Genomic DNA, 72,089 nt, shown 5'->3' with positions numbered 1-72,089 from the left:
CTTTTTGACCATTTACGTGGTGCCAAGGTCTTCTCCAAATTGGACTTACGTGGAGCGTATAACCAGCTTGGTATCCGCAAGGGAAATGAATGGAAAATGGCCTTCAATACTCCTGATGGACATTTTGAGTATCTCGTAATGCCATTTGGTCTCTGCAATGCTCCAGACTAGAGATGAGCGAATTTACAGTAAATTCGATTCGTCACGAACTTCTCGGCTCGGCAGTTGATGACTTATCCTGCATAAATTAGTTCAGCTTTCAGGTGCTCCGGTGGGCTGGAAAAGGTGGATACAGTCCTAGAAAAGAGTCTCCTAGGACTGTATCCACCTTTTCCAGCCCACCGGAGCACCTGAAAGCTGAACTAATTTACGCAGGAAAAGCCATCAACTGCCGAGCCGAGAAGTTCGTGACGAATCGAATTTACTGTAAGTTCGCTCATCTCTACTCCAGACGTTTTTCAAGAGTTTGTAAATGATATCTTCCGTTATCTTCTCTACACCTGAATTGTCGTATACCTAGATGACATCCTGATCTTCTCTTCCAACTTAGAAGAGCATCGTACTCATGTTCGTCTGGTTCTTCAGCGATTACGGAAAAATCATCTCTACGGCAAACTGGAGAAATGCCTGTTTGAGAAATCTAGTCTTCCATTTCTTGGCTACATTGTCTCTCACCAGGGCCTGCAGATGGATCCAGATAATTTGTCTGCAGTATTGGATTGGCCTCGTCCCTTGGGCCTACGTGCTATTCAACGCTTTCTGGGATTCGCAAACTATTATCTTCAATTTATCCCACATTTTTTATCCTTGGTTGCTCCAATTGTGGCTCTCACTAAGAAGGCATCTGTCACGATGCCGGCTGGCAGGAGGTGGATCCTCTGTGCCAGAGAGGGATAGCGAGGACCGTGCTAGTGGACCGGTTCTAAGACACTACTGGTTTTCACCAGAGCCCGCCGCAAAGCGGGATGGTCTTGCTGCGGCGGTAGTGACCAGGTCGTATCCACTAGCAACGGCTCACCTCTCTGGCTGCTGAAGATAGGCGCGGTACAAGGGAGTAGGCAGAAGCAAAGTCGGACGTAGCAGAAGGTCGGGGGCAGGCGGCAAGGTTCGTAGTCAGGGGAGATAGCAGGAGTACTGGTACACAGGCTTTAAACACACAAAACGCTTTCACTAGGCACGATGGCAACAAGATCCGGCAAGGAAGTGCATGGGAGGAGGTTAGATATAGTCAGGGACCAGGTGGAAGCCAATTAAGCTAATTGGGCCAGGCACCAATCATTGGTGCACTGGCCCTTTAAGTCTCAGGGAGCTGGCGCGCGCGCGCCCTAGAGAGCGGAGCCGCGCGCGCCAGCACATGACAGCAGGGGACGGGAACGGGTAAGTGACCTGGGATGCGATTCGCGAGCGGGCGCGTCCCGCTGTGCGAATCGCATCCCCAACGGCCATGACAGAGCAGCGCTCCCGGTCAGCGGGACCGACCGGGGAGCTGCAGGGAGAAAGACGCCGTGAGCGCTCCGGGGAGGAGCGGGGGCCCGGAGCGCTAGGCGTAACAGCATCTAATTCTAAGTCTTGGCCTCAAAAGGTTGAAGAGGCCTTCTCCCGTTTAAAGTCTGCATTTGCCTCTGCTCCTGTGCTTACAAGACCTGATCCAGAGAGGTCCTTTGCTTTGGAGGTTGATGCCACATCTATTGGAGCGGGTGCCGTTCTTACTCAGAAAAACGCCAAGGGCAAGAGTGTAACTTGTGTGTTCTTCTCCAAGATATTATCTCCTGCTGAGAGGAATTACTCCATTGGAGATTGTGAACTCCTCGCTTTCAAGCTAGCTTTGGAGGAATGGCGACATTTATTGGAAGGTTCTTATCATCCGATCAGCATCTACTCCGACCATAAGAATCTTCTATACCTTCAGTCTGCTCAGCGTTTGAACCGCCGCCAGGCAAGGTGGTCACTGTTCTTTTCCAGGTTCAACTTCTTCATTCACTTCCGTCCAGCAGACAAGAACATCAGGACTGATGCTCTCTCCAGGTCCTCTGACGTCATTGATTTGGACTCCACACCTAGGCATATAATTCCTCCTGACCATTTGATTCCTGCAGCTCCTGCCGAGATTCAGCAAGTTCCTACAGGAAAATCCTTTGTGCCCGCCAGATTGAGACGCAAGGTCCTGAAATGGGGTCATTCATCCTTTACAGCAGGACATCCTCTACTGGTGGCCCCATCTTGAATATGGTGTTTGTGATTTTTTTCGTTCCTGTGAAACTTGTGCCCGTGACAAAACTCCTCGACAGAGACCTGCAGGACTCTTATAGCCTTTACCCATTCCAGAGACTCCCTGGTCCCATATCGCCATGGATTTCATCACCGATTTGCCACCATCTCATAATAACACTGTCATCTGGGTCGTTGTAGATCGGTTTTCCAAGATGGCTCATTTCATTCCTCTACCAGCTCTTCCTTCTGCCCTGAAGCTGGCAAAGTACTTCTTGTTGCATGCCTTTCATTTACATGGCCTTCCTCAGCATATCGTTTTGGATCGAGGTGTGCAGTTTGACTCTAAGTTCTGGTGAGCCATTTGTAACCGTCTGGACATCAATCTGGACTTTTCCTCGGCCTACCATCCTCAGTCCAATGGTCAGATGAAGAGGGTTGATCAAATCCTAGAGACTTATCTTCGGCATTTTGTTTCAGTTCGCCAAGATGATTGGGTCGACCTTCTTCCCTGGGCTGAATTCTCACATAATCATAAGGATTCCAAGTCCACAAGATCGTCTCCCTTTTTTGTTTTCCAGGTACTCCATCTCCATCCTGCTCTTCCTCTCCTAGTCTCCTCCGGTGTGCCTGCTGATGAGCTGGTCCGTGACTTCTCTACCATCTGGCAACAGACCCGACAGTCGTTATCCCTGGCTTCTTCACCCATGAAGGCGCAAGCGGATAAAAGTAGAAGACCTCCTCCATCCTTCTCTCCTGGTGACATGGTGTGGCTTTCATCCAAGTACATCTGCTTCAAGATCCCCTGTTAAAAGCTCGGTCCTCACTACCTTGATCCCTTCCAGATTCTACAAAAAAATCAACCCTGTCTCTTACAAACTCCATCCACCAGCTACGTTACGTATTCCCAATCCCTTCCACGTCTCTCTCCTCAAGCATCTTGTCATAAACCGATTTTCTCAGAAGAATCTTATCCCCACACCTGTCTCCAGCTTTTCTGACATCTTCAAGATTAAAGAGATTCTTGCTACAAAAGCTGTGAGAGGTAAACAATTTTTTTTGGTTGACTGGGAGGTTTATGGTCCTGAGGAGAGATCTTGGGAGCCTGAGGAGAATATCCTGGACCATGGCCTTCTCAGGAGTTTTCTGACTCGTAAAATGATGGGGAGGTTACGTAATGCGCTCCCGCCACACACGATGGCCGTGAGCACATGGTCCCGCTACCTGCTGCTGTGGGTGGGGCTGGGACTTGCATTGTAGGACGCGCCCGCATTCGAGCCCCAGGCCGTCATTCACTTGGTGCTTCTCCTGCCCCAGACTCTGCCTCTCTGCTCTGACGCGCGTGTCCCCATCCCCTAGGGTGCGTGCGCGCCGGAGCTTTAAGATTTAAAGGGCCAGTGCGCTCATTAGTGTAATTCACCTGTGGCTCATTGATAAATTCCTCCACCCTCCTCACTTCCCTGCCAGATCTTTGTTGCCTTGTGCTTGAGAGAAAGCATTCCTGAGAGTTGCCTTACCGTGTATCTGATCCTTTGCTCTATGATTTGACCTTGCTCCTCTGCCGCCTGCTTACTGACCTCCTGCTATGCCCTGACTATGCTACTTTGCCACCTGCCTTGACCTTCTGCTATCTTGACTATGAGCTGCCTTATCCCTGCATCTCCTCGCATCTCCTCAGCCATCTGTGTGGTCGAGCCGTGCCAGGGGTAGCGACCTGGGTGCCGCCTGCCGCAGCAAGTCCGTCCCGCTTTGCAGCGGGCTCTGGTGAAAACCAGCAGCACCTTAGACTCCACTCCCTGGTACGGTCCGAGTCATCTGCCACACAGGTCCAGCGGATCCACATCCACCCGAGTTCCTGTCTTCTGAAATGTGAGTGTTACAACCCCATTGTGGTGCTATTTCTTTAAGGACATCAGGAAGTACTAAAATCTAGTTTACTAAACAGTTACATGTTCATTTAGCTTGGCCCGCATATGAGAACTTTCCAGGTTGCTTTGGCTCCAATGTAAGTAAAACACAAGGATCACAAGTCTTTTGGAGTCAGACTAAAAACAGCTGCTGTGTCATAGGTTGCTATGGATTAGAATACAACACTGAAATTACTGGATAGAAATATTGGAGTTTTGGTGCATCTCAGCACTGCCTATGTGACATTTAAGCTTGGAAGGAAAACAAGATTTCATAATTTTGCACACAGCCATGAGCTAAAAATGAGTTATGTTTTGTTTTATCTCAGCCGTGTTTTCTGTGTGCATCCATGTCTGCAGCTCTAAGCTTGATATTGAGCTGACAGAGTACCTTTAAACAGGACCTATGTAGCAGTGTCAGCAGTTTGGTTGGTTTCTGCCGATTCATATTAAATACTGCATGCTCCATACTGTCTATTTTATTGGGTTAATGACTAGCCAAGTGCATCAAAAACGCCATTCAAAGGAATATAAATTAGAAAAGCAATTATGGCAGCTCTGACTCACAGCTGAAAACTTTAGGAATATAATCCATCTTTCATCTTTTATCCTTGTTGGCATTTGTATCTTCCTGAAGCTTCAGTGATTTCTTTGATCAAATAAATTAAGCCATTAAATAGTTTCAACTAATACATATCCAGTAATCATTCATGGATTGACCGTGTTTAATGATCTACTAGTCAGAACTGTAGCAGCTACATGCACAAAACAACAAAATAGGCCTCATTTACTAAGAGTGTCAGGTTTTTACTAGTGGGAAATGTTGTTTCAGACTTGCAGGATTCCTCTCTATTTACTATTGGGAAAAGTCGGGAACATTTTCTGACCAGTTTTTTCTAGGTGGAAATTTCCAGCCATTTACCCACAGGATTTTCTGTGAATTCAATAGTAAATCGGTCGGGTTGTGAAACCATGCACCTTTTTGGGCCGACTACGCCCCCTTTCCGACAGACCATGCCCCTTTTTCGGCTTTTCACACTGCAATGTCGGGTTTGTCGGATTTTCCAGGCGCACACTGGCGCAGACTGGCACAGACATGTCGCAGACACTCTGCTCCAAAATTTCCAGACAAAAACTGGTTGGTTTCAGCTTAGTAAATGAGGCCCAATGTCTTTTTATTTCCAACAGTAATATGCATAATGTAGTAAATGGTGTATTATTTTCATTTCTGGTGTTTATTTGTTAAAACATGTAGGCAAAATGGGTCTGCACATGCTGAAGGTAAAATGAAATTGTGAATACTCTGATCATTGTGTATTCATATGTAAATTATGTGGATTTATATGTGTATGTTAAATTTAGAACATATATTGCAATGGAAGTGAGAGGAGGGCACCTGGGCAGAAATGTGTATGTGTGATATGTCATACAAAAAGTAGAAGTGTCCTTTGTCTTCCTTTAGGTTTGCAGAAAAATATAACTAAGACCTGGCTATTGCTATGGGGAAGAGAGCGTTCCAGCCTAGCATTAAGGGGGTATTCCAGCTTTATACATCTTATCCCGCTGCAGGGGACCCCCACGATCTGGGTGCAGCCCCCGGCATTCTGTGCCTAGTGCTGCCTCCGAGACGGGGATGTCACATCAGGGCCATGCCCCCTCCATTCGTGTCTATGGGAGGGGGCGTGATGGCCATTCTATGCGGGGCTGCGTCTCCGGGTTTCCAGGACTGGGGACGTGACATCACGCCACGCCCCCTCATTCATGTCTATGGGAGGGGGCTGCCCGAGATCCCAGGGGTCCCCAGTGGCGAGACTCCTGCGATCATACAATCCCCTATCCTTTGGATAGGGGATAAGATGTATAAAGCCGGAATACCCCTTTAAGAACAGTACAGGGTTTGGACTTTTTAACTCCTCCAAGACTGGGACTACAGTATCTTAGCCATATAGACTGCAAAAACATCTTTATTTTAAATTTTTCCATTCCAAACTGCATAATTTTTTCCTTGTATTCCACAGGATCAGTTGTAATTTTTTGTGGAAATGTTTTGTGTTGCATATAAATTATGAATTAACTGTTTTCTAATCCTTTCCAGGCAAGGGGAAGAAAAATAAATAAAAAGTCCACAAGAGTTTTATTAGTATTTTTAACTTTTTGCTGATAAATGTCCCACATATATGTGAGCATACAGTTGTATAGCTTTTTGTTTTACAATCTTAATAAAAAATGATACATTTAAAAAATTATGGTACAATATTCTAAGAGCCATAATGTTTGTATTTCTATGTCAACAACATAGCTGAACATGGAATTGTGTTTTGCAGTCATATTTTCTAACAAAAATTTGGTCTGGTATATATGGTAGGACTGGATCCTAATGCATTCTGCGACCTTGGCCATTGATGGGTGAGAAAAGACTCAGATGTCACAGTTGCAACTGACAACAGCATCTAAGGCGTTAAATAGCCAGGACTGGCTTTATCTCCCATTCTGACCATTACAGTTGACGCATGGTTGTATATTAAAGCTGGATTCTGCTGCAGATGGTACAACACATCAACTTTGTCCTTAATACCCACTAGATGCAAAAATTGGCATACTCTACATCCAACATTCAGTCTTATAAGATGCCTCCAGCACAACTATAGAGAATAAACAGATATTTTGCTTTATTCAGAAATAAACATTACAATTGGTGTCCCACACGTCTGCTGTCTCTTGATAACCTTTATTATGCTCTGTCTTTCAATCTGCCAATCTAGACCCTTACCCACCTTCTGTCGCTGCCTCCACCTCCCAAAAAAATTCTAATCTGCTCTTTTTCTTAACTTTGACTCAGTATAACATGGCCTTAAAGGGGTATTCTGGGTAAAAACATCTTATGCCCTATCCAAAGGATGCCAGCTGCTGGGACCCTCGCGATCTCCCTGCATTCTATGCGGGGCTGCGTTTCCAGTTTCGGCCATCATGCCCCCTCCCAAAGACATGAATGGAGGGGGCGTGGCGTGACGTCACATCCCCAGTCCCGGAAACCCAGAGGTTACCGAAACTGGAGACGCAGCCCCGCATAGAATGTGAGTGCTGCAGGGAGATCGCGGGGGGTCCCCCCCCGGGATCAGACATCTTATCCCCTATCCTTTGGATAGGGGATAGGAAGTTTTTGCCCGGAATACCCCTTTAACATCTCCCATATGGATTATTGACACAAACTTCTCTTTGTTTTCCATAAAACACCCTTGATCACCTTTAATCCATCCTTAACTCTGTTGCCTGACTAATCCACCTCTCATCTCACTTCCTCTCCCTTCTGTCAATCCCTTCACTGGCTCCCCTTTGCCCATCAAATTCAGTTTAAACATTTAACAATGACATATCAGGCTGTCCACAACCTGTCCCTTTCATACATCTCTTACCTGATCTTCCCATACCACCCTTCACCCAGTCTTCGATCGTCATAAGAGCCAGGGCTCTCATCTTGTCCACTTCTTACACAACCATCTCCAAGATTTCTCCTGAGCTTTCCCAATACTCTAAAACTCGGATTAATCCATCTTTCATCCACCATCATAACTTTTAAAAGTAATTTAAGAATCCATCTTTTTGGAATAGGCCACAACTTACAAGAAGCCTGCTGGCACTGTACTGCGCCACCCGTTTACTTTAATTTGTTTATGTCTATTGTACTTGATTTTATATTGGTCCAAAGGGGTAAGGTTTGTTCTTGAGGAGAGCATCATAAAGATGTGTGGCATCATAAAGATGTCTTCATTGCATGTTACCTGGATTACTGACCATAATCTGAGGTGTAATAGATCCGGATTGTGAAGAACTCTAGAGATATAACTAGTACGCACTAATACCACTTCTCTTGTCATAAAATCCTTGCTTCTTTATTTATCAGATAACAGCTTTCATTCATGCTTAATGTCCTTGATATGGGGCCTTCCCCGGATACTCACGGAGCCAACCTGGAAAAAATCTGGACTTTCCAACATCTTGACAGCCGGATCTATGCAGATTACCATATTGTTAGCTGGTCTTGTTAATATGTAAGGACCTTTGTTTATTATTCTATGTACTTATATTTTTCTTTACTATTGAAAATCTGTTTTAAAGAAAAATTCTTTCATAAACAAATAGTTGGGGAAAAAAATAAAGATGTGTGGAGACATATAGGTCACTAATGATTCACTGGGAATTCTGGGAAGAAAGGATGTGCAAAGTAGCTCTCTCATGCCACCTATTCCCACATAGCTTTCCCATAAAGACAGTGTTTCACTCCAAGCAGGAAACGGAAATGGGTATACTAAGCCAGAAATGTCTCCTGAAGAGAGAACACCCATTTTCAGACAGCTGTTTCTGGCTTTTGCCCATGGTCAGTATAGAGCAGGGTGTGCTGGCTTGGCTGTAGCGAGACCTAGAGACGTGGGTTTAAAGGTATTTTATCACCTCATCACTTGTGCAGAATTCTGAAATCAAGGGCGCTCTAAAAATAAATAATAGTAATAATAATAATAATTACATTGGCCTTTCCAGAATCATATAGGGTCATTTGTTCTGTAAAGGCAGTGGTGGAAAGTAGGCCACAGTGAGTGACCCTATAATGCCCTTATGTGAAGCTTCTCTGTACAGTAATCCAATTCTTGTACTTTTTAGCTACAACATGATCACTAATTTACTTTAGTAACAGTAAAGTATTTCAGAAGCACAAAACATGCAAAAAGACCTCTAGTAGCTCAAGCCTAATACTATACACTGGCAGATATAAAAGGGGTACTCCGCCCCTAGACATCTTATCCCCTATCCAAAGGATAGGGGATAAGATGTCAGATCGCCGCCCGGCCCCGTCAATACAAGTCTATGGGAGGGGATGTGGGAGTTGTCACGCCCCCTGCCACAGACTTGCATTAAGGGGACGGGCCGTGATGTCATGAGGGGCAGAGCCATGATGTCACGCTGCTCCGGCCCCTGTATCGCCCGTCATTACGCACAGAGCGAACTCGCTCTGTGCAGTAATGATGGCGGGGTGCTGCAGCGGCGATCCCCGGTGTCCCCAGCAGCGGGACCGCGGCAGTCTAACATCTTATCCCCTATCCTTTGGACAGGGGATAAGATGCCAGGGGCGGAGTACCCCTTTAACATTCTGTCCTTGCAGAAGACCTGCATTCTTTCTGTTTTCAGTAGTAGAGCCCTGAAGTGATTATTTTATCCTCTGTAGGTGATAATGTCACGGTAAAAACAACTTTTATGTAGGGAATTATAGTGAGGACTCATAAACTAACTAGAGCCTTTTTGGTGGTGTTCCAACAAGACAGATACAAAAAGTGAGTTAGCTGTTTAATACAAAGAAAGGGCAGCATATTTGTCTTTTATCTTTATGGATATTAACAGAAAAAGTGTCAAAGTATGCATGGTGTATATTTATACTTTCACTTAAATCATAAAATGGAAAATGCCTGAGCCGACAACACATGTAACAGGGAACAGGCCTTCCATGTAATGTAAATGTCCAATGCTATAAAGTATGATCAATTGCAAAAAAAGATAACACCTCCTTTTAGGTGTTAGTGTAGAAGTTAGCAGAAAATGGAGTGTAGACAGGGCCAGATTCCCTCACTTAATGTTCATCACGTAGGTCTCAAAACAACAGACCTCAAACTCCCAACAAAGAACACCAAGTGGTAATGTTACCTGGAACATTTATAGAGTATTCCCCCTAAGAAAAAAAAGTGCAGTGAGATGTGGGATTTTAAAGAAAACTGTTGCAAAAACCACACACTTCCCTAGAGATGTTTCAGAATGGGTTGGCTGTCACACTTCCTCTTACCTGGTAACTTATGGAAGATTGGTCACCCAGCTCTTGCCCCAATTTTATAGCAAATTTCTATAATAGTTCTGCTTTCGGGCATGAAGGGTAGTTGTGCATGTACCATATTTTTCACCCTATAGGACGCACCGGCATATAAGACGCACCCAATTTTAAAGGTGCAAAATCTAGAAAAAAAAAGATTCTGCACCCAACAGTGATCTTCAACCTGCGGACCTCCAGATGTTACAAAACTACAACTCTCAGCATGCCCGGACAGCCGTTGGCTGTCCGGGCATGCTGGGAGTTGTAGTTTTGCAACATCTGGAGGTCCACAGGTTGAAGACCCCTGGATAGGAGGTAGTACTCACGTGTCCCCGCCGCTCCGGACCCGTCACCGCTGCCCTGGATGTCGCTCCATCGCTGTCGCCGCATCCCCGGGGTGTCCCCGACGCTCCGGAAGTCTTCTTCCCCGTGATCCACGCTCTCCGTCGCCGTCATCACTTTGCTACGCACGCCACTCCTATTGGATGACGGGACGGCATGCGCGACGACGTGATGACGTCGAAGGAGAGCGCCGGCATGCAGGGGATCCCGGCATGGAGCAGACACCGAGGAGGCAGGTAAGGTCCCTCCCGGTGTCCTGTAAGCTGTTCGGGACGCCGCGATTTCACCGCGGCGGTCCCGAACAGCCCGACTTTCGTTTCAGACGCGTCGGTCAGCTTTGATCGCCGCGTCTGAAGGGTTAATACAGCGCATCACCGCGATCGGTGATATCCTGTATTAGCCGCGGGTCCCGGCCGTTGATGGCCACAGGGACCGACCCGATAGGTGTGTGTATTCGCCGTATAAGACGCACCAACTTTACCCCATTCGTCTTATACGGCGAAAAATACGGTATGTAGGCAAGCTGCTCCATGAACTCACCACTAAGTACTGACTGGGCTCTTTTATAACACACCAAAGGATTGTACAGCCTCAACCAGAATAAAACACTAAATACAGTGCTTTACCAATGCTAAAAACACTAAATACACTACTGTGACTATTGTGATATGTGTCAGATGTAATTTGATACATATATACCTTTATCTATTGTTGTAAAAAATAAATCACAAGAGCAATATAATAAACAGAAGTTTAAGAAAGAATAAGAATAGAGAAGATTATGGGAATGGAGGAAAAATAGGAGAGGGTGTGTAGCAAGGAAAAAAGTCCAATAAACATGTAATGTTTTCCCTTGCTCAGTGCATTCATTTGATGCAGGAAAAGGGGTAGCCAGAAACTTACAGGTGGTTATCCAGAGAAAAAAACATATCCCCCATTTACAGGATAGGTGATAAGTACCTCATGCACGTGCCCGGCTCTCGACACTCAACTCTCCAGTCCCCTGAGTACTCCGGCCCCCACCTTTAGAGACACATAGGAGTGGTGGTCCACAAAAAGTTTATTTTTTCCCTCCAGAATACTCCTTTAAGTGTCTGGTTACCCCTTTTCCTTCCTCAGGGGATGGACAAACCAACGGAAAATATTACATGTAACTGCATGGATACTAAGTACCATCTTTTAAAGATTGCAAAGAGGTAGTATTAACCAATTGCGGTATTTAGATAGTGTAGCCCTATTTTAGCCCACTTTAAAGGATCCCTGATTACAACGTACATTTGTGTTAAGTGCAATGTTGGGACTTGTTCAAAGAGAAGTACAGAAGTGAAATCAGACAAGAAGAGAGGGGAGAACTTACATACAAATATGTACATAGAAAGCACAGTTATTTAATTGACTTATTTAAAGATCTCTGACTTAGGGATATAGTGAGAAATCTGCAGCACAAAAAATGTTTAATACTTGAGTCTAAAAGAGGATGATGCATACAATGATAATGCTATAATAGTTCCCTTTACTTGTTGAAAATACACGTTAATTCATAGTTCAGTAGTTAATCAACTGCTTACATGCATATATATATATTTATATTTTACTGATGGCATTAAAAAATACCTTAATTTTAAACTTTGATTAGAAGAAAAGGCCTGTAAATAGTGTCAGGCTTTCAGATGCTTTATATTAATACCTCTGTGTCTACAGCACTGGTATAAAGAAGATATGTGAGCAGGATTTCAAGTACATAATGTGTATTAGAAAACTTTGATTTCCTACTCTATAAATAATAAAATTGTAATCCCTTTCATTTTAAATTAGTTCACCATGAGAACATGATAGAGAAAGTGAAAAAATCAAAAGTATTTGGTTCTATGGGAAATAAAATCAGCTGCCAGTCCCAAAGGGACCTTCTGTCCCTTCTCTCTACAAATTATACTTTTAGATCGGTGTACAAGAAACTGGAAAGATATATGAGATATATGACTACTATATCCATTGCTTAGTATTCTGCAGACCATAAAAGTGGATATAGTACACTTAAATCCAGACTCACAGCTGATGTTTTCTCTTCTTTCTTCATTAGACCCAGACCACCATGAAGACTTCTTCCAGCCAAGACATTTTTGGTTGATCACTGTTCCAGTTTCCTACCTACATTTTCCCAACCTACACATAACCCCGGTCATTCTGCTATCTCCCCCAATTCTTTACCTGTTGCTGTCTAATCTGTCCCTACTACTGTACTAGCTGTGTTGTCCAATTCCCCAAATAGTATACTTCAGACATAATGTTGTTATAACTATAATAATCCCCCCCCCCCCCCCAAAAAAAAATGGTTCCACACAGACAGCACCCCTGAAAACAAAAGTGCAAGATAGGGCCCTTAATCCCCCCCAAAAAAATGGTTCCACACAGACAGCACCCCTGAAAACAAAAGGTGCAAGATAGGGCCCTGAAAAAACCTATTGTTTAATATACAGATCTCTATACTGTGTCCCAGACAGTAGTGGTTCCCCCAAATGGTAATAGTGCACCACACAATAAAAGTGCCATCTTTGAACTCCATACAATTATAGTGCCTCCACACACTAATAGAGATCTTCTCAGGGCCCCCAAACAGTAGTAGTGTCCATTTTAGGTCCCACACAGTGGTAGGACCATTTAGACTGTAATATTTCCTACATTTTGTTAGTTAAACAATAACGACAATCTAGATCCTTTTGTGCCCTCTAGAAAGTGATAATGCCCATGTTGTGCTCCCTAGAATGTAATTATGCCCCCGGCATGCCCTCAAAAAGAAATAATGCACCCTGTGTATTCCCTAATAGAGATAACACTTCAATTGTGCCCCTTGACTGGTAATAGTAATTAGCAAATTTTTCCCCCAGAAAAATTACAATTTGCAGAGCACACTGAGCAGAGAAACAAAGGCCACTTCTGGCCAGTGAGGTCTGTGTTGTAGCACAGGCAGCATGATATAGTGACATCATAGTGCTGCCTACATTGATGTCCTGTGTGTGGTCCTGGCATTTTGTAGGTGGCCTATGGTCTACAATATAGAAAATGGCAGAGCAGAGACACAGATACAGTTGAAAGTAGCGATCGCAGGGAGCAAGAGCACTGTGGAGTACACAGCATGTGCTTGGAATTACTGTCACTAATGTAAGGTAGAAACATGCTCTGTATGCAGAGGAAATGAGAGATGGGCACTAATATGCAGCAACCTAAAGCTCAGCCCAGTATGACCGGGGTGTGGGGGGTGCAGGGCCGCACCGGGTGACACCAGCCTGATGGGGTGACACCATGCCGCTCAGCAACCCCCCCCCCCACCATCTTCAGCTGCGCCCAGCCGCGTCCACGCAGCAACCCCCATAACACACAAACACACACCCCCCGTCCGATAGAACCCGTTACCTCCGCCAAACCCCGTCTCTAGCGGCTGGTTCGCGCAGGAGGACGTCAGTGACGTCACTCGTCAGGCCGCCGCCGGAGAGAAGCGCTGCGCAGGCCAGGTGAGTGTGTCTGTGTGTCTGTCTGTGTGTGTCCGTGTGTGTTGGGGTGGGGGGGGGGGGGACTATGCTACCTAATGTTGGGAAACTGCTACCTAATGTGGGGAAACTGCTACCTAATGTGGGAAAATGCTACCTAATGTGGAGAACCTGCTACCTAATGCGGGGAACCTGCTACCTAATGTTGGGAACCTGCTACCTAATGTGGGGAACCTGCTACGTAATGTGGGGAACCTGCTACCAAATGTAAGGAATCTATGCTACCTAATGTGGGGAACCTGACACCTAATGTGGGGAAACTGCTACCTAATGTGGGGAATCTATGCTACCTAATGTAGGGAAACTGCTACCTAATATAGGGGAACTGCTGCCTACCTAATGCTCCCCCCCCCTCTGAAAGTAGCACGCTCATCATCCACCAGCAACACCCCCCCAGCAGTAGCCACCATCATCAGATCGTGCTGATGGATGATGGGGGTGCTACTGCCAGGAGAATGCTCCTGCCGATGGATGATGGGGGTGCTACTGCCAGGGGGGGTCAGTAGCACCTTCATCATCCACCAGCAACACCACCCCCCATCAGTAGCACCCCCATCATCCACCAGCAACACCACCAATCCCCTCCCTCCCATGGTAATAGCATCAGGTAACGGATGATGAGGGGTGCTAATGCTGTTGTGGTATTGTATTCAGAGGGTGCATTGTATGGCAAGGTTATATTCAGATGGTGCAGTGTGTGGCAGAGGCGTAGCGTGGGGGGTGCAGCTCTCTGCCCCTGCCTGGCTCACTCACTCTCTCTGCAGTGCTGGCTGTGCGAATCCGAACCGAGCCGCCGGGTCGCCGCCCACTGTGGAGGCAGTGGCGGATCCAGGGGGGGGGGGCAACTGACCCCCCCCCCCCCCCCGAGATTGTTGCCCCTCTTCCTGAACTATCGCATGGTGGAGCGGGAGCTGTCGCTAATATTATTGTGTATTCTCCTCACTATGTCCTATCAGAGCTGTAGTCACTTGTAAGTTCTACAGTTATGATGAGTGAAACTACAACTCCCAGCATAACCTCACCACTGCTCAAAGGGGTACTCCGCTGGGAAAAAAAAATGTCATCAACTGGTGCCAGAAAGTTAAACAGATTTGTAAATTACTTATTTTAAAAAATCTTAATCCTTCCAGTACTTATCAGCTGCTGACTGCTCCACAGGAAGTTTTTTTCTTTTTCAATTTATTTTCTGTCTGACCACATAGCTCTCTGCTGACACCTCTGTCCATTTTAGGAACTGTCCAGAGTAGGAGCAAATCCCCATAGCAAACCTCTCCTGCTCCAGACAGTTCCTGACATAGACAGAGGTGTAAGCAGAGAGCACTTTGGTTATACTAGAAAGGAAATTCAAAAAGAAAAGAACTTCCGGTGGTGCATACAGCGGTTAATAAGTACTGGAAGGATTACGATTTTTAAATAGAAGTAATTTACAAATCTGTTTTTTTCTGGCACCAGTTGATTTAAAAGAAAATGTTTTCCAGTGGAGTACCCCTTTAAGGCATTCTGGGAGCTGTAGTTTTAAATGGTGAAAACTTCTTTAGCATTTTCCCATTCTGTGGCAATGGGTATATTTGATTATTATACTGGAATTTTTCACAATGCGCTACAACAGGCTAAAAACTTACTGTGGGGGGGGGGGGGGTATAGGGGGTGACACCATTTTCTTCCTAGGGCTACCAAGCAGCTGGGGAATTCCTACCCTCCTCTACAACCTGTCCCCGTGACTACCTATCAATCATAAAACAGATGAACCCTGTAGTAGTAGTTTATTTTTGTATTAGCTTTCGAAAACTCTTTTATTCCTGCAATGGGATAGTGACACTATTCAACTGGGCTTTTAACTAAGTTGGGCAGAGGACAATAAATTATTGGATTTATTGAAAGTATTAATTCCTTGTCATAGGTAAAAGCCTCAACCACCATAATTAGAGATGAGCGAACTTACAGTAAATTCGATTCGTCATGAACTTCTCGGCTCGGCAGTAGATGATTTATCCTGCGTAAATTAGTTCAGCCTTCAGGTGCTCTGGTGGGCTGGAAAAGGTGGATACATTCCTAGGAAAGAGTCTCCTAGGACTGTATCCACCTTTTCCAGCCCACGGGAGCACCTGAAAGCTGAACTCATTTATGTAGGAAAAGTCATCAACTGCCGAGCCGAGAAGTTCGTGACGAATTGAATTTACTGTAAGTTCGCTCATCTCTAATTATTACTATTGGTAGCAGTGAGATATATATGTGAACAGTGGGTCCATGGTGATAGAACTAACACATTGCAGCTACGGAATCTGCATTCATCCCTGCCACTGGAGAAAATCTTCTTCAAGGTCTCACAAGAAGCAAGATTGTGGAAGGAGGAGCACATATTAAGTTTTCACATTTGAAAATGAGCTAAGTCCTCCTCAGAATCTAACACTTCCCCTGTCACCTTCCAAGCATTACATGATCCTGATAGTGATCCATTAACATGCAGATCTGTCTCAATTTAAGTAGTTTTTGACATTTATGTCTGATTTTGATTAGTGGGAAAGAAGCATATTTTGGCTGTACACCAGCTTAGCAGGCTGATAACGCCAAAAGGACACATGACACTGAAGACTTCCCATCTAGCTGTTAAACTGATTTTTATTTCCCATGATGTTACATTATATATTTCTCCAGAAAGAACGGAGTCAGTTGAAGTGAGTAACATTACACTATTAACCCCTCAGAGTGAAAAATCCAGTGCTGATTGCATTCCCACATCATTCCCAATGTCGTCTGTCAATGCTTGTACATGCAACAGGATGTCAGCAAGAAATGTTTGTGTGGGAAATATAGCATTAAAAAAACTCAGGATTCAAAAGATAAAATACCGAGGGAAGTCCATTGCCACATCCCAACTTTTAAAAAATATAATAATGTTACCGCATCAGTAGCCCATTATTTCAATACGTAGTTCATTCCCCTAGGTCTCAAGTAACATTTTAAATAAAATAAGAGTAGTAATCCAAAAGTATTTTGTGTGGAAATATATGTGTGTGTAAACTTTTAATAGTACTATTTCAAAAAAAAAGAGATAAAGCTATAAACTATGATGAACATTTATCAGCGGGTTTAGTCCGGTTTACTTTACTATAATTGTCGCAAAATTGTCGCAACTGTGACTACGTGTGTTTTCGTGCGACAATTTGCATGAAGAACAAGAAAAGCAAGAAAATTCAAACTTGCTTACGTAGTACATTTTTCAAAATGGATTTGCTTTAGTCAGGTATTTATCAACTGCCACAGTCGCAACTGCGCAAAAAAAAGTCGCAACAAGGTTAAAAATTGGCTAAATTTACTCCAGCTAAAAACATGGAGTAGAAAAAGCTACTACCAAAGTAAAAAAGGAAAAATTGCTTATGTGAAAGAGAATTATAAACAGGCTGAAACCAATTGATAAATAAGTCACACATAAGCAAAAAAAAAGTAAGGAAAAAATTACTAAAAAAAAGAATACACAAGCAAACATTGATAAATGTCCCTCAATATGATGCTGCAGACAGATAAATTATTTAATCAGTCTCATGTGCCATACAAAAAACATCTTTATTTCAATATGCAAAAAAGAGGAGAGTATACAGACATTTAAAAACAATAAAAAACATACATTCCGGATGGAGGAATGTAACCCTACTACACCCACCCCGTGCTGGGTAAATGACCCACTCTTCAGGGAGAGGACAATCCTGCCAAAAAATTGGCACTCATTAGGAAGCCTTCCTAGTTGAAGGCGGATGCGTGGGGTCTGCTGCCCCCGTGTTTGGGATGAGGACATTCTGCCATTGCACCTTTACTAGCTAGAGACGGTCATCTCTCTCTGGTCACATGCACTTTACTAGGACTGGTATTTACCTTGATTTGATTTGCTAGCCATTAGGATAGTTGGGTAGATGCATGTCAGTTGGTATACTCATATTTGGATAGTGTTGAATTGATTTCATCTTGATGTTATTACCTTTGTGAACGTTTTGTACTAACTGAATTATATATTTGAAACTGGTGTTACTCTCTATTCAGCAATTTTTGTGGCAGGATTGTCCTCTCCCTGAAGAGTGGGTCATTTACCCAGCACGGGTGGATGTAGTAGGGTTACATTCCTCCATCCAGAATGCATGTTTTTTAATTGTATTTAAATGTCTGTATACTCTCCTCTTTTTTGCATATTGAAATAAAGATGTTTTTTGTATGGCACATGAGACGGATTAAATAATTTATTGGTGTGCAGCATCATATAGTTGCTAGCTTTCTCTCTTTTTTCTGAAATAGTATGTGTATGTGGTAGCGTTGGGGAATAAAGCCTTGTGGGGTGTAGGGTAGTTAGGGTGTTGCTGTTCAGAATAATAAAGGGCGCTGTTAACCCTTGTCACTCGTGATGCCAGGGTGAGGGTTAAATTCTGTAATCTTGATAGGCCTATTGCCACCCTTCCCAAGAGCAATAGGTGATGCAGAAATAAAGGATTGTCCACAACCGCTGTTAACTGAAAACTTGCAGGAACTTTTACTGAAGAATTTCTGTACATGCAGTAATAGTAACAGTCCAGATAACAGAGTCTCTACAGATATGGCTGAGCAGCGATTGACAGTTGGTTGGGATCAGATAAGCTCAATTTAGCTTCTTAGAGATTTAGTAGCATAGATCCGCTGGATTTAAGGGTGCGTTTAGATCCAGTGATCTTGCGGTGAGTAGCGGGGAATTGCTTAGTATATCGGCTATATTAGAGGCTGAGGCTGCAAGGCTTTGGCCTAGTAAATTGTCTTGTAAACTGCGGAGGTCCTACCTCTTCCAGAATCAGCAACCCAAGAGGGCGATCAAAATGGCGCAGCTCCCTTATATGGGCAGGGGCTGGCCGTTTTGGATTGGTCCATAACAACTATCACATTGCATTGTGGGTGAACACGTCATGAGAACCTCCAAAGGTCCTGTAGCAAAACCATACAGTTCTAACCCTAATCACATGACCCGCAGGTCGTGCTACGCTGAACAGGTAGGCGCTAGAATATATACATATTTATTCTTATATTTATATGAATATCTATACAAATATGAATTAACTGAGGGGTGACAAGGGGATAACTACAGAAGAAGGACCCCGACGTTCCTAGGGACTCTGACTATGGGGACCTCTAAAAAAGTACAGTATGAAATATGAAATACGGTACCGGGACACCACAAACCCCCTTACTTAAAACAAGTCGACCCCGACGCCTGTCCCCTAAGGCAGAGGAACTAGGACTAGGACAGGACTATTTATACATTCTATACATCCTAACAAAATCTGAGTAAACATTAAACACCTTTACATTTTCTGGATACTCTTACTAGTATCTTGACTAGACACTTTGAAGCTATCTACACATTGATGAAGCTTACTATACATTGATGAAGCTATCTAACCTTTAGTTTCTAGCTCCTTAGACACTTTTTTTTATTTATAGATCTCTGTAACATTTATGAGGCCAACTATACATTTATATACAGGTTTCTATACATTTAGACTCAAGCTGTCTAAACATTTTTGAAATCTCACCGCATTTTTCTTTTTGCCACGATGAGTCACCTGTTAGTACACAGAACGGTATATTGGCTTGCCCGAGGCTCTCTACCAATAAGGATAGCTACTAGGGTCTATTGGCTACACGCTACTTACCCCTAGAACACAACAGTATAACCTACCTAGGTTACCTTTAGAAATATGTGTTTAATTTTAAGCTCGCAAGAGCACCTGCTGGCCAGGTAGAGCATCTCACACACGTAATACAGAGAAAAGAAATATGAGTGTATCTAACAGTGGCAGGAATTGGGTATCAATAGGCTACGATTCCTAAGTGTTTCTTGAATGTGAGATATATTTTTGTTTTGTGTATGTACTGAAGAAGAATGAGGTAGTACATTTAAGTGAGCAATTTAGTGTACTGAAAAGATATAGGTAGTACATTGAAGTGAGTCATTGAAGGTACTATGTGTGCAGGTACTGAATGTGAATCTTGGTACCTTAAGGGTAGTTTACCCTGTGTAGTCCTTTGAGACCGGTGCTAGCGATTGGCGACTGTAACAATGCTACTCTCGGATGAGCTGGGAGAGTCACCCATTTAGCAACTGCTAAAACACCTTGTAATTATTCCTAGTGTATGTACTTGTGTACAAGGACTACTGACAATTGTTTCTTTGGTGTACACGTGCATCTAGCGGACATTTTTTGTGTACAACATTTACTTAAGTTTTATGTACACAGACACAAAGATATTTTTCTGTGTACAGGACCATATACATTTTTATTATACAAGCCTAAACATTTATCAACACTCCAACAAGGTTCAGGCGCATACACTTGATAAGTGCAAATCTTAGCAAGAGAGTCCTATGAATATAGGGTTATGTACATAGAATGGAAGTGTAAAGATCTGCAGTCCACCTACACTAGGAGCCTATATTTCACGGTTGCCCAAAATCAACTGGGCACAGAACTTATGAATGTACCACTGGCTAGGAGTCTCTTGACCTAATGGTCAGGCACAAAGCTTGATGGTTACATTGCTGAACTTGAAACTGGAACAATCTTAGCACAGTCCTGCTAGGCACAATCTCTTGAACTTGGTTACTGAAAAACAAAAGTGGTTAGCAAAGAAAAGCAATAGACATCACTTTACAGTCCTCAAAAGACATTTCTCGGGAATCTTCTGGTGCCTCTTGTAGATCCTCTATACCTCCCAACATCTGGAGCAGGCAAGGAGTTAATGTAACTCTCCCACACCACATTGGTGAGAGTAGAATGGGAAACAGTGGGATTCAAAGTAACAAGGGGTTTACTGGACGGGACCAAGGTTGGTGCATAAGGTTTTAGCCTCATCTCCATATCAGGAGTGGGCCAAAGCACTTTCGTCGGTACCCTGGAAGCAGGCAAACTCTCCACGTCCGAAGAGGGCCTTGGTACATACGTTGGTACCTGTGCAGGAGGCAAACTCTCATTGCTCCGAGAGGGCCTAGGTACGTACGTTGGTACCTCTGGAACAGACAAACTCTCATTGCTCCGAGAGGGTCTAGGTACGGTCTTTGGTGCCCGCAATTTGGGTTTACTTTCTTGGTCTTGAGCAGGTCTTGATACTTTGCTGTACACAGAAGATGATTGATGTTGTGGAGGCTCCTCCTCCTTGAGTACGGTGGTGGAGGCATCAGGAGCAGACCATTTCGACCTCAAGTTGAAAGGATCCGATTCCCAATCTGTAGACGGAAAGTATTTGAAGGGAAGCTGTGTTTGGGCTGTTGGTCTTGTGACCGCTGCAGCCCATTCTCCACACAGGCTCTGGACGGGGGTGTACTCCACAATTTCACCCACCTCCAGGGAGTAGAACTTTTTGAGAAAAAAATTTGGCCTCTGTACTGCTCGCCGGTTTACGAGGATGGTTTGCCCTGTATGGCAATCTAGGAGTGTCCCATAACCTCTGACCTTGTCGAACTTGGCCACAGTTGCTCTTCGTTGTTCTAGAGGCTCCTCCCCTTCTCGGGGATGGTCCCATTTGCAGATGAATAATGCTTCCATTTCTTTAGTATTCTCCTGGTAACGAATTCTTTCCTCACAAGGCAAATGTACATGCTTAGGGGGGTACAGTTCTCTGTGTCGGGCCTTTAATTTATCCATCAGTTCAGCCAGCTCAGCTTCTTGACGGGCCCTTTCCCTTTGTGGGGCTGGAATTGGTGGGAGTGGCTTCCCAGGTATAGGTTGTAGAACCGCGTACATATACTCGATGAGTCCCGGCTCGTCCCCAAAGATCCATTGGGGCAAATCTGGTGAGCACGGTCGTGCACTAGGCAATCTGGATAGGGGTATTCCAGCTTCAGGGCTGGAGGAGGAAGAAAATGCCGCCTCAGGCGGTGCACTCACTGCAGACTCCTCCGATGGGATTTCGTCCCACGAGCCCCAAGTTCTGTGGTGAGGGGACAATCTCACCGGTGATGCACCTCCAGGTGTCCCTGCGCTCTCCGCTAGAGGTGTGTCTGGCCAATCGTTATCATCATCAGGCAGTGGGGGAAGATTGCAGGCCCCCTCTTCATCTAATGACAACCGCTGCAGACGGTCAGCAAGTTCTTGAAAAAGTCAGGCTGCGACTGCCACAACTTTCCGCTGTTCCTGCACAATTTTGCTGTTCTCACCACGTGGAACGCTGCTCTCCGCCATGTCTGTACTCTCTGGCTCCCTGTGCAGACTGAAGAGGTCGCTGTGCGTGGTGTCTTTTATAGTGGGCTTCCCCAAAATTGTGGCTGGCAGGAAGGACGTCATCAGTGCAGCCCCGACTTCACGTCCTCCCAGAAGCGATTCCTGTGTTTCCAAGTTCCATTTCGGTTGCGACACAGCAACTTGGCAGCCAAGCCCAGGGGCTGATCGTGGCGCAGCTTAGGACTTCTTTGCATGCTTTTCTGGCAGCAGGGTAACTCCTCCCATGCTGACCGGACCAGAGGATCATAGCATGAATTGGTTTAGCAGTTTACACATTGCAGTAAATAAATCTTCGCCTCCCCCTTACTTTTCGCATGGCCCCCTTGCAATTCGCACCACACGCACCGCTCCTGTATACTGTAATGCGGTCTACGACACATGAATAAAGTCCGTTATTTTCTGGGGGGGAGTACGCTTTCACTAGTGGCAACAGCAGTAGGCACACACCCGAATCCTGTTCGTGCGACGCCAAAAAGGCTTTGTGGTAGCGTTGGGGAATAAAGCCCTGTGGGGTGTAGGGTAGTTAGGGTGTTGCTGTTCAGAATAATAAAGGGCGCTGTTAACCCTTGTCACTCGTGACGCCAGGGTGTGGGTTAAATACTGTAATCTTGATAGGCCTATTGCCACCCTTCCACGAGCAATAGGTGATGCAGAAATAAAGGATTGTCCACAACCACTGTTAACTGAAAACTTGCTGGAACTTTTACTGAAGAATTTCTGTACATGCAGCAATAGTAACAGTCCAGATAACAGAGTCTCTACAGATATGGCTGAGCAGCGATTGACAGTTGGTTGGGATCAGATAAGCTCAATTTGGCTTCTTAGAGATTTAGTAGCATAGATCCGCTGGATTTAAGGGTGCGTTTAGGTCCAGTGATCTTGCGGTGAGTAGCGGGGAATTGCTTAGTATATCCGCTATATTAGAGGCTGAGGCTGCAAGGCTTTGGCCTAGTAAATTGTCTTGTAAGCTGCGGAGGTCCTACCTCTTCCAGAATCAGCAACCCAAGAGAGCGATCAAGATGGCGCAGCTCCCTTATATGGGCAGGGGCTGGCCGTTTTGGATTGATGTCATGTCAATCGTATCTGTGGAAATGTGGTTATTTGTGGTTATGCTTGTTATTTCAGTTCTGTCTCTACCATCTGGAAGCTGAAGCACAATTTAGAATTCAGTATACCAGGATATACAATATGTTTGCAACCTGTTACTGCAGATGGAGCTTGCTAAAGTTCCCGGTAAGAGTATACCGTAGAAACAGAAAGTATGTTACAGAATGAACACTCAAAAAGAGATTGGGCTACAGAAAACAAAGCAGACATTTTGCATCAGAAAAGCATAGCCTGAAAGACCAGAGGAATATAGCAAAATAACTTTATTTACCAATATATGTTAATTTATTAGACAGTTGAAAATAGATCTGGTCATCAGAAAACCCCCTTGAGGGGTACAGTCACAGAATTTTTATTCAGAATTTTTGCACAGTATTTTTATGCAGAAAATCTGCAGAGGTTACAAAGATAGGATTTTCAAATCATTCCCACACTGTGGAAAAAATGTGCACAAAATGTTTGCAGGTATTCATTTGTGATTAGGGAAGGCAAAATTCATCAGACCAACATCTTAACCTAAGTGAGTTTATTTATTTATTTTGCATACGTTTTCTTTTGTGTTTAAGATGATTATGGTTATCAGAATCTATTAGGATTATATAAAAACAGTTAAAATCCAACTTCCTTACCTCTGATTAAACCATTTGTTAGAGTGGTAAAACGTAAAACTTTTATTCCTTATGTGAATTTTCCCCCCCAGATCCTTTTTTCAGCCCATTTAGGGTATTTCACATAATGCTAGTGTTGCGAACTGTATGCATACATCATGGCCGATAAAGGCTATAGAATTTGGATGTTGTAAACCACCACCATACATAAGTTAGGATGGCTGGTTTATGGGATAGAAAACTGGACAATTGAAGGGGGCATCTATTTTGTACAACCCAAGAACTAGGCCCCGAGAAAAAACCCAAAAGGAATACATATAGACCTTTCATAAATGCCACTACTGTGAAACAGTATAAAAGTATTGTATTGTATAAAGTATACATTTTCAGGTACAAAGTACAGGTATGTTTTTGTTAAAGGGGCTGTGTGAAAATACATTTTTTTCTATATATGGCTAGGGTTTGTGTAAAAATGAAGCAGAAGTGATACTCACTTTCCCCGATCACCCGCAGCTGCCATTCCACAGGATCCTGGTCCCTGCTCATCGCCACTCCCTCCTGGTTCCAGCAAAGCATTGCTCCTGCAAGAACTATCTGTTCAGCTAGCCACTGATTTCTAAAAACGGATCCTGTTTATAAGTAGATAAATTAAAATCCTCTATTTAAATTGCTATTGTTATGAAACAATAATTTAATAACAGCATGTCCTATCAGGGGTGTGGAAATGTAATAAAAAAAACTACTTGTCCACGGGACTAAAACGGAGCAAAATCTACTTGTCCCTCATGACGATCCATTTGTCCGGGCCAATTTTCGCTTTTACACTCTTGTTTTTTCCTCCTCGCTCTATAATAGCCATAACTACCTACTATAAGGATACCTTTTAATTTTTCAATAACATATTCTCCGAAACAAAAAAATATATATATATATATTTTTTTTTTTTTCATTGCCATTTTTTGACCCCTGTAACTTAAAAAAATAATTTTTTTTTTGCATACAAAGCTGGATGAGGGCTAATTTTTTGCGCCATAATCTGTTTTTTGTATCGATACCATTTTAGTATTGATCTGACTTTTTAATCGCTTTTTAACTTTTTTTTCTGGGATATTATAAAAATTGCAATTCTGTGGGTTTGTATTTTTTTTTACATTTACGTAATTTACTGTATGGATACATAATGTTATATTTTAATAGTTTGTACAATTACGCACACAGCGATACTAAATATGTTTTTTATTATTATTATGTTAACGTGTTTTTATATAGGAAAAGGGGGTGATTTGAACTTGTAACATGGAAGTCTAATGTGTGTCTTTTAAACTTTTATTAAAACTTTTTTTTACAGTTTATTAGACTTTTAGGAGGAATCATTAGATTTTTCATACAGATCAATAGAGTTCTATTGAACTCCATTGATCTGTGTGCTCTGTGATCCATTGATAGAGCCTAGTCCAACCAGGCTCTATCAATGACAGAGCTACAGGACAGCAGGGAAGCAGAGGTAAGCCCTCCGGCTACCTCTATAGCGGATCACCCCCTGCGGGGGGGGGGGGGGTGATCCACCCCACTAGCCCATCAGGGAGCATTCACATGTCCCTTTAGATCTAAAGGGTTAATAGCCAGCCACGGTGATCGCCGCATGCTGGCTATTAGCGGAGACCCCGGGGGCTGCAGAGTACGGAGCGGGCACAAGTCGGGAAAAATTCACCTGCCCGGTGCCCAGAACTGCATGTCCCAAGTGTCAGGCCATAGGGATTCCACATCCCTGCCTATACAATTAACCATATATTAGAAAACCTCCTGTGTGTGTTGAAAATAACAGTGGCTGTCATTATTACTTATCAAAAAAAAAAATCAAATATATTTTTGTGAATGAAGAGCCTACATTCAACAGTAACAGAACTTGTATCAACTTGGAAAGTAAAAAAAGAAGTATGGTATGGTAGCATGAACTCCATTTAATTGTGTCATACTTAAAATGCAAACCATTACACTTAAAATGTGGTCAGTGAATGGTCAAATGTGACCTGACACTCTACTTCTACTTTTAATGAAGTTGATCAACCATCAAAGCTACAGTATTCATGGCTGGAACATTTAAATAGATTAACCTTAACCTCCCCTCATTCAACAAGTCTCAATCTGGAGAGGATAAAAATTCTGCTAAAATTCAAAACTGTGTAAAGAATCTGTTTCTAGTCAGTAGAAGGACAGGTTCCAAGTGGGTTCATTGCTACTAATATTCAGGTTGGCAAATACTGTATATATTTTGTAAATAGCCATTGAGTCAGCTGCCATTTAAAATTCATTTAGATTTCTTTTTAAAAGATACAAATAAGATTCACAGGGCAACAAATAACTAAAGAGACTGCAAATGATGTTACCCTGTTTTTCTGACCTACTACGCTGAACTCTTAACATGCCATTTATAGAGGCTGCCAAAAGAAAGCAGTACTGTTAATGTTTTTGTTGGCTTTGAACGGAGAGGTTTCAGCATTCAGAATTGATTTCCTTAAGTAGGACAAGTATGTACAGTTTTGAAATAACAGAATTCCCCGGGCATAAATATCTTTATTCCATCCAATTAAATCTGGAAACCCATAGACAAGCGTTTCGCAAGAAAAGTTTAAACACTTCAATTAGTGGTGCTCCGGAGTGCAATTACGTGAGACATGGTGTACAGCCGGCCAAATCTAAGCTCTTTATTGGGTTTTACTCTTTTATTTTCCTGTGTTGGAATATGTTGCTGTGTAGTAAAAAAAAAATGTCATTTGTAAATACTAATTTGTAAATAGATTGCATATACTGTAAATTTGTGTGAAAAATACATACAAAATCAATAAATCCATAGAGTTGGCTCACAACATACAGCTAAAAGATGTAATAATAGTATACAGCTTGCTGCCATAAATTGTGTTTTTTGTTTACAGTTAATATATGGTAAAGCAAACAAGCAACGGTTTTAGGCTAGGTTCAAATTGCTGTTCACATCCGACCCATTAAAGGGGTACTCTGCCCCTAGACATCTTATCCCCTATCCAAAGGATAGGGGATAAGATGTCATATCGCCACGGTCCCGCTGCTGGGGACCCCCGGGATCTCCACTGCGGCACCCTGCTCTCATTACTGCACAGAGCGAGTTGCTTTGCACGTAATGATGGGCAGTACAGGGGCCGGAGCATTGTTATGTCACGGCCCCGCCCCTCGTGACGTCGCGGCCCGCCCCCCTCAATACGAGTCTATGGGAGGGGCGTGGCGGTCGTCACGCCCCTGCCATAGACTTGTATTAAGGGGGCGGGCCGTGATGTCACGAGGGGCGGAGCCGTGACATAACAATGCTCCGGCCCCTGTACTGCCCGTCATTTCGCACAGAGCGAACTTGCTCTGTGCAGTAATGACAGCGGGGTGCCACAGCGGCGATCCCGGGGCTCCCCAGCAGCGGGACCACGGCGATCTGACATCTTATCCCCTATCCTTTGGATAGGGGATAAGATGTCTAGGGGTGGAGTACCCCTTTAAGGGACCAATTGGCTTTTTTTTTAGCTGATCGGACCCTAAAAGGGGTCAGATACAAACGGCTACTGTTGGGTCCCAACAGACCCCATTCACTTGCATGGGGTCTGTCTGTGATCCAGTAATTTTGCAGGAATTTAGTGGAGAAAAAATTGTGCTTGCACTATTTTTTTCTCCACTAAACTCCCATTTTTTTGGCCGGATTGCCGCCGTTACTCCGAATAGCAGAGTCCGACGGCAGTGTGAAAGAGGCCTTAGACCCAGTATTCGTTCAGATTATATGTCAGAACCAAAGGGAATCAAGATACATAAACAGATTCGAGTCAGCTAACCAAGAGGAACCATAAGTAACAAAAAAAGGGAAGTAAGGAAGTCCAAGGCCAATTCCAAAACAGAGCAGCAGGGGTTAATACACAAGTCAGATAGTAGCTCTGTTAGAATATAGTTATAACAATACACAAACGCACCAGACATCATGCAAGATACTATAACTGGCATAAAGGAAGGGACAGAGAAGGTTGTCGTATATCTGGATTTTTCCAAAGCATTTGATACAGTTCCACATAAAAGGTTGGTGATAAAATGAGAAGGATTGGGCTGGGGGAGAATGTGTGCAAGTGGGTAAGTAACTGGCTCAATGGTAGGAAAAAGAGGGTGGTTATTAATGGTACTTATTCTGATTGGGTTACTGTTACTAGTGGGGTACCACAGGGGGGCCGTCTTGGGTCCTGTTCTATTTAATACATTTATTAATTGTAATACTCACGTTTCTGAAGACAGGAACTCCTGTATGAGGGTTTTTTGCCTTCCTCTGGATCAACTCAGTAGGAACTCATTAGGGTTATAGGTTGAACTTGATGGACTCTGGTCTTTTTTCAACCTTATGAACTATGTTACTATGTTACATTTATAAAGAAATGTGTAATTTAAATGTATCAGCATTCCCTTATGGTGGCTGCCACAGCAGCTAGGCTGCTATAAGAAAATGATCCCTAGGCCCTGGCATCATACAGGCATTGGCGTTCATCCGGAGCTCTATCTGCAAAGCAATGATTCTCTGGAGTTAAAGGGGTACTCCGGTGGCAGAAAGTTAAACATATTTGTAAATTACTTCTATTAAAAAATCTTAATTCTTCCTGTACTTATTAGCTTCTGAATATTACAGAGGAAATTATTTTCTTTTTGGAATGCTCTCTGATGACATCACGAGCACACTTCTCTATGTTGACGTTATTATAATAATAATGCTTTATTTATTGTTGTCCTTAGTGGGATTTGAACCCAAGTCCCCAGCACTGCAAGGCAGCAGTGCTAACCACTGAACCACCATGCTACCCTTAGCATACATCTGCTATGCATCTGCTATGCATCTGCTATGCATGGTTGCTAAAATGGACAGAGATGTCAGCAGAGAGCACTGTGCTCGTGATGTCATCAGTGTTCCAAAAAGAAAGGAATTTCCTCTGTAGCATTCAGCAGCTAATAAGTACTGGAAGGATTAAGATTTTTTTAATAGAAGTAATTTACAAATATGTTTAGCTTTCTGCCACCAGTTGATTTAAAAGAAAAAAGGTTTTCTCTGGAGTACCCCTTTAACTGTATCTGTCGTATGGAAGATTTGCTGGCAGATGACACAGGGAAGCTTGACAGATTCCAAAAGACTTGGCTGGCTTGAGTTTTGAGATGGCCCTGATCTTACTTGATGGTTTAAATGGCCATTTTGAATATTTGACCATGTCCCAATGCTAGGTATGTTGTTATCTCTTGCCTAAGTTGCTATATGTATTGTTATACTGTGGCCATCTCTTTGGTTAAATTATTTGCCTTTTACTTAAGGAGCCCATTCAATAAAGATGAATAATGAAACAAAATTGTCACTTTATCACACTAGAGCACCTGCAATTAAATTGTTTAACTTCTTCACCACTCTAGACCACCAGGATTAGTTCTTCTAACCTCTCAACTTTTAGTACAGGCTTCGAATGTAGTACATTCAAAGTTTTCACACAGTCTTCCTATTTATTTGGGAATAGTACCAAACTCTATTACCAGGAAGGAACCCATAAAAACTGTCACTTGTATAACATAATTTTATATTGCAGTTCTAACCAGATTTCTTTAAAGAAAATTTGTAAAAATAAATTTTTTATTTTTTGTCAGGTAATGCTGCTTGCTTCAGCTCTACACGGAATCCTGTTAAAGGGGTACTCCGGTGGTCAACGTGTTTTTCCGTTTTTGACTTACCCTATTTGTTTTGTTTCATTTCTATTCTTGTTGTTTAGCCTATTCTATTTCCGTCCTTTGTTGTCTTTTTATCCCCCACTTTGTTTTCCTATCTTTGCTTCTATTTCCTGTTTCTTGCTGTGCTGAAAACTACAAATCCCAGCATGCCACATGCCTTCCTGGTTTGGGGTGGATCCTTTTTTTTTTTGTTCTGCCCTTTACCCCTCCTACTATTTTCCCGGGTCAGCCCCCTTATACACAGCACACTAATATAATCAGCCCTGGTTGGGATACACTGGCATACACACACAAAAGGGACTACAACTCCCAGCATGTGCCATTCAGGAGTCTTCAGTCTGTGGTATAACACCAGCATGCTGCCTCTGTAGTCTCCTGGGGGTTGTGATTCACCACACCTCTATAGGGCATACACCAGTGTTTCCCAACCAGGGGGCCTCCAGGTGTTGCAAAACTGCAACTCCCAGCATGTCTGGATAGCCAAAAGCTTTCCGAGCATACTGGGAGTTGTAGTTTTGATACAGCTGAAGACACCCTGGTTGGGAAACAATGCACTTTGTTTGTAATATACTGAATAGGCTAGGCCAGTGTTTCCCAATCAGTGTACCTCCAGCTGTTGCAAAACTACAACTCCCAGCATGCCCAAAGACAGTCAGGGCATGCTGGGAGTTGTAGTTTTACAACAGCTGGAGGCACACTGGTTTGGAAACACTGGTGTAACATGATGTGTATGCTGAATAGGCTAGGACAGTGTTTCTCAACCAGTGTGCCTCCAGCTGTTGAAAACTACAACTCCCAGCATGCCCAAAGTCTGTCCAGGCATGCTGGGAGTTGTAGTTTTGCAACAGCTGGAGACACACTGGTTTGTAAACACTAGCATACACACACATAACAGGGACTACAACTCCCAGCATGTGTCATTCAGGAGTCCCCCCCCCCCCTTCACACACAGAAATCATCCCCAGTCCGAGACTTATTCCCCTGCAGTCTATACATCCCCAGCTCGTGCACTTTGTTATCCTCCCCCTCAGATAACACTCTTATCTTCTCTGTCTTCTTTCAGTGCAGTCCTGCGTCCTCAGAAGTACGTCCTCTCTCCCCCCCTGCTCTGGCATCTTTCTCTCATGCACACCTGCGTCCTCCAGGAGGGGGAGATGAGGGGGCGTTGCCTATCTCTCTCATGCAGTTCTGAAAGAACAGAGAAAACAAAGCCCTGACATGTTGTCCACAGCCTAATCCTAACATGACCGACGTTGTGGACAACAGTAAGAGATCCAACACAGAACTACAGAACTTCCTAGCCCACAAACAGGTAAGAAGAAAAGACCCATGCTACACAAACATATAATACATGTCAATTGCAAAAAATATGAACATAAAAAGAAGATGCAATATAGCCAAAAATCTTAACCACCGGAGTTCCCCTTTAAAGTTCCCTTTTAAGCTCTATGCAGCATCACACAGAACTGAGAAGAACATTGCCAGAACACTGTTCTCCTCACCTGCAGGTCATAGGGGCCATAGGTGAGGTCCCATGGACCTAAAATGTTCTCTTTAAAGCCTACCTGTACTTAAAAAAAATATTTTTATACCCTGCATAGTGACAATGGGGGACATTTATCAAAACCTGTCCAGAGGAAACGTTGCTGAGTTGCCCATAGCAACTAATCAGATCACTTTTGAAAAGACCTCTGAAAAATGAAAGAAGCGATCTGATTGGTTGCTATGGGCAACTCAACAACTTTTACTCTAGAAAGGATTTTTGATAAATCTCCCCCAATGTGATTTAAGTGCCCTCACTGCTGTTATTAAGCCCCTTAAAGCCCCCTCCATGGTGAACAGATATTTTAAATTATCTCCATTTGAGGGAGAAGGACCAGAGATGGTACACAAACAGGATTTTCCTTTTCTGTAGTTGTCTGGCCAATTACAGCTCAGAGACTAGTCCTTGCTGCTGTGTCATAACATAGTGCGGTTAAAGTGCACTGGACTGAACAGACTAGAACTTTGTTGGGATAATTTACAGTTCACTACTATAGTTTCCATGTGCAGGAGAGAAGGAGGTTGCCAATGCATTTGCGTTGCAAGGTGATATGTAAACAGAAATTAAACAAACTGCAGCAGCACAGCAAAGAAGAGGTTATTCTAAACACTGAACTGCTTCTGCTGAGAGGTTAGCCTTGATTTAGCCTTGACAGTGAGGATGCTCTAGAGGGCAGAAAAAGATTCAGCATATATGCACACAGCCTTGGGATGCTCTCTCGTCATCCCCTGCACATAGCAGTAGCTAATCCCAGCTCCACTTACTGTGTTTTCTGCCCTGCTCTGTTCTGCTACAAGAGATGGATGTCTTATGCAAACAGGCAGTGTACTGCAGATTACAGAGAATGGAGATGCCTAGTAGCCAGGACATTATAGCTATTTTTAAGAGTTAAGTAGTCTTTGTGTTAAAGAAAATGATTTACAAAATGTTACAGATAACATAGGCAACTGAGAGGTAAGTTTTTTAAAGGGCAGTGACCATTTCAATATTTCATTTTATCTAGTAATGAAAGAAAATCAAAGCACGTCAATTTTGCTGTATGACTAAAGTATTTTAGTTATCCATTGTGAACAATGTGAACACACTCTAAAATATTTTCAGACCCGCTAAAAAGGTTTTGCACCATGAAAGTAACAGTAAAAGGGACATGATTAATAGAGCGGCAGAGGTCTTTTGTAGCCTTTGTGACAATACTTTAAACAGGATTTTATTAGATACATTGCCATAAAAAGAATAAGATCTAGTAACACAAAAAAGAGTCTTTCTAAATATTGCTGATGCTCCTGAAACTATTTAGAAAGAGGATTTTAAATTCTTTGATGAAGAGTTTAAGATCTGCTCTGTTTACATTTCCAGCCAATTAGATGAAACACTTCAAAGACTTTAAGTCCATGTAAATGTAGGTGAATGACGTTACTACATTAAGTAGAGAGAAATATTCAACTGTTAGCTTTAATAAACTTCTGTCACAAAAAATATGTTAGAGTCTACCCTGTAATTACTGTTCTTTAAGGTGTGTTCAATGTCTAATACCAAACTATGACCATGGTCTATTCTTGGCAACTGATTATATAAAGATGAAGGTTAGGACTGTGGGGACATATGAAAGCATATAGGGTAAAAAAAAAAAAAAAAAGCAAATGATAAGTCACAATCCAATCATTTTACATTAATCTCATCTATGTTTTGCAAATTACCTACACCAAAAACCAAGGTCTCATATATTTACAAAAACCTAAATGTGAACCAATGTGCAAATATTTACACCATAAAAAATGTATGCAAAAAACTGCTCGGCAATGAAAGGCTTTGTTCATACTGTGTAAAATTCATCAGTTTTTAAAAATGTGCCCGAAACCTAAAATGTGACCGCAATCTTGCTGGATATCCGTGTGTAAAATACAACACGCACCAAAAATTTTACATTGTGTGAACCCAGCCTTACTTTTGCTTATTCAACCTTTATCCAAAAATGTGCACACATTTAACAAACAGGTTTGTGAAGTTAACCATATATATTCAATGATCATAACAGATCCAAAGATCCAAACACTGCGTTTTGATTATACAGGGGACCGGAACCGACGCTCCTATATCCCAGCCGGACACAGCCCCGAATTAATTCATTTGAATGAGCCGACCGGAGTCAGATAGTGACTCTGGTAGGCTCATTTTTGCCCTGTATTCGGTTTTCTGACCGAACCTAAAACGGTAGCATACCACGGTTTTAGATACGGTCAGAAAACCGGATACGGGGTAAAAATAAGCCGACCAGAGTCACTATCTGACTCCGGTTGGGTAATTCAAATGAATGAGTTCGGGGCTGTGACCGGCTGGGATACGGGAGCGCCTGGTTTTCACTCCCCGGATCCAGTCCCCGTATCATCAAAACGTAGTGTGAACCCACCCTTACTTATACTACAATACACATAGCTATCTTATTTTGTAGGTACTCAAAATAAGGCTATGTATAAGAATTTGTTCATTATTTTCTAATCTTTTTTTGTGACATGTGCACTATAGCCCCTTTCCACCACAGAGATTTTTGAAGATAGTGTTTTGGGGTTTTATCTCCTTTTCATTTTAATATTTTTGTCAACAGAGCCATAAGAGAGCTAGTGAATTTTTTTGTGGGAAAGCATAGGGAACTTCACTAGACCCCTGACTGCAATCTTAAATGTGTAAAACTCCACATTTGCTTATATGCCATTGCCAGCTGTTCTAAGCACTGAAAAAGTTGCTAGACAATAGTCTAATTTCTGAGTAATGGAACTGGTGTCTTGATTGTTCAGTTCGGGATTGTTCAGGTCGGGATATTTGGGTGGCGTTTCATATATGAGCATTTAAAAGGGCACTCACAGATTCTAAAACTTTTTATATGTTGTACATCTTGGCAAAACATTACCTTTTCTAATATACTTCATAAGAAAATAATAAAATCATGGCGTTGTCCAAGCTGAAGCATAGGCATGGACAAAGTCCAGTAAATGAGGGTGGGCTAGAACTCCTCTTTGCTCTCTTCTGTCTGATAGAGCTCCTCTGTCTGATAGCACTCCTCTGTGCTCTCTCCTGTCTGATAGGACTCCTCTGTGCTCTCTCCTGTCTGATAGCACTCCTCTGTGCTCTCTCCTGTCTGATAGTACTCCTCTGTGCTCTCTCCTTTCTGATAGGACTCCTCTGTGCTCTCTCCTGTCTGATAGTACTCCTCTGTGCTCTCTCCTGTCTGATAGCACTCCTCTGTGCTCTCTCCTGTCTGATAGCTCTCCTCTGTGCTCTCTCCTGTCTGATAGCCCTCCTCTGTGCTCTTTCCTGTCTGATAGCACTCCTCTGTGCTCTCTCCTGTCTGATAGCACTCCTCTGTGCTCTCTCCTGTCTGATAGCACTCCTCTGTATTCTCTACTGTCTGATAGCCCTCCTCTGTGCTTTCTCCTGTCTGATAGCACTTCTCTGTGTTCTCTCCTGTCTGATAGCACTCCTCTGTGCTCTCTCCTGTCTGATAGCACTCCTCTGTGCTCTCTCCTTTCTGATAGGACTCCTCTGTGCTCTCTCCTGTCTGATAGTACTCCTCTGTGCTCTCTCCTGTCTGATAGCACTCCTCTGTGCTCTCTCCTGTCTGATAGCTCTCCTCTGTGCTCTCTCCTGTCTGATAGCCCTCCTCTGTGCTCTTTCCTGTCTGATAGCACTCCTCTGTGCTATCTGTGCTGTCTGATAGCACTCCTCTGTGCTCTCTCCTGTCTGATAGCACTCCTCTGTATTCTCTACTGTCTGATAGCCCTCCTCTGTGCTTTCTCCTGTCTGATAGCACTCCTCTGTGTTCTCTCCTGTCTGATAGTAGTCCTCTGTGTTCTCTCCTGTCTGATAGTACTCCGCTGTGCTCTCTCCTGTCCGATAGGACTCCTCTGTGCTCTCTCCTGTCTGATAGGACTCCTCTGTGCTCTCTCCTATCTTATAGGACTTCTCTGTGCTCTCCACTGTCTGATAGTACTCCTCTGTGCTCTCTCATGTCTGATAGTACCCCTCTGTGCTCTCTCCTGTCTGATAGGGCTACTCTGTGCTCTCTCCTGTCTGATATGGACAAAGCCATGAGTTCTATAAAAGGAAATACAATTTTCTTATGAAGTATATTAGAAAGGTTAATGTTTTGCCAAGATGTAGAACACATAAAAAGTTTTTGTATCTGACAGGTCATCAAATTGCATTCACTGTATAATGCTATGCCTATGGCATAGCATTATATATTGTGATTGGCGATTCACTGGTATAGCCTAGCTAAGCCAGGCTACATAATTGGATTCTCGATCCAAAAGGGTTGGAGATATCTTTTTTATTAAAATTTCGTAGGGTACCATTAAAAAGAAAATTATATATTTTTTAACAAAATGTTTACACATTTTTAAACAGGGATCAATTTATGTGGGCGGGCAGAGAACTAAAAATTTAGCCGACAATAATAAAAATGTAGAAAGGGGCCATTTAATTGTAAAAATAGAATGTATTAATTGTAAAATGTATTTTGTTGAACTTTTTATTAGTAATGTATTTTAATGATGTGTTTAATAAAGTGTGTGTGTGTGTTTCACTTTTTCACTTTTCTTTCTTTCTTTTTATTTATTTTTAGGTAGTACTACTACTCCCAGCATGTAACAGACTGTTATAACGATGCTGGATGTGGATCCACTGACCTGTGTGGCTGATGACATGGGCCATATCGGGGAGCAGAGTCTAAGGTGCCGCTGGTCTTCAAAAGAGCCCTCCCCAAAGCAGGATGAATTTGCTGCGGCAGGTGACACCCAGGTCGCCAACCCCCCCACCCCCCCGATACGACTCGACCACACAGTGGCGTTGCGACCCGGGTGCGGGGGGTGCGGCCCGCACCGGGTGACACCAACCTAATGGGGTGACACCAAGATGCTCCGCAGCACCCCCCCCCCCCCGCTACACAGACACCCCCCATCTGTGCCTGACCGGCCACCCATCCGTCAGCACCCCCCCCCCCCCCCGCGCGCTGTGTGTGCGGTGCGCCCTTCCGTCCGTCAGCAACCCCCCCTCTTTCACCTGCACTGTGCGCCCGTCCGTCATCACACCCCCTCGCCGTTACAAGCACCGTGCCCGGTCTCCGCTCCCACGTCTGCGCCGGCCTGATGTCACACTGCATGGCCGCGCAGGAGGACGTCAGTGACGTCACTCGCAGGGCGCCAGGTGAGAAGGAGCGCTGCTGGATGGGTGAGTGTGTGTGTCTGTCTCTCTGTCTGTGTGTGTATGTGACTCTGTGTGTGTGTGTGTGTGTGACTGTGTGTGCATGTATGTGACTCTGTGTGTGTGTGACTCTGTGTGTGTGTGACTGTGTGTGTATGTGACTCTGTGTGTGTGTGTGTGACTGTGTGTGTATGTGACTCTGTGTGTGTGTGTGTGACTGTGTGTGTGACTGTGTGTGTGTGACTGTGTGTGTATGTGACTGTGTGTGTGTGTGTGACTGTGTGTGACTGTGTGTGTGTGTGACTGTGTGTGTGTGTGTGACTGTGTGTGTATCTCTGTGTGTCTGTCTGTGAGTGTGTGTCTATCTGACTGTGTGTGTGTTTGTGTGTGTGTCTCTCTGTGTTGTATGTGGTTTTTGTGTGTGTGTGTGTGGGGGGGGGGGGGGGGGGGGGTTGAACCAGCGATCTAATGTGGGGAGACTTTGACCCATTGTGGGGAACCTGCGGCCTAATGTGGGGAAACTACTACCAAGTGTGCGGAGTCTATGCTACCTAATGTGGGAAATCTGTGCTACCTTATGTGGGGAGTCTATGCTACCTTATGTGGGTAATCTGTGCTACCTTATGTGGGTAATCTGTGCTACCAAATGTGGGGAATCTATGCTACCTAATGTGGGGAAACTGCTACATAATGTGGGGAATCTGTGCTACCTAATGTGGGGAAATTGCTACCTAATGTGGGGTAACTGGTACCTACCTAATGTGGGGGAACTGGTACCACATGTGGGGAATCTATGCTGCCTAATGTGGGGAAAAGATGCTACCTAATGTGGGGAAACTGCTACCTACCTAATGTGGGGGAACTGCTGCCTACCTAATGCTCCCCCCTGGCAGTAGCACCCTCATCATCCACCAGCAACACCCACCCCCCAGCAGCAGCACCTCCATCAGCAGATCCTGGTGGTGGATGATGGCGGTGCTCCTGCCAGGAGGATGATCCTGCCGATGGATGATGGGGGTGGTACTGCCAGGGGGGATGGCCAGTAGCACCCTCATCATCCTCCAGCAACACCCCCCAGTAGTAGCACCCCCATCATCCACTAGCAACACCACCAATACCCCCCCTCCCGTGGTAATAGCATCAGCTAACGGATGTTGAGGGGTGTTACTGCGGTTGTGGTATTATATTCAGAGGGTGCACTGTATGGCAATGTTATTCATAGGGCGCAGTTTGTGGTAGTATTATATTCAGAGGGCGCAGTTTGTGGTAGTATTATATTTAGAGGGCGCAGTTTGTGGTAGTATTATATTCATAGGGCGCAGTTTGTGGTAGTATTATATTCAGAGGGCGCAGTTTGTGGTAGTATTATTAGAGATGAGCGAACTTACAGTAAATTCGATTTGTCTCGAACTTCTCGGCTCGGCAGTTGATGACTTATCCTGCGTAAATTAGTTCTCCTAGGACTGTATCCACCTTTTCCAGCCCACGGGAGCACCTGAAAGCTGAACTAATTTATGCAGGAAAAGTCATCAACTGCCGAGCCGAGAAGTTCGTGACGAATCGAATTTACTGTAGTTCGCTCATCTCTAAGTATTATATTCAGAGGGTGCAGTGGGTGGTAGTATTATATTCAGGGGTACAGTATGTTGCAGATTTATATTCAGGGGTACAGTATGTGGCAGATTTATATTCGGAGGGTACACTATGTGGCAGATTTATATTCAGGGGGCGCAGTTTGTGGTAGTATTATATTCAGAGGGCGCAGTGGGTGGTAGTATTATATTCAGAGGGTACAATATGTGGTAGTATTATATTCAGTGGGTACAGCGTGTGGCGGTATTATATTCAGGGGTACAGTATGTGGCAAATTTATATTCAGGGGTGCAGTATGTGGCAGATTTATATTCAGAGGGCACAGTGTGTGGTAGTATTATATTCAGAGGGCGCAATGGGTGGTAGTATTATATTCAGAGGGCGCAGTGGGTGGTAGTATTATATTCAGAGGGCGCAGTGGGTGGTAGTATTATATTCAGAGGGTACAGTGTGTGGCGGTATTATATTCAGGGTTACAGTATGTGGCAGATTTATATTCAGAGTGTACAGTATATGTTGGTATTATATTCAGAATGTACAGTGTGTGGTAGTATTATATTCAGTGGGTATGGTGTATGGAAGATTTATAATCAAAGAGTATAGTGTATAGTAGTATTATATGTAGAGGATAATGTGTCTGGCAGGTTTATAATAATAACTGTTTTCATATAGAGGATGAGAATGCGCTGACATAGAGAGGAGACGTCTGGGCGTCACATTCTGCAGACAGAAGTTTTAGCTGGAACAAGTCCTGGCGGTATGTACCATCTGAATTAGATAAGGGAAGACTATAGAGAAGACGTCGCCTGTAGTCACTGATATCATTGTGTATTCTCCTCACTATAGAGAAGACGTCACCTGTAGTCACTGATATCATTGTGTATTCTCCTCACTATAGAGAAGACGTCACCTGTAGTCACTGATATCATTGTGTATTCTCCTCACTATAGAGAAGACGTCACCTGTAGTCACTGATATCATTGTGTATTCTTCTCACTATAGAGAAGACGTCACCTGTAGTCAATGATATCACTGTGTATTCTCCTGACTATAGAGAAGACGTCACCTGTAGTCACTGATATCATTGTGTATTCTCCTCACTATAGAGAAGACGTCACCTGTAGTCACTGATATCATTGTGTATTGTCCTCACTATAGAGAAGACGTCACCTGTAATCATTGATATCATTGTACATTCTCCTCACTATAGAGAAGACGTCACCTGTAGTCACTGATATCATTGTACATTCTCCTCTCTATGTCCTATCAGAGCTGTAGTCACTTGTAAGTTCTACAGTTATGGTGAGTGAAACTACAACTCCCAGCATAACCTCACCACTGCTCAAAGGGGTACTCTACTGGAAAACATTTTTTTTTTTATCAATTGGTGCTACAAAGTTAAACAGATTTGTAAATTACTTCTATTTAAAAATCTTAATCCTTCCAGTACTTATTAGCTGCTGTATAAGTGATTCACAGGAAGTTCTTTTCTTTTTTAATTTATTTTCTGTCTGACCACAGTGCTCTGTGCTGACACCTTTGTCCATGTCAAGAACTGTCCATAGTAGGAGCAAATCCCCATAGCAAACCTATCCTGCTCTGGACAGTTCCTGACATGGACAGAGGTGTCAGCAAATAGCACTGTGGTCAGACTGGAAAGAACTACACAACTTCCTGTGGAGCATACAGCAGCTGATAAGTACTGTAAGGATTAATATTTTAAATAGAAGTAATTTAAAAATCTGTTTAACTTTCTGGCACCAGTTGATATAAAAGTAAATGTTTTCCAGTGGAGTACCCCTTTAAGTAATTCTGGGAGCTGTATATTTAAATGGTGAAAACTTCCTTAACACTTTCCTATTCTGTGGCAACTGGTATATCTGATTATTATACTGGAATTTCTCACAATGCGCTACAACAGTGGTGTCTGTCACAACAGGCTAAAAACTTACTGGGGGGAGGGGGTAGGTATGGGGGTGACACCATTTTCTACCGCACCGGGTGACACCAACCCTAGCAACGCCACTGCGACCACACAGGTAGCTGGGCGAGGCGAAGTACAGTAGGATGAGGCAGAGGCGCAGGCGGCAAAGGTGCGGAGTCAAATAACGTAGATCAGAACACGGGCAAGGCAAACAGACAGTATGGAATGCTTAATCTAAGGCAAATGGCACTGAAGATCCGCCAAGGAAAAGTGAGAGGTGCAGGGACTTCTAATGTGGTGTCAGGTGCAAAAACTAATTAAGGGCATACTGGCCCTTTAACCCCTTAACGACGCAGGACGTATATTTACGTCCTGCGCCGGCTCCCGCGATATGAAGCGGGATCGCGCCGCGATCCCGCATCATATCGCGTGGGTCCCGGCGCTAATCAACGGCCGGGACCCGCGGCTAATACCACACATCGCCGATCACGGCGATGTGCGGTATTAACCCTTTAGAAGCGGCGGTCAAAGCTGACCGCCGCTTCTAAAGTGAAACTGAAAGTATCCCGGCTGCTCAGTCGGGCTGTTCGGGACCGCCGCGGTGAAATCGCGGCGTCCCGAACAGCTGATCGGACACGGGGAGGGCTCTTACCTGCCTCCTCGGTGTCCGATCGACGAATGACTGCTCTGTGCCTGAGATCCAGGCAGGAGCAGTCAAGCGCCGATAATGCTGATCACAGGCGTGTTAATACACGCCTGTGATCAGGATGAGAGATCAGTGTGTGCAGTGTTATAGGTCCCTATGGGACCTATAACACTGCAAAAAAAAAAGTAAAAGAAAAGTGTTAATAAAGATCATTTAACCCCTTCCCTAATAAAAGTTTGAATCACCCCCCTTTTCCCATAAAAAAAATAAAACAGTGTAAAAAAAAAAAATAAATAAACATATGTGGTATCGCCGCGTGCGTAAATGTCCGAACTATAAAAATATATCATTAATTAAGCCGTACGGTCAATGGCGTACGCGCAAAAAAATTCCAAAGTCCAAAAAAGCGTATTTTGGTAACTTTTTATAACATTAAAAAATGAATAAAAAGTGATCAAAAAGTCAGATCAAAACAAAAATCATACCAATAAAAACTTCAGATCACGGCGCAAAAAATGAGTCCTCATACCGCCCCGTACGTGGAAAAATAAAAAAGTTATAGGGGTCAGAAGATGACATTTTTAAACGTATAAATTTTCCTGCATGTAGTTATGATTTTTTCCAGAAGTGCGACAAAATCAAACCTATATAAGTAGGGTATCATTTTAACCGTATGGACCTACAAAATAATGATAAGGTGTAATGTTTACCGAAATATGCACTGCGTAGAAACGGAAGCCCCCAAAAGTTACAAAATGGCGTTTTTTTTCGATTTTGTCGCACAATGATTTTTTTTTCCGTTTCGCCGTGCATTTTTGGGTAAAATGACTAATGTCACTGCAAAGTAGAATTGGCGACGCAAAAAATAAGCCATAATATGGATTTTTAGGTGGAAAATTGAAAGGGTTATGATTTTTAAAAGGTAAGGAGGAAAAAACGAAAGTGCAAAAACGGAAAAACCCTGAGTCCTTAACCACTTAAGGACCTAGGGCGTATGGATACGCCTTGACGTCCTGGTACTTAAGGACCCAGGGCGTATCCATATGCCCGTGGGAATTTCGGTCCCCGCCGCGCGCCGGGCGGGGACCGGGCCGGGGTGACTGCTGATATCTATCAGCAGGCACCCCGTGCAAATGCCCAGGGGGGTCATCAGACCCCCCCCACGTCGGCGATCGGCGCAAATCGCAAGTTAATTCACACTTGCGATTTGCGCCGATTCCGGGTCATACGGGTCTATTGTGACCCGGTGACCCGGAATAGAAGGGGGATCGCGGTTGTCTAAGACACCCACGATCCCCCTGTAGGCATAGGAGTGAGGTGGCAGGGTTGCCACCCCTCCTATCCCTGCTATTGGTCTGCTATTGATCGTCAGAGGCGACGACCAATAGCAGACCGGGGGCGGGGGGGTTAACTTTCGTTTTCCCCGTCCTGCCCTCCCACAATAGGCGGGGCAGAACGGGGAACCGAAGGGGACGGGGCGCCGACGTCCACTTACCCGTCCGGAGGCTGCGGCGACGTTGATCGGCGGGCGGTGTCACGTGCGTCTGAAGAGGACGGCTGCCGGGATCCTACGGAAGCCGGTAAGTAGATCTGGAGGGCTACAGTCTGAGACCGTGGTCTCTAACTGTAGCCCTCCAGATGTTGCAAAACTACAACTCCCAGCATGCCCAGACAGCTGTTTGGGCATGCTGGAATATGTAGTTTTGCAACAGCTGGAGGGCTGCAGTTTGAGACCACTATACAGTGGTCTCTAAACTATATCCCTCCAGATGTTGCAAAACTACAACTCCTAGCATGCCCACATAGCTGTTTGTTGTCTGGACATGCTGGGAGTTGTAGTTTTGCAACATCTGGAGGTCCACAGTTTGGAGATCACTGTGCAGTGGTCTAAAAACTGTAGCTCTCCAGATGTTGCAAAACTGCAATTCCCAGCATGCCCAGAAAGCAAACAGCTGTCTCGGCATGCTGGGAGTTGTAGTTGGGTACCTCCAGCTATTGCATAACTACATCTCCCAGCATGCCCTTCGGTGATTAGTACATGCTGGGAGTTGTAGTTTTGCAACAGCTGGAGGCTTACTGGTTGGAAAATATTGAGTTAGGTAACAGAACCTAACTGAAGGTTTTCCAACCAGTGTGCCTCCAGCTGTAGCAAAACTACAACTCCCAGCATGCACGGTCTGTCAGTACATGCTGGGAGTTGTAGTTTTGAAACAGCTGGAGGTTTGCCCCCCCCCATGTGAACGTACAGGGTACATTCACATAGGCGGGTTTACAGTAAATTTCCTGCTTCAAGCTTGGGCTGCGTCAAATTTTTTGCCGCAGTGCAAACTCCTAGCGGGAAATTCACCGTAACCCGCCAGTGTGAATGTACCCTAAAAACACTACACTACACTACCACCTAATAAAGAGTAAAACACTACATATACACCCCCTTACACTGTCCCCCCCCAATAAACAATTTAAAACGTCTTGTACGGCAGGGTTTCCAAAACGGAGCCTCCAGCTGTTGCAAAACAACAACTCCCAGCATTTCTGGACAGCCACTGACTGTCCAGGCATGCTGGAAGTTTAGCAACAGCTGGAGGCACCCTGTTTGGGAATCACTGGCGTAGAATACCCCTATGCAATCCCTAATTTAGTCCTCAAATCCGCATGGTGCTCTCTTACTTCGGAGCCCTGTCGTATTTCAAGGAAACAGTTTAGGGCCACATATGGGGTATCTCCGTACTCGGGAGAAATTACACTACAAATTTTGGGGGGCTTTTTTTCCTTTTACCGCTTGTGAAAAGGAAAAGTTGGGGGCTACACCAGCCTGTTAGTGTAAATTTTTGTAATTTTTTTACACTAACATGCTGGTGTTGCCCCATACTTTTTATTTCCACAAGTGGTAAAAGGAAAAAAAGACCCCCAAAATTTGTAACGCAATTTCTCCTGAGTACAGAAATACCCCAGATGTGGGCGTAAAATGCTCTGCGGGCACACAACAAGGCTCAGGAGTGAGAGTGCACCATGTACATTTGAGGCCTAAATTGGTGATTTGCACAGGGGTGGCTGATTTTACAGCGGTTCTGACAAACTCAAAAAAAAATAATACCCACATGTGACCCCATTTTGGAAACTACACCCCTCACCGAACGTGACAAGGGGTATAGTGAGCCTGAACACCCCACAGGTGTTTGACGAATTTTCATTAAAGTTGGATGGGAAAATGAAAAAAATTATATTTTTTCACTAAAATGCTGGTGTTACCCTAAATTTTTCATTTTCACATCGGGAAATAGGAAAAAAGCCGCCCCAAATTTGTAAACCCATCTCTTCTGAGTAAGAACATACCCCATATGTGAATTTAAAGTGCTCTGCGGGCGAACTACAATGCTCAGAAGAGAAGGAGCGCCATTGGGATTTTGTAGAGAAAATTTGTCCGGCATTGAAGGCCACATGTGTTTACAAAGCCCCCATAGTGCCAGAACAATGGACCCCCGACACATGTGACCCCATTTTGGAAACTACACCCCTCACGTAATGTAATAAGGGGTACATTGAGAATTTACGCCCCACAGATGTCTGACAGATTTTTGGAACAGTGGTCCGTAAAAATGAAAAATAAACTTTTTCATTTGCACAGCCCACTGTTCCAAAGTCCTGTGGGGTGTAAATACTCACTGCACCCCTTATTAAATTCTGTGAGGTGTGTAGTTTCCAAAAGGGGGTCACATGTGGGGGGTTCCACTGTTCTGGCACCACGGGGGGCTTTGTAAACGCACATGGCCCCTGACTACCATTCCAAACTAATTCTCTTTCCAAAAGCTCAATGGCGCTCCTCCTCTTCTGAGCATTGTAGTTCGCCAGCAGAGCATTTTACGTCCTAACATGGGGTATTTCCATACTCAGAAGAAATGGGGTTACACATTTTGGGGGTCATTTTCTCCTATTACCCCTTGTAAAAATGTAAAATTTTCGGGAAAAACTGCATTTTAGTAAAAAAAAAAATAATTTTTCATTTACACATCCAAATTTAACGAAAAGTCGTCAAACACCTGTGGGGTGTTAAGGCTCAGCGGACACCTTGTTACGTTCCTTGAGGGGTGTAGTTTCCAAAATAGTATGCCATGTGGGTATTTTTTGCTGTTCTGGCACCACAGGGGCTTCCTAAATGCGACATGCCCCCAAAAAACCATTTCAGCAAAAGTTGCTTTCAAAAAGCCAAATGTGACTCCTTCTCTTCTGAGCATTGTAGTTTGCCCGCAAAGCATTTTACATCCTAACATGGGGTATTTCCATACTCAGAAGAGATGGGGTTACAAATTTGGGGGGGGGATTTTCTCCCATTACCCTTTGTAAAAATGGTAAATTTGGGGGAAAAACTGCACTTTAGTGAAAATTTTTTTTTTTTCATTTACACATCCGACTTTAACGAAAAGTCGTCAAACACCTGTGGGGTGTTAAGGCTCACTGGACCCCTTGTTACGTGCCTTGAGGGGTCTAGTTTCCAAAATGGTATGCCATGTTGGGGTTTTCTGCTGTTCTGGCACCATAGGGGCTTCCTAAATGTGACATGCCCCCCAAAAACCATTTCATCAAAATTCCCTCTCCAAAATCCTATTGTCGCTCCTTCCCTTCTGAGCCCTCTAGTGCACCCGCCGAACACTTGACATACACATATGAGGTATTTCCTTACTCAAGAGAAATTGGGTTACAAATTTTGGGGGGATTTTTCATCTATTAACCCTTGTAAAAATTCAAAAACTGGGTCTACAAGAACATGCGAGTGTAAAAAATGAAGATTTTGAATTTTCTCCTTCACTTTGCTGCTATTCCTGTGAAACACCTAAAGGGTTAACACACTTACTGAATGTCATTTTGAATACTTTGAGGGGTGCAGTTTTTATAATGGGGTGATTTATGGGGTATTTCTAATATGAAGGCCCTTCAAATCCACTTCAAAACTGAACTGGTCCCTGAAAAATTCTGATTTTGAAAATTTTGTGAAAAATTGGAAAATTGCTGTTGAACTTTGAAGCCCTCTGATGTCTTCCAAAAGTAAAAACATGTCAATTTTATGATGCAAACATAAAGTAGACATATTGTATATGTGAATCAATGTATAATTTATTTGGAATATCCATTTTCCTTACAAGCAGTGAGCTTCAAAGTAAAAAAAATGCAAAATTTTCAATTTTTTCATCAAATTTTGGAATTTTTCACCAAGAAATGATGCAAGTATCGACAAAATTTTATCACTAACATAAAGTAGAATATGTCACGAAAAAACAATCTCGGAATCAGAATGAAAGGTAAAAGCATTCCAGAGTTATTAATGCTTAAAGTGACAGTGGTCAGATGTTCAAAAAATGGCCGGGTCCTTAAGGTATATTTGGGCTGGGTCCTTAAGGGGTTAAGGGGTTAAATTTCAGAGGTTCGTTGCACGCGTGCCCTAGGAGACGGGGACGCGGCCGCTGGAGCTGAGAAACAGAGTAAGAGATGGCAGCGTTGCATGGTGAGTGACGGGCTGGGACTCGCCTGCGGGTGCGTCCCGCAATGCGAATCCCAGCCTCACTGGCAGGGGATTCAGCGACCATGCGCTCACGGACGGTACTAGTGGCCGGAGGGCAGTGTATGACAACTATGTTCTGTGATGTGAATTCATGACGAATCATATTTCCCGCAGAGAGCTGTTATTGACCAGATGGTTCCAGCCAAACACAACTATCTGAAGGAAATATGAATAGGTATATATAAGGCAGTGCAGGGGACCAGAGAAATGCAGAGAAATCCCGGCCACATCTAGTGTCTAGAGTGACACTTGCTGCGATCTGTCCCTTACTGCAGGTACTACATCTCCCAACATGGGGCACACTCTGCTCCATGCTGGAAGCTGTAGTACCTGCATTAATAGACAGATCACAATTCTGACACTTGCTGCGATCTGTCTATTAGTACAGGTACTACAACTCCCAACAGATCTCAGCAAGTGTCACTCCTGACACCTGTTGCGATCCTCCTGATGTGAATTTCGGGATTTAGCTGTGCTCAGGGTTACAGAGACGGGAGAACAGCTGATGCTGAGCAGTAGATATATGTTGTATATCTACTGTGCAGCAAGAACTTAAAGTGAGCCTGCAATGTGTATACAGTGTACACATTGCTGGCTCACTTAACCCCTTGCTGAGCTGTGCGCTATGCACCAGCCCAGCAAGGAAAGAGTTAGCTTACACTGCTGGACAGTGTACATCAACCCTTTGGGTGGTATACAGAATATACAGCTATCTATAGATAGCTGTATATAGTGTATACAGAGGAGGAGATCCCCTTACCTCCCTCGCTCCCTGTATCTGCCAAGTCCATGTAGCCCCGCCTCCTAGTAATGACGTCATTCGGGGCGGAGCTACAGACGGGAGGCAGAGTGGTAAGTATGAGGCTCTGTTCACATTATACGTTTTGTATAATGTAAACAGACCCTTCTGGCAGTGTCTTCCCAGACAGGGAGACTCTAGCTGTTGCTAAATTACAACTCCTAGCATGCCCAGACAGCCTTGTTTTGCTATACACATGTTTATTCCCTTTGTGTGTATTGGAACTAAACCAATAAAGGGAGGAAAAAAGCAAACTGGACATAATGTTACACCAAACTCCCAAAAATGGTCTGGACAAAATTATTGGCACCCTTTCAAAATGGTGGAAAAATAAGATTGTTTCAAGCATGTGATGCACCTTTAAACTAGTTACAGGTGTGGGCAATATAAAAATCACACCTGAAAGCAGATAAAAAGGAGAGAAGTTCACTTAGTATTTGCATTGTGTGCCACACTAAGCATGGACAACAGAAAGAGGAGAAGATAACTGTTTGAGGACTTGAGAACCAAAATTGTGGGAAAATATCAACAATCTCAAGGTTATAAGTCCATTTCCAAAGATCTAGATTTGCCTTTGTCCACAGTACGCAACATTATCAAGAAGTTTGCAACCCATGGCACTGTAGCTAATCTCCCTGGGCGTGGACGGAAGAGAAAAATATATGAAAAGTGTCGACGCAGTATAGTCCGGATGGAGGATAAGCAGCCCCTAACAAGTTCCAAAGATATTTAAGCTGTCCTGCAGGCTCAGGGAACATCAGTGTCAGCACGAACTATCCATCGACATTTAAATTAAATGAAATGCTATGGCAGGAGACCCAGGAGGACCCCACTGCTGACACAGAGACATTAAAAAAACAAGACTACATTTTGCCAAAAGGAACTTGAGTAAGCCAAAATCCATCTGGGAAAATGTCTTGTGAACAGAGGAGACCAAGATAGAGCTTTTTCGTAAAGTACATCATTCTACTGTTTATCGAAAACGAAATGAGGTCTTCAAAGAAAAGAGCACAGTACCTACAGTGAAAATTGAGGTTCAATTATGTTTTGTGGTTGTTTTGCTGCCTCTGGCACTGGGTGCCTTGAATGTGTGCAAGGCATCATGAAATCTGATTATCAACGGATTTTGGGTCGCTATGTTCAGCCTAGTGTCAGAAAGCTGGGTTTGCGGCCGGACAATGACCCCAAACATACGTCAAAAAGCACCCAGAAATGGATGGCAACAAAGCGCTAGAAAGTTCTGAAGTGGCCAGCAATGAGTCCAGATCTAATTCCCATTGAACACCTGTGGAGAGATCTTAAAATTGCTGTTGGTAAAAGGCGTCCTTCCACTAAGAGAGACCTGGAGCAGTTTGCATAGGAAGAGTGGTCCAACATTCCGGCTGAGAGGTGTAAGAAGCTTATTGATGGTTATAGGAAGCAATTGATTTCAGATATTTTTTCCAAAGGGTGTGTAACCAAATATTGAGTTAAGAGTGCCAATTATTTTGCCCAGCCCATTTTTGGAGTATGGTGTGACATTATGTCCAATTTGCTTTTTTTCCTCCCTTTTTTTGTTTAGTGCCAATACACACAAAGGGAATAAACATGTGTATAACAAAACATGTGTTACTGCAATCCTTTTCTGTTGGAAAAGCGGCCATGACTGTATGTTATGTCAATACAATATGTAATAAAGCATGACTTGTGTATTACAGCTCCAAGCAGAGAGATATGGGCACTACAAACAGCTGATCAGATTCCTTACAATCTAATGTTCAAAGCCTATCCTAAAGATGGACCCTTTATTTTTCTAAGGCTGGGTAACCCATTTCAGGCCGAAACAGGCCTGATCATTCATGGAGTTAATGGTTTATTAATGCTACATAAAGTGTGTAAATGTTGAAACTGCTGGCTCCAACTTTTGATATACTGCTGCCCTTAAACTGCCTACACTAACCTGTGCAGACAGCATATGATTACATTATGAAGAAATCCTGCAATGACGCCATATGATGGTGACTTCGGGAATACAGAAATGTTTAGTCAATTTTTACTTCCAGGAACCCTGACAGATGTCACTAGGAATTTACATCAATAAGACATTTTCCCTGTGTTATTGGATATAGTACCCAAAGAGCTGTACTGTGTGCAATTTATAGGTATGCTTCATTGTTATAGCCAATTATGTCAACATTTTGTTCACACTGGTACTGGGTTAAATTCTGTCATTAATCCATTGCTTTTCGACAGGATTAATAGTGTAGTCTGCCATGATGTTCTTGTCTTTAAAAAATGAGAATCTAACAGGAACCTTTTGACTGAACTCATGAACGGGATTAAATGAAGATTCAATGGGATCCATTTGGAAACAGATTAGTCAGCGCTAACTCTATTCCAAATAGAAGCCATGATGATAAAGTAAATTCAGCCTTGTCAGTGGTAAAGATGTGATCTGCAAAAATGCATAATCTCACACAACTGGTTATATACCACAGAATTAAAAGCTTGATATGCAGCCATTAGAGACAAGGGAATTTTTGAAAAATAAAATTCGGGCGATTTGCCGAATTTTCCAAAGAAATTAGTTCCGGCCCAAATTTATTTGCAGTGAAACGCTATTAAAAACAGCTATTTCTGGCCTACAGAGAGCCTAAATAGGGGTGTATAACACTTTGCTTTGCTGTAACACGCATAGGGTGTGTGCTGGTTTAGTGAAATAATACTGTTATTCAGTATGACATGCAGATCAGAGGCGACACTATTAGAATCAGTGTCGCAGAGCGGCACAATGACAGAGCCTGGAGGTGGCATCAGTATGAGGAGACCATATAGTGCCTGAATGACACAGCGTGAAGTTGGTGGCAGCATGAGGAGACCATATAGTGGCTGAATGACCCAGTGTGGGGGTGGTGGCAGCATAAGGAGACCATATAGTGACTGAATGACACAGCCTGGAGTTGGCGGCAGCATGAGGAGACTACATAGTGGCTGAATAACGCAGCCTGGAGTTGGCGGCAGCATGAGAACATATAGTGGCTGAATGACACAGCCTGGAGGTGGCGGAAGCATGAGGAGACCATATAGTGGCTGAATGACACAGTCTGTCATTGGCGGCAGCATGTGGAGACCATATAGTGTCTGAATGACACAGCATGGAGGTGTCGGCAGCATGAAGAGACCATATAGCAGCTGAATGACCCAGCGTGGAGGTGGCAGCAGCATAAGGAGACCATATAGTGGCTGAATGACACAGCCTGTCATTGGCGGCAGCATGTGGAGACCATATAGTTGCTGAATGACCCAGCGTGGAGGTGGCAGCAGCATGAGGAGACCACATAGTGGCTGAATGACACAGCCTGGAGTTGGTGGCAACATATAGTGGCTAAATGACACAGCCTGGAGTTGGCGGCAGCATGAGGAGACCATATAGTGGCTCAATGACACAGCCTGGAGGTGACGGAAGCATTAGGAGACCATATAGTGGCTGAATGACACAGCCTGGGGTGGCATCAGCACGAGGAAAACATATGGTGGCAGAATGAGACAGCCTGGAGGTGGCAGCAGCAGCATCAGGAATCCTAAAGTGACCTGGTGGCCCAGAGTGGTGCGGTGGGTGGCAATGCCAGTACCCGGTAATGAAGGTGGGTGAAAAAAGGAGACCTTGGCTTTAGTTGTGTGGCATCAGGCGGGTGGCAGGATCAGAATAGTAGCTGAGGCAGGTAGGCAGAAGAAAATGGTCTCTTTTGTTAAAGTGTTAGTGTGTGCTGCCTTCGCAATGTATTTTACATGCTTGGCACTCAGCAGGGTCTGTTCCTTTAAGACCCTCCATTTTCTTGAAGCCTAGAGGCGGGCCTTCTCTCTAAAACATAGGGCTAGCTCCGGCATGTCTCATTCATTCCAGCTCCAGCCACCACAGTGACCAGATCCACAGGACTTCTTAAAGCTAATACAGACTGCAAATCTGATAAATACCAAAGCCTGTGAGTAAGGAATTGCTAGTTATCTTGTGTAGAGAGATGCTAGGCATTGTAGATAGATAATGTGTGTTTTCAGTGTGTAGTAAATGAGCATGTTAGACCCTATCTATGTATTAGCTATGCATAATGTAAGGCACTTGAATAGCCATGCTTATATTTGTCTTTCATATGTTTGTTTTACAGTTTTACCGCACTTTCATTATATCTCAGTAAAGATTACATCAGTTAAGCAACCAGCGTGTCTTTCCTTGAGATTCGGTATAAACTTGATGTGAAGCTGTGTCCACGAGACAGCGGAGACATTATAGTAAAAAGGCTTTTAAAACGTTATCAGAAGCAGTTAATCAGCTTTGAATCGTCCGCAGCAGTAAGACTCATAAATCCTGTGCCCTGCAGTCTGTGTCGGAGTAAGGGCGCGAAGCACTAGAAAGTGAAACTAATTCTCTCACGTGCTATATCACCGCTGTGCTGTGTCCAGTCATCATCATTATCTACGCTGCCAGCTAAATCAAGATGCAGAACCCAGAGAACAGCACTCTGACAGTTAACCCTCAATGCTCCTATAAAGAGGAAGACACCTTGCCAAGAAGTAGATCTAGGTGCACAACATTGTCTAGAGCGTCCAGTCAAACAAATCTAACTTCGGTTAGCGCCGATGCATCAAGATTTAAACGCCATAGTTCTAGACACTCAAGCACCACCAGCCTGTCATCCGCTAGCGCCATAGCAACTAAGGCAAGAGCGAAAGCAGAGGCAGCTTGTGCAATGGCGTCCTATGCAAAGCAGGAAGCTGAATTGATGAAAGAACAAGCAAAAAGTGAATCTGAAGCACTTAGAAGAAAAGCTGAATTGATGAAAGAACAAGCAAAAAGTGAATCTGAAGCACTTAGAAGAAAAGCTGAAGTGCAAGCATCTTTACACTTACTGCAACAGCAGAAAAACGCTGCAGCAGCCTTAGCCGAGGCAGAAGTTCTCACAAGGGCTGCCGAAGCTCAGTTCGCTGACATAGAAACCCAGATGTCACCCCTCAGCGCAAGCCAACGTACCCGTGAGTACATACAGTCACAAGCAACCATGTACACTGACCAGGAGTTCAATGACACATCAAGGCCATCATTGACTCCACCAGCAAGAAGCAACTTTGATACTATGCAACACTGCAAGACTGAATTAGAACCTCAGGGTAGGAAGTCAAGTGGTCGCATGCTCAGAGACCAATCTGCCAACCTGACAAGAGTGCAAACGGATGCTGATGTACTCCCTCCTCAAGCAAATACAAGTCTGGATTATAGCAGAAAGACTTACAACAGAGGAGAACAAAGCAGACTTAGTCAAGTACCTCATCAGCCTTACCAGTCGCAGCCATACCCTGAGTTTACACCCAGGAAGTATTCACCAGATGCAGCAAGAGCTACAGAGGTAGCAAGATTCCTGATGCGCCGTGAGATAGTGAGCGCTGGTCTCATGAAATTTGACGACCGTCCAGAAAACTACTGGGCCTGGAAGTCATCTTTCCTAAGCGGTACCCAAGACTTAGATCTGACAGACAGAGAAAAGCTTGATCTGCTCGTCAAATGGCTAGGACCAGAGTCCACTGAGCAAGCCCAAAGAATCAGATCAGTACATGTTCATGATGCAGCAGCAGGACTTGCAATGGTGTGGAGGAGACTAGAACACTGCTATGGGTCACCTGAAGTGATTGAAGATGCTCTTCTGAAGAGGATAGAAAACTATCCAAGAATGACAAACAAAGACAATCAAAAGCTGAGAGGGTTTGGGGACCTACTCTTAGAAATAGAAGCCGCTAAGTCTAGTGGATATCTGCCAGGTCTCTCATACTTAGATACAGCACGTGGAGTTGATCCCATAATCGAGAAACTTCCTTTCAACTTGCAGGAAAGGTGGGTCACTCAAGCATCAAGATACAAGAAAGAACATCGAGTCGCATTTCCATCATTTGCCTTCCTTGCTGAATTCATCGTAGACCAAGCTGAAACACGCAATGATCCAAGCTTTGCTTTCCTGAACAAGAGAACTGCAAGCTCCCCAAAGGTAGAGCAAAAACATCCAACGCCTTACAAAGAACGCAGAGCAACAGTTTCTGTACGGAAGACAGAAGTCTCGCCTGAGTCTGCAGTCAATCAGGAAGACAGCGCAAGTAAGAAAGTTGAGGAGCCAGACAAAATATGTCTCATCCACAACAAGCCTCATCCACTAAGAAAATGTCGCAGTTTCAGAAGTAAGACGTTAGAAGAGCGCAAAGCTTACCTTAAAGACAATCACATTTGTTTCAGATGTTGCGCTTCAATTCAGCATCTTGCAAAAGACTGTACAAAAACAATAAAATGCACAGAGTGCAACAGTGACAAACACCTGTCAGCACTGCACCCAGGACCACCACCATGTAAACAAGAAGTTCCAGCAACTCAAGAAGATCATGGTGGGGAGCAAGGCGAGAGTACAACGCCAGCAGTAACCTCAAAGTGTACTGAGATCTGTACAGAGCAGGGCCGCCCCAGATCATGTTCCAAGATATGCTTAGTCAAGGTGTATCCTGCAGGCTTCAGAGAAAAAGCAATCAAGATGTACACAGTCTTGGATGAACAGAGTAACAGATCTCTGGCAAAAACAGAGTTCTTTGACCTCTTCGGTGACAAAGGAAGTCCAACTCCATACACCCTGAAGACTTGTTCTGGAGTTGTAGAGACAACAGGGAGAAGAGCAAACAACTACATCATTGAGTCATTAGATGGAAAGACAAAGGTGACTCTTCCTACCCTGATAGAATGTGATGAGATACCAGACGACATGTCAGAGATCCCCACACCTGAAGTTGCTCGTCATCACCCCCATCTGGTGCGAATAGCAGACCAGATACCAGCACTAGATCCAGATGCTGCAATCATCCTTCTACTTGGGAGAGATATCCTCAAAGTGCACAAAGTCAGAAAACAGTACAATGGGCCACACAATGCACCATTTGCACAACGCCTTGATCTCGGATGGGTCATCGTTGGAGAAGTATGTCTAGACGGACTCCACAAACCAGAAAAGGTAAATGTCTACAGAACACATCTGTTACAGAATGGTCGTACATCTTGTCTTTGCCCATGTACCAACAGTCTACACATTAAAGAGAGACTTGTAAACCCAACACATCATCGGAGTATCCAGAGGTGCATGGAAGACTTAGCCTCAACTGGAGATACAGATGAACTGGGCTGTAAGGTGTTTGAAAGAACACGAGATGACGACAAGCTAGCACCCTCGGTGGAAGATACTCTCTTCCTTGAGATTATGGACAGAGAAGTCTTCAGAGACAAATCAGGCAGCTGGGTAGCCCCTCTACCCTTCCGGTCACCACGCCATCGCCTTCCTGATAACAAAGTACAAGCAGAGAAACGCTTCACCTCGTTACAGCACATGCTACAAAGAAAGCCAAATATGAAGAAACACTTCCAAGCCTTCATGCAGAAGATCTTTGATAACGATCAAGCTGAAAGGGCACCACCACTACAAGAGAACCAAGAACACTGGTACTTACCAATATTTGGGGTGTACCATCCTCAGAAACCAGGCCAGATACGCGTAGTATTTGACTCTAGTGCGAAGCACAAAGGCATCTCACTAAATGATGTCCTTCTCAGCGGACCTGACCTGAACAACACACTCCTTGGAGTACTCATCAGGCTCAGAAAAGAACTCATAGCAGTGACAGCAGACGTACAACAGATGTTCTACTGTTTCCTTGTTCGTGAAGATCACAGAGACTACTTAAGGTTCCTGTGGTATGCAGACAATGACTTTAACAAAGAAATCACAGAGTACAGGATGAAGGTACATGTGTTTGGAAACAGCCCTTCTCCAGCTGTAGCTATCTACAACCTGAGACAAGCAGCACAGCAAGGTGAAAGACATGGTCAAGAAGCCACACAGTTCGTCATGAAGAACTTCTACGTAGATGATGGACTTGCTTCTTTCTCCAGCAACGAAGAAGCTATCAACGTCCTGAAAAGTACAAGAGAAATGTTGGCAGAATCCAACATAAGACTGAACAAGGTAGCTTCCAACAGCAACAGAGTCATGGAAGCATTTCCAATGGAAGACCGTGCTAAAGACCTCAAAGACTTGGATCTAGGAACAAAATCACCACCCTTGCAAAGAAGTCTTGGGATTAGTTGGGACCTGAAGACTGACAGTTTCACCTTCAGGGTCTCCAGAGAAGAGAAGCCATTCACAAAAAGAGGTGTCCTATCTACAGTCAACAGTCTTTACGACCCCCTGGGGTTCGTAGCACCCATCATCATGCAAGGTAAAGCTCTTTTGAGACAGATCACTACTGAGCAAGAACAAAGTGACTGGGACGTACCTCTACCTGAAGAGAAGGAAATGCAGTGGAAGTTGTGGAAAGACTCATTGTTAGAGCTTGAACAACTCAACATCCCTAGACCATACGTATCTGTTTCCTTGTCTGCTACAAAGAGAAGAGAAATATGCATATTCTCTGACGCCTCCACTATGGCTATCGCATCTGTCGCCTACCTTAGGGTAATAGACACTGAGGGACAAAGCCATGTCGGGTTCATCATGGGAAAATCTAAGCTGGCTCCTAGACCCGCTCACACTGTCCCACGTCTAGAACTTTGTGCTGCTGTCTTAGCTGTAGAGATGGCAGACATGATTACAACAGAACTGGACATCGAGATCCATGCAATTAACTTTTATACAGACAGCAAGATTGTGTTAGGATATATTCACAACGCTTCAAGAAGATTTTATACATACGTGGCCAACAGAGTGACACGTATCAGAAAGTCTACAAGTCCAGAACAGTGGCATCACATCAGCACGGACAAGAACCCAGCTGATCATGGGACAAGACTGGTGCCAGCTGCTGCACTCATACAAACTAACTGGTTCGTAGGTCCATCCTTTCTTCGTAAACCAGAAACCAAAGAAACTACTCAGGTAGAGGCCTTTCAGCTCATAGAACCAGATCAAGACAAAGAGGTAAGACCTCAAGTTGCAGCTTGTAGGACTTTAGTTACAAGAGACAGTCTGGGCGCTCATAGATTTGAAAGGTTTTCCAGCTGGAAGTCGCTGACCCGTGCAATCGGAAAACTTATCTGTCTAGCCAGATCCTCCTGCAGAGCTACCAATACTGATCAGCGTAGCAACGACCACCTTGAACAAGCCAAGCTCACGATCATCAGATGCGTCCAACAGGAAGTCTTCAAAGAAGAAATCCAAGGCCTTCTGAAAAAGGAAGAGATTTCTCGACACAATTCGCTCAAGGACTTGTACACCAAGAAAAGGAAACAAGTTCAAAGTCTTGCGGACATTTTCTGGAAGAGGTGGAGACAGGACTACCTTGTAATATTCCAACCACGCAAGAAATGGCAAGATGACAAGCCCAATTTACAAGTTGGAGACGTTGTTTTACTGAAAGACTCTCAGGCCCACAGGAACGAGTGGCCTATTGGACTCATTGTGGGGACTGATCCTAGTAGTGATGCTAGAGTTAGAAAGGTTGAAGTTAGGATTGTTAGACAGGGCATTCCCAAAGTGTATGCAAGGCCAATTTCTGAAGTAGTTTTACTTCTGTCCAAGGGTTAGTGGCATAACAAAAAGTATGCCAGGTGGGGAGTGTGCTGCCTTCGCAATGTATTTTACATGCTTGGCACTCAGCAGGGTCTGTTCCTTTAAGACCCTCCATTTTCTTGAAGCCTAGAGGCGGGCCTTCTCTCTAAAACATAGGGCTAGCTCCGGCATGTCTCATTCATTCCAGCTCCAGCCACCACAGTGACCAGATCCACAGGACTTCTTAAAGCTAATACAGACTGCAAATCTGATAAATACCAAAGCCTGTGAGTAAGGAATTGCTAGTTATCTTGTGTAGAGAGATGCTAGGCATTGTAGATAGATAATGTGTGTTTTCAGTGTGTAGTAAATGAGCATGTTAGACCCTATCTATGTATTAGCTATGCATAATGTAAGGCACTTGAATAGCCATGCTTATATTTGTCTTTCATATGTTTGTTTTACAGTTTTACCGCACTTTCATTATATCTCAGTAAAGATTACATCAGTTAAGCAACCAGCGTGTCTTTCCTTGAGATTCGGTATAAACTTGATGTGAAGCTGTGTCCACGAGACAGCGGAGACATTATATAGTGTGCACAAGTAAGTATTGAGGATATGCATTACGTAAAACTTAACTTTTAATAATATACTTAGGATAAAATATATGGACCCCAAATTTTTTTTTTAAATCAAACAAAAGGAAAGGTGTGCAAAAAACACCATGTGCCACCTACACCACGAAGTATTGATGTGATGCAAAGACCTCTAAAAGGTGGAATAGAAAACAACATATGGTCCATTGTAATTGGTGGGGGTAAAATCTTCCCCTGTAAGGCCTACTCTCGCATTATTAATTCCCTTCTTGGCAAGTGTTACTCGCCCTTAAAAAGGCAGCCCCACACAGGAACCTCTGCCTATTTCCACCTAAAAACCCTGGGAAATGGCAGTGTTTGTAGGGGGAAATAGGGAGAGGTCCCTGTGTGGGATCGCCCTTTTTAGGGCGAGTAGCACTTGTCAAGAAGGGAATTAATAATGCCAGAGTATGGCCTTACAGTGGAAGTTTTTACCTCCACTGGTTACAGTGGACCATAAGTTGTTCCCTTCCACCTTTTAGAGGTCTTTGCATCACATCAATACTTGGTGGTACAGATGGCACATGGTGTTTTTTGCACACCTTTCCTTTTGTTTGATTTTTTTTTTTTCATTGGATATTTTATCCTAAGAATATTATTAAAAGTTTGCACGGTCCAGACCTTCATTCGCCTTTCTAGGTGCTGTTAGTGGCAACATACCAATCCTCTGACAACAGAATCCATACTATAATGGGTTTTCCTCAAAGTTCACTATTCCTCTGAATGGCATACACGGTAGGATCTGTCACATTTTCTTTCCAGTTAGATTCTGAGCTTCGTCATGGTGCACCTGATGTAATTTAATGTGAAGGAGTTAAACTCTGACGTCAAGAGACGATTCCTTCTAAAAGAGTTTAGGGATAAAAAAGTTGACATAGCTTTAGTCCAGGAGACTCACCATGACGAATCTTGCACTTTGCTTTCAGACACTACCCAGGGATATATGTGGCTACTCAAGATAAGAAGAGAGGGGGGATAGCTATATTGATTTCTCGTAAATGTCCACACCAGATTACCTCCACCCACACAGACCTTAATGGCAGATATATTTTTTTTTCCAGCAAATTATCCAACATCCCAATCACTATATGCAACCTTTTTGCTCCAAACACGTCTCAGATACCTTTTTTAAAAAGGGTCTTTACTAAACTTAAAGGAGTACTCCAGCACAAAATAACTTATCCCCTATCCAAAGGATAGGGGATAAGTTATAGATCGTGGGGGGTCCGAGCACTGGGGCCCCCCGGGATCTCCTGGCTGGGGCCACGGCAGTCTGCCGGAAGTGAAGTTTCGTCCCCAGCAGAAAGCCGCGGCAGACACTCCCCCTTCATGTATCTCTATGGGGTACATGGAGGGGGTGTGTCGGCCGCCGCGTCATGCGGTAATGGAACGCCCCCTTTCCTGTACATTGCCGCGGCCCCGTACCGAAGATCACGGGGGGCCCCAGCGCTCGGACCCCCCGCGATCTATAACTTATCCCCTATCCTTCGGATAGGGGATAAGTTATTTTGCACTATAGATGTCCTTTAATTCTGTGCTTCCTACCACATTAATCATTGGAGGTGATTTTAATGTACCCTTCTAGACCTCCTTAGACAATCAGTGAAACATCCCACTCCTACTCCCTCTGCCATAAGACTCTCTACAACATTCCGTAAAATTATAAGAAAATTTCCCAAAAAAAAGGAATTTCAATTCCTGTTACATCCCCACTTTACGCATACTAGAACTTACATGTTTATGGGAAATATATTGGGACTTAGATTATTTGACACAGTGAAAATACATCCGATAACATGGTCCGATCAAGCTCCTGTCACTTTGGACCTGAGCCCAACCTCTACACAACAAAAAAAAATGCCATTGGAATGAATCTCTTATTAAAAGAGAGGAACATAGAGAATCTTTAGCAAATGGGCTCAGAGACTACTTTGACAGGAATGTTGTCACGATGCCGGCTGGCAGGTAGTGGACCCTCTGTGCCAGAGAGGGATTGGCGTGGACCGTGCTAGTGGACCGGTTCTAAGCCACTACTGGTTTTCACCAGAGCCCGCCGCAAAGCGGGATGGTCTTGCTGCGGCGGTAGTGACCAGGTCGTATCCACTAGCAACGGCTCACCTCTCTGGCTGCTGAAGATAGGCGCGGTACAAGGGAGTAGGCAGAAGCAAGGTCGGACGTAGCAGAAGGTCGGGGCAGGCAGCAAGGATCGTAGTCAGGGGCAACGGCAGAAGGTCTGGAAACACAGGCAAGGAACACACAAGGAACGCTTTCACTGGCACTAAGGCAACAAGATCCGGCAAGGGAGTGCAAGGGAAGTGAGGTAATATAGGGAAGTGCACAGGTGAAAACCCTAATTGGAACCACTGCGCCAATCAGCGGCGCAGTGGCCCTTTAAATCGCAGAGACCCGGCGCGCGCGCGCCCTAGGGAGCGGGGCCGCGCGCGCCGGGACAGAACAGACGGGGAGCGAGTCAGGTAGGGAAGCCGGGGTGCGCATCGCGAGCGGGCGCTACCCGCATCGCGAATCGCATCCCGGCTGGCAGCAGGATCGCAGCGCCCCGGGTCAGAGGACGTGACCGGAGCGCTGCAGCGGAGGGAGTGAAGCGAGCGCTCCGGGGAGGAGCGGGGACCCGGAGCGCTCGGCGTAACAGTACCCCCCCCCTTGGGTCTCCCCCTCTTCTTGGAGCCTGAGAACCTGAGGAGCAGACTTTTGTCAAGGATGTTGTCCTCAGGTTCCCAGGATCTCTCTTCAGGACCACAACCCTCCCAGTCAACTAAAAAAAATTTTTTCCCTCTGACCTTTTTGGCAGCCAAAATTTCCTTGACCGAGAAGACGTCCGAGGAGCCGGAAACAGGAGTGGGAGGAACAGATTTGGGAGAAAAACGGTTGAGGATGAGTGGTTTGAGAAGAGAGACGTGAAAGGCATTAGGGATACGAAGAGAAGGAGGAAGAAGAAGTTTATAAGAGACAGGATTAATTTGACACAAAACCTTGAAAGGACCAAGATAGCGTGGTCCCAACTTGTAGCTAGGGACACGGAAGCGGACATATTTAGCGGAGAGCCATACCTTGTCTCCAGGGGAAAAAACGGGGGGAGCTCTTCTCTTCTTATCCGCGAACCTCTTCATGCGTGAAGAAGACTGTAAAAGAGAATTTTGGGTCTCTCTCCATATAATGGAAAGGTCACGAGAAATTTCATCCACAGCGGGCAGACCAGAGGGCAAGGGGGTAGGGAGGGGGGGAAGAGGGTGACGGCCGTACACCACGAAAAATGGGGATTTGGAGGAAGATTCAGAGACCCTGAAGTTATACGAAAATTCGGCCCATGGAAGGAGATCTGCCCAGTCATCCTGGCGGGAGGAAACAAAATGTCGCAAATAATCACCCAGGATCTGGTTAATTCTTTCTACTTGTCCATTGGACTGGGGATGATATGCAGAGGAAAAATTTAATTTAATCTTGAGTTGTTTACAGAGAGCCCTCCAGAATTTAGACACGAATTGGACCCCTCTATCCGAGACAATCTGCGTAGGCAACCCGTGAAGACGAAAAATGTGTACAAAAAATTGTTTAGCCAACTGAGGCGCAGAAGGAAGACCAGGAAGAGGGATGAAATGTGCCATTTTGGAGAATCGATCAACGACCACCCAAATAACGGTGTTGCCACGGGAAGGGGGTAAATCAGTAATAAAATCCATACCAATCAGAGACCAAGGCTGTTCGGGGACAGGCAGAGGATGAAGAAAACCAGCGGGCTTCTGGCGAGGAGTCTTATCCCGGGCACAGATAGTGCAGGCTCGCACAAAGTCCCCAACATCCGTCTCCAGAGTCGGCCACCAATAGAAGCGGGAGATGAGTTGCACAGATTTCTTGATGCCCGCATGACCTGCGAGATGGGAGGAGTGACCCCATTTGAGGATTCCGAGGCGTTGGCGTGGAGAAACAAAGGTCTTTCCTGGAGGAGTCTGCCTGATGGAGGCAGGAGAAGTGGAGATCAGGCAGTCAGGTGGAATGATGTGTTGCGGAGGGAGATCAACTTCTGAGGCATCCGAGGAACGAGAGAGAGCATCGGCCCTAATGTTCTTATCGGCAGGACGAAAGTGAATCTCAAAATTAAATCGGGCAAAGAACAGAGACCACCGGGCCTGGCGAGGATTCAGCCGTTGGGCCGACTGGAGGTAGGAGAGGTTCTTGTGGTCGGTGTAGATAATAACAGGAAATCTTGATCCCTCCAGCAGATGCCTCCATTCCTCAAGTGCTAATTTAATGGCTAGAAGCTCTCGATCCCCGATGGAGTAGTTCCTCTCCGCTGGAGAGAAGGTCCTAGAGAAAAAACCACAAGTGACAGCATGCCCGGAAGGATTTTTTTGTAGAAGAACAGCTCCAGCTCCTACTGAGGAGGCATCAACCTCCAATAGGAAGGGTTTGGAAGGGTCAGGTCTGGAGAGCACGGGAGCCGAAGAAAAGGCAGACTTGAGTCGTTTAAAGGAGTCTTCTGCTTGAGGAGGCCAGGACTTGGGATCAGCATTTTTCTTGGTTAAAGCCACGATAGGAGCCACAATGGTAGAAAAATGTGGAATAAATTGCCTGTAATAATTGGCGAACCCCAAAAAGCGTTGGATAGCACGGAGTCCGGAGGGGCGTGGCCAATTTAAGACGGCAGAGAGTTTGTCTGGATCCATCTGTAGTCCCTGGCCAGAGACCAAATATCCTAGAAAAGGAAGAGATTGGCATTCAAACAGACATTTCTCAATTTTGGCATAGAGTTGGTTGTCACGAAGTCTCTGAAGAACCATACGGACATGCTGGCGGTGTTCTTCTAGATTGGCAGAAAAAATTAGGATATCGTCCAGATATACCACAACACAGGAGTATAATAGATCACGAAAAATTTCATTGACAAAGTCTTGGAAGACGGCAGGGGCATTACACAGTCCAAAGGGCATGACCAGATACTCAAAGTGTCCATCTCTGGTGTTAAATGCCGTTTTCCACTCGTCCCCCTCTCTGATGCGGATGAGGTTATAGGCGCCTCTTAAGTCCAATTTAGTGAAGATGTGGGCACCTTGGAGGCGATCAAAGAGTTCAGAGATGAGGGGTAAGGGGTAGCGGTTCTTAACCGTGATTTTATTAAGACCGCGGTAGTCAATGCAAGGACGTAGGGAGCCATCTTTTTTGGACACAAAGAAAAATCCGGCTCCGGCAGGAGAGGAGGATTTACGGATAAAGCCCTTTTTTAGATTCTCCTGGACGTATTCGGACATGGCAAGAGTCTCTGGGGCAGAGAGAGGATAAATTCTGCCCCGGGGTGGAGTAGTACCCGGGAGGAGGTCGATAGGGCAATCATAAGGCCTGTGAGGAGGTAGAGTCTCAGCTTGTTTTTTGCAGAAAACATCCGCGAAGTCCATATAGGCCTTAGGGAGACCGGTTACTGGAGGAACCACAGAGTTACGGCAAGGGTTACTGGGAACCGGTTTTAGACAGTTCTTGGAACAAGAGGACCCCCAACTCTTGATCTCCCCAGTGGACCAATCCAGGGTTGGGGAATGAAGTTGAAGCCAGGGAAGTCCAAGGAGAATCTCCGAGGTGCAATTGGGGAGGACCAAAAGTTCAATCCTCTCATGATGAGATCCGATGCTCATAAGAAGGGGCTCCGTGCGGAAACGTATGGTACAGTCCAATCTTTCATTATTTACACAATTGATGTAGAGGGGTCTGGCGAGACCGGTCACTGGGATGTTGAACCTGTTGACGAGAGAGGCCAAAATAAAATTTCCTGCAGATCCAGAGTCCAAGAAAGCCACTGTAGAGAAGGAGAAGGCAGAGGCAGACAACCGCACAGGCACAGTAAGACGTGGAGAAGCAGAGTAGACATCAAGGACTGTCTCACCTTTGTGCGGAGTCAGCGTACGTCTTTCCAGGCGGGGAGGACGGATAGGACAATCCCTCAGGAAGTGTTCGGTACTAGCACAGTACAGGCAGAGGTTCTCCATACGGCGTCGTGTCCTCTCTTGGGGTGTCAGGCGAGACCGGTCGACCTGCATAGCCTCCACGGCGGGGGGCACAGGAACAGATTGCAGGGGACCAGAGGAGAGAGGAGCCGAGGAGACGAAACGCCTTGTGCGAACAGAGTCCATATCTTGGCGGAGTTCCTGACGCCTTTCAGAAAAACGCATGTCAATGCGAGTGGCTAGGTGAATAAGTTCATGTAGATTAGCAGGAATTTCTCGTGCGGCCAGAACATCTTTAATGTTGCTGGATAGGCCTTTTTTGAAGGTCGCGCAGAGGGCCTCATTATTCCAGGACAATTCTGAAGCAAGTGTACGGAATTGTACGGCGTACTCGCCAACGGAAGAATTACCCTGGACCAGGTTCAACAGGGCAGTCTCAGCAGAAGAGGCTCGGGCAGGTTCCTCAAAGACACTTCGGATTTCCGAGAAGAAGGAGTGTACTGAGGCAGTGACGGGGTCATTGCGGTCCCAGAGCGGTGTGGCCCATGACAGGGCTTTTCCGGACAGAAGACTGACTACGAAAGCCACCTTAGACCTTTCAGTGGGAAACAGGTCCGACATCATCTCCAGATGCAGGGAACATTGGGAGAGAAAGCCACGGCAAAACTTAGAGTCCCCATCAAATTTATCTGGCAAGGATAAGCGTATCCCAGGAGCGGCCACTCGCTGCGGAGGAGGTGCAGGAGCTGGCGGAGGAGATGACTGCTGAAGCTGTGGTAGCAACTGTTGTAGCATAACGGTCAGTTGAGACAGCTGTTGGCCTTGTTGCGCTATCTGTTGTGACTGCTGGGCGACCACCGTGGTGAGGTCAGCGACAACTGGCAGAGGAACTTCAGCGGGATCCATGGCCGGATCTACTGTCACGATGCCGGCTGGCAGGTAGTGGACCCTCTGTGCCAGAGAGGGATTGGCGTGGACCGTGCTAGTGGACCGGTTCTAAGCCACTACTGGTTTTCACCAGAGCCCGCCGCAAAGCGGGATGGTCTTGCTGCGGCGGTAGTGACCAGGTCGTATCCACTAGCAACGGCTCACCTCTCTGGCTGCTGAAGATAGGCGCGGTACAAGGGAGTAGGCAGAAGCAAGGTCGGACGTAGCAGAAGGTCGGGGCAGGCAGCAAGGATCGTAGTCAGGGGCAACGGCAGAAGGTCTGGAAACACAGGCAAGGAACACACAAGGAACGCTTTCACTGGCACTAAGGCAACAAGATCCGGCAAGGGAGTGCAAGGGAAGTGAGGTAATATAGGGAAGTGCACAGGTGAAAACCCTAATTGGAACCACTGCGCCAATCAGCGGCGCAGTGGCCCTTTAAATCGCAGAGACCCGGCGCGCGCGCGCCCTAGGGAGCGGGGCCGCGCGCGCCGGGACAGAACAGACGGGGAGCGAGTCAGGTAGGGAAGCCGGGGTGCGCATCGCGAGCGGGCGCTACCCGCATCGCGAATCGCATCCCGGCTGGCAGCAGGATCGCAGCGCCCCGGGTCAGAGGACGTGACCGGAGCGCTGCAGCGGAGGGAGTGAAGCGAGCGCTCCGGGGAGGAGCGGGGACCCGGAGCGCTCGGCGTAACAAATGTTGATAGTGTTGCCTCTATTTCCACTGTATAGGAGGCCCACAAAGCAGTCTTTAGAGGTAATTGTATTTCTTTGTCTTCTCATATCAAACGAGACATCTTAAGGGATTACTCAGATCTTAAGAAAGAATTAACACAATTGGAGAGGTTTATGGCAAAAAATTCCTCAATGAGGGTTCTTAAACAAATAATTTCGCTAAGAAATGGCTTGAGGGATTTGGAGATTGGGAAAGTGGAAAAGCTGCTAACATATACAAAGCACACATATCACGCCAAACCCAAGTAAACCTCAAACAAAATAAAAGAACCCCCTTTTCAATAAAAAAATCAGAAGGACAGATGGTGTATGATCCGGAACAAATAGCCAACTCAATTCATGAGTATAATATGAATCTTTATAACCTCCCTTCAGAGCTGCCATTAAATCAGACCTCTAGGGACAATAAACTTAAGAATTATCTTGATGCATGTGGTCTTCACCAAATCTCAAATTCCGACCTTCAGATGCTAAATAGAGCGATCTCTAGGGAAGAACTTTTTGAAACAATTCAAGACCTACCTAGTAACAAATCCCCAGGCCCAGATGGTCTTGGCCATACTTGTATTATAAAACCTTCTTTGATATCTTATCCCTTCATCTCTTATCCCTCTTTAACTCATTTATGACCGGTTCTCCCATACCCACTACTATGTTAGACTCATACATAACAGTAATTCCCAAACAAAACAAGGACCCTTCAGACTGTGTGAGTTATCGCCCTATCTCACTTCTAAATTCAGACTTAAAAATTTATACCAAATTGTTGGCCAATAGACTATGCAATGTTCTTCCCTCTTTAATTGACAAGGACCAAGTTGGATTCCCCATCCATAGGCAGGCTGGAGATAATACCAGATGCACCATTGACCTTATTGATGTTCTTAACAAATCCAAATCTGCAGGTCTCCTAATGAGCCTAGACGCAGGAAAAGCGTTTGACCGCTTAAATTGGTCATTCCTGATGTCCACCCTTGGTGCTTATGGTCTCTTTGGCTTGTTCCTGTCTGCAAATAGGCAACTTTATACCCTTCCTTCTTCCCAAATTAAACTCCTATGTGCTACCTCTCCAAGATTTTACATTCGCAACAGCACAAGGCAGGGATGTCCCCTGTCCCCTCTACTATTCGTTATGTATTGAACCCCTAGCAACCCTGATTCGTGAGTGTCCAGATATTACAGGTGTTAAAGTAGGCCACAAAGAATACAAAGTCTCACGTTTTGCAGACAACGTATTGTTGACACTTACCGAACCATTAATATCACTCCCCTCCCTTCATTCGATTTTGAGATTGTATGGCCAAGTGTCAGGTTACAATATAAATAACAAAAAAACAGAAGCCATGCCTATTAATATACCTGATCATGTACTTAGTAATTTAAAAGCAAATTACCCATATCCATGGCAGGGGTCTTCACTTAGATACTTGGGTATTCATCTCACACCTACTTATTCCGCATTATATAAACATAAACTCCCACTTTTCTTTACAGAAATTGACACCCTAGTAAGTAAATGGTCTCCTCTTCCCTTGTCTCTTATAGGTAGGATCACAGCGATCTAAATGTCTATACTACCCAAATTCCTATACCAATTGGAAACTCTACCTGCACAGAGACCAGGAGGAGCTCTTAAGAGATTTCAATCATCCCTACTTAAATTTGTATGGAAGGGAGGCAGGCAAAGGATAGGACTTTCAGTCATCACAGCAAAAAAGGAACATGGGGGTTTGGCTATGCCAGATGTTTTTAAATATTATTATGCAGTGCATCTTAGAAGAATTCCTTCCTGGACCCAATTCTTGGCGTACAATAAATGAATGGATATTGAGAAACAATGGATAGCTCCCACCCATCCATGCTCCTTAATTTGGTCTTCGCCTTCCCCTTCAATCCCGAGAAACTTGTTGGGTCCCATGAAGTCTACATTAACCATTTGGAGAAAAGTCTCCGAGATCCATAAACTGAAATCTTCTATATCACCTCTCTCACCTCTTTTATTAAATCCTTCTATACCACACAGTAGCAATCCAGCAGTAATTGCTCCTTGGGTAAATGCAAAAATCTTCCATCTGGCAGACACGATAGAACCTCTTACAGGTCTAATTACACCTTTCCAAACCTTACAACAAAAACTTCAGTTACCTATTGGAGTGGGTGATTTTTATTGTTCTGTATTGGTTAATTCGGGAATTCCTGCTTTAGACACTCCCCTTCCTTGCCCTACTCCATTTGAGATCATCTGTAAAAGTGGGGTTTCGACACAAGGTCTGATCTCAGAAATGTATAATATTCTAATTTCACCAACGATATCTCCAGTATCAATCATTCCTATATGTCAAAATGGGAGTCATACTTGAGTAGTCAGGTATTGCCGATTACCAGGCGGGCAATTTGGACGCACACGGTGCAAGCCTCATTCTGTATCATTCATAAAGAGATACAGTACAAGATATTATTTCAATGGTATCATACCCCTGTGGTTCTCAATTGATTTTATCTTGTTTGATAGGTGTTAGAGATGCCGCTCCAGTCTGGGTACTTTACCGCAAATTTTCTGGGATTGCCCCTCACTCCAGCACTTTTGTCTGGATCTCCAGTCAATGGTATGTACAGTGCTTGGTAAAACATCCCTTTAAGCCCTTTAACATACCTCCCTTCCGCCCACAGGACTCCAGAGAAATAAAACCAGACTCTTTCATTGTACTCTAATCGCAGCTAAGGGCTTAATAGCACAAAATTGGAATAAAACAGACATCGCTACTGTACAGAACTTGAGGAATAGAATATTGATGGTTAGGAGAATGGAGTATCTGTCGGCTGTAACAGACAATCTTCTTCCTATATTCTACAAAATTTGGAAGGATTGGGATAGCTACTCAGAGTCAACCACAACAATGTGAGGATCAGTAGAGTTGGTAAGGAACCGCACTGGTTCACTCTTTCTACCTTTCTATGCTCTTTTCCCTACTATATCTTATTGTTATCTATTTTTTATTTGTCTATTATTGGAGGTTTTTATATATATATATATATATATATATATATCTCATACTCCTCATTATCATAATACACTTTGCGGCCATAAGAATCAAAATGGTTACATAAACTTCCAGGTTATAATATTCCCTTTTTTTTCTCACTGGAACATACGACTTAAGACAATCAGATTATATTAGGCACAAAGAGTACCTAGTGAAAGTTATTTTATTCCGTTTATATACCATAGGATAATTATTTTTTTTAACATTGTCTCTATCATTTATACAGCTTGGAGACACTTTACTGATGATGGCTAACTTATATACAAGTCTTAGTTAAGCCTTGTTGCTGTTATGTTCCAGATGGACATGTGAAGACGGAAACTGTCACCAAACGCCTTATTTCCACTGTTCTCCTGATTTATGTTTTTGATTGTTCTCTAATTGTCGATCCAGATCGGCGCACTGAATATGCAGAATGGGCAAAACAAAAATTGGAACAGGACACTCATTTTATGCAGAAGATTTTGTTCAGTGATGAGGCAAATTTTTATGTGAATGGTGAAGTTAACAAACAAAACCACCGCTATTGGTCTGACACTAACCCACATTCGATAGATCCCTCCAAGACTGTTGGAACACAAAAATCGATGGTATGGTGTGGTATATGGGGTACAAAGATAGTGGGGCCATTCTTCATCAATGGAAACCTCAAGGCCACTGCATATGTGAAATTGCTACATGATGATGTGTTTCCCTCTTTATGCACTGAAGCTGGCATGTTCCCTGAATTTTTCCAGCAAGATGGTGCACCACCACATAATGGGTGTCAGGTCCGAGAATTCCTAGATGAACAGTTTCCTGGAAAGTGGATTGGTCGTCGTGGGCCAGCTGAATGGCCCCCAAGGTCTCCCGATCTGACCCCCTTAGACTTTTATCTTTGGGGTCATCTGAAGGCAATTGTCTATGCTGTAAAGATACGAGATGTGCAGCACCTGAAACTACGGATACTGTAAGCCTGTGCTAGCATTTCTCCTACAGTGTTGCTATCAGTGTGTGAAGAGTGGGAGAAGAGGGTTGCATTGACAATCCAATACAATGGACAGCACATTGAACACATTTTATAAGTGGTCAGAAACTTGTAAATAAATTAAAGAATAAAACCAAGCACATCATTGTTTTTCTTGTGAAATTCCCAATAAGTTTGATGTGTTACATGACCCTCTTCCTATTGAAAAAACAAAAGTTGGATTCAAAATGGCCGACTTCAAAATGGCCACCATGGTCAGCAACCATGTTGAAAAGTTTCCCCCCTCACATATATTAATGTGCCACAAACAGGAAGTTAATATCACCAACCATTCCCATTTTATTAAGATGTATCCATATAAATGGCCCACCCTGTGTATATTTATATATATATATATATATATATATATATATATACAGTGGGGATCAAAAGTTTGGGCACCCCAGGTAAAACATTTTATTAATGTGCATAAAGAAGCCATGTAAAGATGGAAAAATCTCCAAAAGGCATCAAATTACAGATTAGACATTCTTATAATATGTCAACAAAAGTTAGATTTTATTTCCAACATTTACACTTGAAAATAACAGAAAACAAAAAAATTGTGTCTGCAAAAGTTTGGGCACCCTGCAGAATTTATAACATGCACTGCCACCGTTGCAAAGCTGAGACCTGCCAGTGTAATGGATTGTTCTCAATCATCATCTGGGAAGACCAGGTGATGTCAATCTCATAGGTTTTAAATGCCCAGACTCGTCTGACCTTGCCCCAACAATCAGCACCATGGGTTCTTCTAAGCAGTTGTCTAGAAATCTGAAACTGAAAATAGTTGACGCTCACAAAGCTGGAGAAGGCTATAAGAAGATAGCAAAACATTTTCAGATGTCAATATCCTCTGTTCAGAATGTAATTAGGAAATGGCAGTCATCAGGAACAGTGGAAGTTAAAGCAAAATCTGGAAGACCAAGAAAAATATCAGACAGAACAGCTCGCAGGATTGTGAGAAAAACAATTCAAACCCCACATTTCACTGCACAATCCCCCCAGAAAGATCTGGCAGACACTGGAGTTGTGGTACACTATTTCACTATAAAGAGATACTTTTACAAATATGGTCTTCATGGAAGAGTCATCAGAAGAAAACCTCTTCTACCTCCTCACCACAAAAATCAGCATTTGAACTTTGCAAATGAACATATAGACAAGCCTGATGCATTTTGGACCGATGAGGTTAAAATTGAACTTTTTGGCCGGAATGAGCAAAGGTAAGTTTGGAGAAGAAGGGGAACAGAATTTAATGAAAATAACCTCTGTCCAACTGTTAACAGTGGGGGTGGATCAATCATGCTTTGGGGTTGTATTGCAGCCAGTGGAAAAGGGAACATCTCACGAGTAGAAGGAAAAATGGATTCAATAAAATTTCAGCAAATTTTGGATGCTAACTTGATGCCATCTGTGAAAAAGCTGAAGTTAAAGAGAGGATAGCTTCTACAAATGGATAATGATCCTAAACACACCTCAAAATCCATGGGGGTTTACATAGAGAGGCGTAAACTGAAGTTTTTGCCATGGCCTTTACAATCTCCTGACCTCAACATAATTGAAAATCTATGGATAGACCTTAAAAGAGAAGTGCGTGACAGACAGCCCAGAGATCTCAAAGAACTGGAAGACTTTTGTAAGGAAGAATGGGCAAAGATACCTCAAACAAGAATTGAAAGACTCTTGGCTGGCTACAAAAAGCGTTTACAAGCTGTGATAAAGGGGGCAGTACAAGATATTAACTCTGCAGGGTGCCCAAACTTTTGCAGGCTCCATTTTTTTGTTTTCTGTTATTTTGAAAGTGTAAATGATGGAAATAAAATCTAACTTTTGTTGACATATTTCAAGACTGTCTAATCTGTAATTTGATGCCTTTTGGAGATTTTCCCATCTTTCCTTGGCTTCTTTATACACATTAAAACAAATTTTTACCTGGGGTCTCCAAACTTTTGATCCCCACTGTATATATAAAAGATTATTATTAAAAGTTAAGTTTTACGTGATGCATATCCTCAATACTTACTTGTGGTCTGATGCGGAAGAATATCTTTAACTGGGGAGCAGCGCCTTAAATATGTTTAACACTATCCATATTTGTGAAGTGTTGGTGTGGCACCATTGTCAATCTGCTCTGATGCATCAGGCATTGGTGGGTGGAAATCCTGGCTGATCCATGCCGGATTCATCTTCACAAAGGTCAGTCTCACCACATTTTTCGTTGGGGTTTCTATGACCCCCATCGCACCAAACACCCGCTCTAATAGCACACTACTGGCCGGGCAGGACAGATTTTCCAGGGCAAACTCTGCAGCCACAAATCAAGTTTGGCTGCCCAATAGTTCAGCGGATCTTCATGGTGTGTTGGCTTGGTCATATCAAGGTATGCCACCACCTGCTGGTTCAGGTCCTGCTCCAGGTCTGCCTGCTGCTGATGAGTTGCTTCACTATGCGGGTGAAGGAAGCTACTCATCAGTGACTGCAGACTCAGGCTGCTGCTGATGGAGCTGGTACTGCTCTTTCCACCTGACCCCTTCCCAGCAGCCATGGCAGTGGAAGGTGAGCGCAGAGGGCCCCCTGAGTCAGACCTGCGAGGGGATGGACGATGGCGCAGATAGGCATCAGCCAACTGACTACGTAGGATGTCTCTGTAGTAGGTCAGTTTGTCCTTCCTCTCAGTGGGTGTAAAAAAGGCCCCCATTTTGTGCCGGTAGTGAGAGTCCAATAAGGTGGAGAGTCAGAAGTCATCCCGCTGCTGAATGGTGACAATTCAGCGGTTACTACGCAAGCAAGTGAGCATGCATTGTGCCATTTGTGCAAGTGACTTTGGTACACACAGACATGCTCAAGGGCTGTCCCACCTTCTCTTCCATAAAATTGTGCAGGGCTGGTACTGCCTTCTTCGCAAAGAAATGATGGCTTGGGACTCTCCACCTCTGCTCGGCAAAAGCCATCAGTTCTCTGAAAGGTGCAGAGTTCACCACTTGAATAGGGAGCAGCAAATTGGACAGGAGCACATTAAGCTTCCGCACCGTTGGATGAGTGGGCGCATACTGTTGTCTCTTGGACATGGCTTCGCCGATGGATTGCTGGCGGAATGACTGACGCAAAGTAGGAGGAGCAGGAGCATCTGGAGCAACAGAAGATGGGTATGACACACAGCTCCCTTCGGCTGAGGTGGTGGAGCTTTGGCTGGCTTAAACCGGGAGCGGCGTGCCACTGGGTGATGCATTAGGCACGACCACATCGGAGCCACGGTTCTGCCAGGCCACTTTATGGTGACACTGCATATGTTGACACAGGGCCGTGGTGCCAACATTGGGACCCTGGCCATGCTACACCTTCTGCCGACACATCTTGCATGCAGGTTAACATCCTCCGAATGCTTGATGAAAATCTGCCACACTGCTGAGTAGCTGATTTTCCCACCAACAGTCCGCA

The 72,089-nt window shown here is 44.3% G+C and overlaps 1 protein-coding gene across 1 annotated transcript; it reads left to right on the top strand.

The window, feature by feature from the left end:
- The first annotated feature begins 50,565 nt into the window (after window positions 1-50,565).
- On the top strand, window positions 50,566-64,847 carry LOC130352649 (uncharacterized). The gene is made up of 5 exons (XM_056555005.1): window positions 50,566-50,773; window positions 50,954-54,766; window positions 55,253-55,502; window positions 55,719-56,260; window positions 64,596-64,847. The coding sequence occupies exons 2-5, from the start codon at window positions 51,284-51,286 to the stop codon at window positions 64,845-64,847; spliced, it is 4,527 nt and encodes a 1,508-aa protein (XP_056410980.1). The 5' UTR covers window positions 50,566-50,773; window positions 50,954-51,283.
- Window positions 64,848-72,089: the final 7,242 nt, after the last annotated feature.

Source organism: Hyla sarda, chromosome 1 (assembly GCF_029499605.1).
Source record: "Hyla sarda isolate aHylSar1 chromosome 1, aHylSar1.hap1, whole genome shotgun sequence".
In the NCBI taxonomy this organism is placed as follows: domain Eukaryota; kingdom Metazoa; phylum Chordata; class Amphibia; order Anura; family Hylidae; genus Hyla; species Hyla sarda.
Note: the sequence above shows the minus strand (reverse complement) of the source record. Positions and strands in the feature narration are given on the sequence as shown.

Bases quoted from the DNA above. Each gene is read 5' to 3' on its own strand.
- LOC130352649 (XM_056555005.1), top strand. From the start codon at position 51,284: ATGCAGAACCCAGAGAACAGCACTCTGACAGTTAACCCTCAATGCTCC. The intron at 54,767-55,252 runs GCTATCAACGTC...TCTGCTACAAAG, and splicing joins CTTTCTCCAGCAACGAAGAA to AGAAGAGAAATATGCATATT. The intron at 56,261-64,595 runs GTGGGGACTGAT...TCCACTGTATAG, and splicing joins AGTGGCCTATTGGACTCATT to GAGGCCCACAAAGCAGTCTT.